This window comes from Quercus robur, chromosome 1 (assembly GCF_932294415.1).
Source record: "Quercus robur chromosome 1, dhQueRobu3.1, whole genome shotgun sequence".
NCBI classification, from domain to species: Eukaryota; Viridiplantae; Streptophyta; class Magnoliopsida; order Fagales; family Fagaceae; genus Quercus; species Quercus robur.
In genome coordinates this window covers 48,053,356-48,106,333 of record NC_065534.1, presented here as the reverse complement: position 1 = coordinate 48,106,333, position 52,978 = coordinate 48,053,356, and the positions used below count along the sequence as shown (strand labels likewise).

Below are 52,978 nucleotides of genomic sequence, written 5' to 3'. Positions count from 1 at the left end.
CATGGTATGACTCCACCGTGTAGGTTAACCCTATCGTCTACGAACTTTCTTATGCATCGCACGGGTTAGCAACTAGTCTATATATATAACCGAAACCTCTGAAACTCCCATAATTTTCCACGTCAGCACAATATTAAAAAAATAATAATAATAATAATAAAACTTTTCTAAAACCCGAACCCGATGCTCTACCTTCTCTTTCATGATGCTCTACCCTTTCTTTCACCAAAATTCTTTCATGATGCTCTACCTTTTCTTTCACCAAAATGCATGTCCTACCTTCCTCTACTAGCTCCTCCTCGATCAGACCCACGACAAACCAAGACACCATACCCACAAACCAATAGACATCATCTTCCTCAGAACAGAGAGAAAAAAAAAAAGAAGGAGATTGAGAGAGAATTGTCGGAGTGTCAGACTATCATCCACCGACAAGCTAGTCGCTCACCAACATCAGACTATCATCCACCCAAAAATCCAAAACTTAGATGTCGCCGGTGTCGTCGAGGAAGTTATGAGCAATCCAAAAACTCTAACGCAGCCTCTGAAGCAAGTTTTGGAATTTTCTTGAGATTTTTTTTTTAATTTATTTAATTGTTCATGGTTGGTAGTGTTGGAGAATTGGAATTATTTGGATGAGAGGAAAGGAGGATGGTATAACCCCAAAAAATCAAAATATCTTTTTGTGGGTATTGTTGCATATTGCTATATGACTGAAATATTTGTGTTTTTGTGGGAATTTTATTTTTGTTTTGAAGGTTGGGGATGGTTACTATAGCTGTTTAAGATTCCTAACAGGTGTTTGATAGAATACCTACAAGATATATTAGTAAATAGACAGTTTAATTATTTATATGAATTAATTGTCCTACTTATTTCTCAAATTTTGAATGGTGGTTGTGCTTTTAATTGTGGCAATTTAAATATCAATTTTTGCTTTATTCGACAAAATGATAAAAAGAGTCTCTATAATAGTTCATGTGAGGTGTTTAATGTTAGGTCTCAGTGGGATTCTGCATATGGGGAGCAATGATAAATTTGACAGAATTATAGCAATTTTGACTTTTAATTTGCTTGACATTTGAACTTCGAAAAATAATGGGCTCAACGTAGGAGAAGGAAAAGAGGTCAATCATGAGAGATGTTCTAGATCGAAGCTTTAGCTGCAATGCATCAAATATCTTGGTCTAGTGAGTCTCATGTCCCTACTTTATGCTCCCTAGCTAGGAAATAGAGTTTGTATTTTGATAAAAAGCAATCATGCATCATGGAACAAACACCATGCTTAATTTGAAGTTCAATCATCATGCATTGCAGGTAGAAAGGAAATGATGGACTGCATGTAATTTAAAGTCTTTGGTGTTATCTTTAATGTGAATTACTAAATTCAATTGTGGATTAGTGAAACTAAATAATATGATTCTTATTTTGTTAAGTGGACATTTTCATGTGGTGATCTTTGTTATTGTCAAGGAAGTTAATAAGTTATTTTCTTTTTCAAGGCATATAAGTTGCACTTTTGGGAGATCTAGTGTACCATGGAAAAGAAAGAACACTACCAGGGGCTTGAAAACAACTTTATGTTGCTCTTTGGGACCATGATTTAACTTTGCCTTGAGGTTAAAAATGAGATTACATCATACAAAGATACAATTGTATACAATAATGGAGATTTCCAACCATGAGAAGTAGAAGCATATAAGCATAAACAAATTATTTTTGTATTTATTTGTATGTAAGTTTTTGATGTTATATTATTGCAATTTTAATGTGGAAATTGTTACTATAAACCTTGATTTATTTGTTCAAATAGACAGATTTTATTTATTAGTGCTTAATAAAGAAAAAAATATATATAAAATATTAAAATAAATTTCCTGAACTTTCCCATGCATAGCACGAGTTAGCAACTAGTATTTAATACTATATATAATAGCAAAAGCCTTTAAGGAGGTGCTGCCACGTTAGGAAAAAAAGGCCCCTTAAATTGCTGACACATATAAGTAAATTCTTTAAAAAACCGTACGGTGTTTGAAAGACTCACTTTCAGACACCAACCCGCTTATTCAAAAAAAAGAAAAGAAAAAGAAAAATGCAAACCCTTATAAAAACACCAAGCCGCTTATCCACCCAAAAAAAAAAAAAATCACAAACCCTAAAACCCAAACCATATTTCCCGATCAAAATTCAGACTCAAACTTGCAATTCTTCGCTGCACCTCCATATACACACAGATCGGACTAGCGTGTTCCAACCCATCAAACAGATGAAAAAAAAAAAAAAAAAAAAAAAAAAAAACCTCTGCAATAGTGAAAACCTCTGTTTGTTCTTTGCAATAGTGAAAACTAAAAATCTTTGTTTGTCCTCTGTAACAACAATCGATTTAGAAGTTATCCCGTCTCTGCTCTTCAACAATAGACAATTCAAAAGGTAGGCAATTTTCCCCCTTTTTTGGTTTTTTATTCAATTACCGTTTCTAGGGTTTTCAAAAATATATGGGTTTAGTAGAAGGTAGGCATTTTTTTTCCCCATTCAATTAGCATTTCAAACAGATAGATAGATAACAAATATTTTGTTAAATACTGTTTTATCGCATTACTCAATTAAGGTTTAAGGTTTGCCTACCTTTTTCCCTAATTTCCCATTTATTTTTTACAATTTCTTAGGTCCTGTTTTGTTCGATTGTAGTATTAATTAAATTTAGTTTTTGTTTGGCAGATTTTGGTTTAGTTTGTATTTTTTTTTTAAATCTGAATGCTTGGAGAATACAATCGCCTTTGTTGTTTTCCTTTTTTGATATTTAATTTTATTATTATTTCTCTATTGATATATGTCTCTATTGATATTTATTTTCATTTTTTTATTTAATAGAAAGTAGGAATTGCTTTAATTTTTTTTAACCCTATTTCCAGTAGCCTTATAGAAGGTTGGAAATCTCCTCAAATTTTTGTTCACTATGCTTTCTAATCAATTTCACCTATTTGTGTTTGTGTTGGTTTATTTTTGAGACATTTTACTTTGTAATTGTGAGGGTTGTATAATTGCTAATTACACTTTCAAGCCAGTTTTGTATATTTAGTTTGTGGTCCCTAGCATAATGTGTTTCATGTACAGTAGCTGTTGATTTTTATAATTCACAAAATTTATCATATGTGCGTGCACCCACCATTTGGTGTTAGTTTTCGAGTTTTTATTGAAAATTTAGCTTTGCAACTCAACGAATTGCTCAAATGTATTTTTTAATTGAGATCCATGGAGGAGTGTACCAACTGTAGGTTTCACAATAGTAACCTTTTGTAATACAATTTCTAGAATTTCGAAACCTACCTAAATTTTAATGGTTGGTTATCTTTTAAACTTAATAATTAAATTATAATTTTTGGGTTTTTTGTTTTCTCTCTTACTTGTTCTGTTATTTGTAAGGGGGAGCGAGATTGTGGAATTTTGAATATTTGCTCAAGGTTATTTTTTGTTTTCCATGAAGAGTTTGTTAATGACCATATTTATGAGACAGATTCTTTAAGTGGCATGCATGGTTTATGTGAAGGGAGTATTAACCTGCAATTGCATTCTTCATATCTATTTGGTTCTTTAATCTGTTTCTTCAACTGTGTTTTTAAAATTATTATTATATTTAGGGATTCTAATCGTAGTATACTTTTGACAAAAAATTTTTGTTATAAATTTCATTTCTTAAAACCTTTTTGTATAATTGATACCTGCATTTGTAATTAGTGTTTTGCAAAAAACAGTCTTACACTTCTTTTGTAATAAAGGCATTCTCTTTGTTGGTGTAAAAGCGAAGCCTTTTTGGTTGATGTGCTAATCTAAAAGTATGCATTTATAGGCTTTCAATTACTATTATAAGTGTGACTAAAAATTCCTTTGATTTGGTTATGAACTAAGAAATATGAGTTAACAGGATGATCAAATGAATAAAATACATACATTTTCCCCTTTTGTTCTTGTAAAGTTGTAATTTACAACTATATATTTTGTTGGCTTTAATTCCGTGCCAAATTTGATTGTAATTTTATTCAATCTTTTGTACCCTGTATTTATTGTGAAATTTATTTGTAAGGGTTGTGTGATAGAGAGAGAAAGTGTGAAAACTCAAGCAATTGAAGATAGAAGAGTTTTTGCGGGTAGCTCGCGACTAAGCATCCTGCGAAATGATGCATGTGCCCTGCACATGACTGGAATGCAAAGAGTCAGGACATATAGAGACAGTTGTGTTTCGTGAGTAGCTCGCGGGTAAGGCCTTTCCGCGAGACACTCGTGAAACATTCTATTTTGCCAGATTGTGCTATCTGATGCATACTTTCTGTACCCACACTATATATACTCACATTACCCACAAATTTTGAGAAGTGCTTCTGAGAGAAAGCCCTAGCCACAAACCTTGAGAGTTAGAAATTGTTATACCCACAATTCTCTACACAATTGCTTGTGGATTTTTCTCAACTCCTACCTCTCCATTTTCATATCCTTGAGAGGTTGATAGCCCACACACTTACCATACCCTTTCAGAGTGTTCAGTGAGGTTTTGGTGCTGCTAGAAAGTATTGGAAGAAGCCAAGGATGGCAGATGCAACATGGAGCTTGTTGCGGGATCCAGAGAGCTAGACAAGACACGGTTTTGAGTAGCCTTGTTGGAGTAGGAGCTTGGAGAGCTTAGGTACATCGGGTAGATTAGGTTTAGAGGGTCTCTTGCTAACTCATGTATCCCAACTGATTGTCTAGTAGATTGATTACCACTTAGAGGGTGGCAGAGAGGTTTTACACCGAGGACTTTGGTTTCCTCTTCGATAACACATCGTTGTGTTGTCTTTGTGTTTGCATCCTTCTTCCCTACTCTTTTACCTTTCATTTTACTGCCGTGTTATTATGAATATGGTTTAGAGTAGCTTATTTGTTTATACGCTCGCATTTACTCTTTTTGCACTTAGTAAAAGTTAGAGTAAAATCTATCGAGCCGTAATTTTAATTGGGGGGTCTAAATAGCTCTTGTGTTTTCACACATTTTAGAGATTTCAATTGGTATCAAAGCAGGTGCACTAGCTGTGGTTTAAATTACCTTAGTGCGATCCTAGACCCCTTAGCTATGGATGAAGCTATGAAAAAGGCTATGTTGAATTATGGCTTAAATTTTTGTGATAATGACTCTATGAGTATGTTTGAAGGGTGTCCTAACAATGAACTTCTAGAGTTGTTAAAAACAAAGAAACATGCTAGGATGTTTGTTCACATGTTGAAATATTTTGAAAGTGAGAATCACATCTTATACAATAGTCTATGTGAGTCTAATTCTTTGATTAAGCAGTATAAAAGAAGAAATAGAATATTGTGTGATAAGGTTGAGAATTTGAAAAAGAAAATTCATTCTAACAAGAGCATGGAAAATGAAGACAAGTTTCTGTTTGAAGGTCAAGAGTGCTTGTCTCATGCTTGCTTGTTTGTGCACACTTCTTTGAAGGTTTTCAATTCATGTTTATGGTATCTTGGTAGCGATTGTTCTCGTTACATGACAGGGGATAAATCACTGTTTAAGTCTCTCAAAGAGAAAGTTGGTGACTATGTGACATTTGGCAATGGAAGTCATGCTCAAGTTCTTGGCAAAGGGACTATTGAGATACCGGGATTACCTCTGTTGAAAGATGTCTTATACATCAAAGGGATGAAGGCGAATCTCTTAAGCATCACTCAAATATGTGATGAGGACTTCCTTATTCAATTTTCAAAGAAGGGGTGCATAATCATTGATGAAGAAGGGATTCAAGTCTTGGAAGGAAATAGGACTACAGACAATTGCTACGGAGTAGTTCTTACGACACCCATTTCATGTAGAAGTGCTCGTGTTGACATGTTGGAACTTTGGCATCACAGATTTGGGCATGCAAATTTCAAACAAGTAGCTAAAGTATCTAAACTTGAAGCGATTGAGGGGCTTCCAAAGTTTGGAAAGGTGGAGAAGACTATTTGTGGTGCATGCCAAATGGGAAAGCAAACAAAGGCAAGTCATCACAAGGTGAATGTGATTGCTAACTCATGTTATTTAGAGCTTCTTCTCATTGATCTGATAGGGCCTACAGGAACTGAAAGTCTAGGAGGAAAGAGGTACATTATGGTCATTGTTGATGATTTCTCACGATACACTTGGGTTGAATTTCTTAGAGAAAAATCAGAAGCATGTGAGAAATTGAAAATTCTTTGTAAGAGACTACAAAATGAGAAAGGGGTTCCTATTGTCAAGATAAGGAGTGATCATGGCAAGGAGTTTGAGAATGCAAGATTTGAGTCGTTTTGTGAGAAGAATGGAATCAAAAAGGAATTTTCAACCCCCAAAACTCCTCAACAAAATGGGGTGGTTGAGATGAAAAATCGAGTGATTTAAGAAATGACAAGAGTTATGCTACTCAACAAGCAAATTCCTCAAAAGTTTTGCGGAAAAGCCGTGAACACCTCATGTCACATTGGTAATAGAATATTCTTCCGAGCGGGAACAAAGAAGACCGCTTATGAGATTTGGAATGGAAAGAAGCCTAGGGTGAAGGACTTCCGAGTGTTTGGAAGCAAATGTTACATTCTAAATGATCAGGAGAACCTTGGAAAATTTGATGCAAAAAGTGATGAAGGCATTTTTCTTGGATATTCTACTACTAGCCGGGCATATAGAGTTTTCAACAAGAGAACAAAAACAGTAATGGAATCCATCAATGTGGAAATTGATGATGCCATAACAAAGGTAGAGATGGTTGATGATGGAAAAGGACCAAGCACTAAAGAACCCACAGTTGAGGTCGAAGCCCTTGATTTAGAAGTTGAAAGACCTACACCGGAAAAGGAATCCACTCCCGTAAACTCAAGAATGGAAACAAGATCCATGTCTAAAACAGCAAGTCCTCTCACTCCTCTAGAAGTTCATCCTCTTATCTCCCAGAATGATGAAGTGTCCACATCAAAGAAGCCATCATCAAGAGTGATTAAAAACCATCCGGACAGTAACATCATTAGGTCTTTAGATGAAGGTCTTCGACTTAGAAAAGGAAATATTCTTCTAGCCAATCATGTAACATACCATTGCTACCTTGCTCAATTTGAGCCGAAAATAGTAGATGAAGCTCTTCAAGATGAAAATTAGGTTGAGTCAATGCATGAAGAGCTGAATCAATTTGTAAGAAATGATGTATGGGAACTTGCTCCTAGGCCTGAAAATGTTCATGTCATCGGCACCAAATGGATCTTCAAAAACAAGACTGATGAAGATGGAGAGATTATCCGGAATAAATCTCGGCTAGTGGCTCAAGGATACACTTAAGTAGAAGAAGTAGATTTTGATGAATCCTTCGCTCTTGTGGCAAGACTTGAGTTTATTCAAATTCTTATGTCAATTGCATGCACTATGAACTTCAAACTCTACCAAATGGATGTGAAATGTGCATTTCTAAAAGGATACCTGAATGAAGAAGTGTTTATTGAACAACCCAAAGGCTTTGAAAATCCTCACTTCCCAGACCATGTGCTGAGATTGAAGAAAGCCCTTTATGGCTTGAAACAAGCTCCTAGAGCTTGGTATGATCGGCTTACCCATTACCTTCTGCATAGAGGATTCAAAAGGGGGTATGCCGACCGGACTTTATTTGTCAAGAATGATGAAAATTATCTTCTCGTGGCTCAAGTATATGTTGATGACATAGTATTTGGAGCTACCATTGATGCTCGGGCTATAGAGTTCTCTGAGGAGATGAAGAAAGAATTTGAGATGAGTATGGTGAGGGAGCTTACATTTTTCTTGGGCCTTCAAGTTAATCAAAAGAAAGAAGGCATATTCATTTCACAAGAAAAATATGCTAGAGATATTGTCAAGAGTTCGTCTACAAAGCTGAATGTTGATTCTTACGGGGTAGAAGTGAGTCCAACCTTGTAAAAGAGTATCATTGGGAGTTTACTCTATCTTATAGCTAGTAGACCGGATATTTTATTTAGCGTGGGTGTTTGTGCTAGATATCAAGCTGCTCCAAAGGAATCCCACCTGACTGCAGTGAAGCGAATCATACGATATATCAATGGAACTCCAAATTATGGGTTGTGGTATTCAAAGGACTCAAATGCCTGCCTTGTCGGTTATTCAGATGCAGACCGGGCTGGAAGTGTGGATGATCGAAAGAGTACTTCAGCTGGCTGCTTCTACCTTGGTAACAATCTTGTCTCTTGGATGAGCAAGAAACAAAACTCCGTGTCTCCCTCTACAGCAAAAGCTGAGTACATAGCCGCTGGAAGTTGCTGCACACAACTCCTTTGGAAGAAGAAGCTACTCCATGACTACGAGATTCCTCAAGATACAATGTGTGTTTTCTGTGATAACACCAGTGCTATAAATCTCTCTAAGAACCCAGTTTAGCATTCAAAGTCAAAACACATAGAGATACGTTACCACTTCATCCGGGATTTGGTGGAAGGTAAAGTTGTATGTCTTGAATTCATACACACAGACAATCAAAAGACAGACATCTTCACCAAGCCTCTAAATGGTCCACGGTTTGAATCACTCCGTAAGACCATTGATGTTGGTACAATTCCTTGAATTTCATGTGTGATGTGTGCTCTACCTCTTTATCTTGCTTTAATTATCTTTTGTAGGCACACACTACCTTGTTGGCTATTTGTATAGTGTGTTCTGTTTGTTTGGTATTAGCTTCAAATGTTTTTACATTTTGTTGATCTTATTTTACTTGTTCTATTTTTTAGTGTGTTCAAAAATTCAAAAACCCATAAAAATTGAAAAATCTTTAAAAAGTTTGATCGCTTATGTTGTGTTTATCACATGTGAGTTTGGCCTAGTACCTTCATACTAATGGTATAGTGCATTTACAAGCTTAGCTTGTTATGTATGCACATTTATCTTTGTGGAAGAAATCTTAAAAACTATGTGTGATTGTTGTAAATAGATCTTCAAGCTTGTAATGAATGATTGGTCAATAGTCTTGATGGTCTTGATACTTGCATAGACTTGTGCCTATATATCTTCCCACCTTTATTTTTATGTTTTTGCAATAGAGCTCACCAAATGTAAATCTCAAAATGAAAAAGAGATTATGAACTGCAAAAGCCTGTCGCACATACTAGTATTTGACTAGGAAAAAGGGAAAGTGACTTTTGTATTGATATATATGGTGCTCAAAAAGCCAAAGGCTAACTCTCAATGTTGAAATATCAAAAATTTCATGCACCGATCTCAAAAGGAGACGTATTATCCAAAAAGGATCAAATTTTATGATTTATGTAGAAACCAAATGAAAAACTTCTAAGTTTTATAATCATTCTCTTGTGGGAGGTCATATATGCTCATTTCTATAATTGAAATAGTCCACTAGACTAAGTACAAGTTGTATATGACTTAATTGAATTGATCATTGAAGCTTCACTTTGGTTTAAGGACTTTTCCACATCCGATACTCACACACAACACACAAGACTTTGTTCAATTAATGCTTATCTCATTTGTGTGATTGTACATGTTCAAATGTGATGTGTATGCTTAATTACTTATCGATCAAACCCAAAAATATTTTTGAGTGTTTTATATGTTTTTGAAAGTGATTTTATACTTTTGTGCTTTTACTTTTTGTTCAAAATGCATTTTTGTGTTTTTCTTCAAAAATTGGTTCATAGGCTGTTTTGCGAGAATCTCACGACTTAAAGCTTCCCGTGAAATGTGCTTAAGGGAAATTAAAAAGTCACATTTTTATACAGAGAGTCTCACTACTACCTCGCGAGTATTTCACGACTAAACCCTTCTCGCGAAATGGTTTTAAGCAAAAACTGGAAAATTTTCGATTTCATATAGAGGCTATCACGACTGTCTCGCGACTATTTTGCGACTAAAAGCTTCTCGTGAAAGCTTTAGTGTGTCTCGCGACTAATCTCACGACTGCATAACTTGCGAAAAATACGTGTTTCCAGTTTTTATGTAGCGGATGTGACATTTTTTTCAAAATCATTTCATTTCCCTCGTACTGCCTCTTTTGAACCCCTCTTAACCCAAAATCATTTTTCTCTCTAACCCCATCATTTTCAAGCAAAAATCTCTGCAAAATCACTTTAAGGTATGTTTTCCTAAACATTGTTTTCACTTTTTTCTTAAATTTACAGATTTTAGCTTAGGGTTTTAAAAGTTGGGGATTTTCAAAAACTGGGTTGGTTCTTATTTTTGTGAAATTTTTTTCAAAATTTTGATTGGGCTGAGTCTCATTTGCTGTGTTTGTATTTGTGTTGGCCTTATGAGGCATTCTAATCATGTATTGAGGCAGATTTTATCTTGTTCATGCATTATTCATAGGTTTTGCTCACTGTTGCATGTTAGGTGTTTAACAGAATGTCCTAGAGACATCCTTGTGTTGTATTAGACTCAAATGAGTTCCAATGTTTGGGTTTACCCTTGATTGAACATGCTTAACATGTTTTGATCATTGGGTGTGTGTTTTACACACTGTGCCCATTTTGTGCCTCACAATGCCATGCCATGCATCACCTAAGCACACACTAGGCACCCTCTAGGCACACCCCATGCATCACCTGCTGCACACACATGCCTAGCACATGCACACACATGCACAGTTGCTATTTTCATTCATTCTGCTAATGTTTACACTGTTAAGTACTTTCAGCATGTTGTTTTACCTGTGTTTTTGTTCTGTTTTGAGTTTTTATACTTATGTTTGAACTAACTTGAATCTAATCAAGTTTTGTGTTTTGTTATGTGTTTGTGCACCTGTTTCTTTTCTTGGTTGTTTATGTACATTTGCAGATGTCTCCGTTTAAAAGCTCAACTGTGAAAGAAGGTAGCAGTAAAGGGAAAAAGCCGGTGATTGATGTTAATGACCCTTCACCGAGGTCAAAGAGGACTCGTTTTTCAACGGCAGTGTATGACCCTAACTTGTTCAGATCTTATGCTGCATTTCAAACCTATACGAACTACTTTCGAGATGCTCCATTGCTGGTTGAAAGGGCCATTGATCAGCCATCTCTCCTAGACACCAATATTCCCATATGGTTTGCCATCAAGGATTGGAACTTTCTTCTCTCAAATCTTGAGGATGCATACGAAAACTTGGTGAAAGAATTTTATGCCAATGCCATTGTTGAAGGAGAGGAAATCAAGTGCTGGGTGAAAGGAAAGCGGTTCTCAGTTACACCTGTCTACTTGGCCGATATTCTACACATCAATAGGCCAATATTACCTATCGCACCAGTATATGATGAACTGAATCCGGATAAGGAGGTTCTTCAGGAAGCTTTAGGAGCTAATTTGGAATTCTCCTCCAATGGGAAGTTAATAAATGTGGCCTCTCTTTTTCTCGAATTAAGGCTGCTCACAATGATCATGTTTAGCAACCTCTATCCTCTGTCTAGCACCAGTTACGTGAATCTCGGTAGAGCATTATTCTTGCATGATCTGATCACTGACATGGAGATTGATGTGTGTTCTCATATTTTCCACATTGTGGCAAAAATAGTTGAACGGACTGCTTCAAGGAATTGTATTCCTTTTTGTCACCTTGTCTCAAGGATTTTGAAGCTCAAAGGTGTACATCCCTCGGAAGATGAGTGCCAATATCCACGGCCAAGTCCAATTAATATTCGCACTCTCCATGCAAGCATGAGTCACATCTAGAAGAATACCAAGCAAGAAAGTTATGCTACTCAGGGAAGCTCAAGCTCTACCTCCCATGTTTATGATGAACAACTAGACAACATCATGGCTACTCTCCAAGAGATCACTACCAAAATATCCGGACTAGCTACCATCATGCACTCCCAACACATTCGTTTCGACACCAAGTTCACATCTCTCTAGACTCAAATGGACCAAATTCAAAGGAAGCTAGAGGAACATGAAGACTAGCTATTCCATGAGAAAAAGGGGGAGATGGTGTCGTTGATAGGGGGAGTGTAGTGATAGGGGGAGGAGAAGCTAGTAGCTGCTGTTTGGTTTATAGTTTTTATTGCTTTTGTTTAAAGCTTTAGTACATTGTTCTTAATTTCAGTCTTATATTCAGTAGTTGTGTTTATCTCAATGCTTTGTAGCATTTTTTTGTGCTTTTAAGATATTGCTAATATGTCTTAAGTACCTTACACTTGTACCCTAGTAGGATCTTGTATCCTAAATGCATATACTTCGTGTATTTTGCATTGGTTGTGTGTTGGACATGCAATTGATCATTGTGATTGGTCTTCATTGCATTGCATGTCCAGATGAGCATTTACTTGCTAAATGTTCATTGTATTCATTCTTTAATGACTGAACTTGTTTGATCAAGATATGCTTACATGATATATATTGTTTACAAACTTGATCGCACTTTACTTGCTCATGTACATACCTTGTATTCAACTTGTCATAAGCTTAATGAAAGTTTTGTTTGTGTGCGAGTGTTTCAAGTTACAGGTATATACGTGCAAGTGCTTCACAGCTTCTAGATTAGGTGTGAGTGAGTTTCGCCACTGCTCCCAAACTCACGTTTAAGTCTAGAGTCTGTTTTAGGGGTTTTGTCATGGAATAGCCAACGGGGGAGATTGCAAAGTTGTAATTTACAACTATATGTTTTGTTGGCTTTAATTCTGTGCCAAATTTGATTGTAATTTTATTCAATCTTTTGTACCCTGTATTTATTGTGGGATTTAATTATAAGGGTTGTATGATAGAGAGAGAGTGTGAAGACTCAAGCAATTGAAGATAAAAGAGTTTTTGTGGGTAGCTCACGACTAAGCATCCTGCGAATGATGCATGTGCCCTACACATGATTGGAATACGAAGAGTCAGGACAGATGGAGACAGTTGTGTTTCGCGAGTAACTTGCGGGTAAGGCCTTCCCGTAAGACACTCGCGAAACATTCTATTTTGCTAGACTGTGCTATCTGATACACACTTTTTGTACCCACACTATATATACCCACATTACCCACAAATGTTGAGGAGTACTTCTGAGAAAAAAACCTAGCTACAAACCTTGTGAGTAGAGATTGTTATATCCACAATCCTCTACACAATTGCTTGTGGATTTTCCTCAACTCCTACCTCTCCATTTTCATATCCTTGAGAGGTTGATAGCCCATACACTTACCACACATTTTCAAAGTGTTCAGTGAGGTTTTGGTGCTGCTGGGAAGCATTGGAAGAAGCCAAGGATGGCAGATGCAATATGTAGCTTGTTGCGGGATCCGGAGAGTTAGACAAGACATAATTCCGAGTAGCCTTGTTGGAGTAGGAGCTTGGAGGGCTAGGTACATTGGGTAGATTAGGCTTGGAGGGTCTTTTTGCTAACTTATGTATCCCAACTGATTTTCTAGTGGATTGATTACTGCTTGGAGGGCTGCGGAGAGGTTTTACGCCAAGGACTTCGGTTTCCTCTTCGATAACACATTGTTGTGTTGTCTTTGTGTTTACATCCTTCTTCCCTACTCTTTTACCTTTCATTTTATTGCTGTGTTATTATGAATATGGTTTAGAGTTGCTTATTTGTTTATACGCTTGCATTTACTCTTTTCGCACTTAATAAAAGTTAGAGTAAAATCTATTGAGTTGTAATTTTAATTGGGGGGTCTAAATAGCTCTTGTGTTTTCACACATTTTAGAGCTTTCAGTTCTGTTGCTGAAAAGTGAGAAGTATGATGTGTTGAGGTTTGAGTACAAAGTAGATTTACCGTTCCTGCATTATTTGTTTTATTTTTTATTTATTTATATAAATATAAATATGCAGTGTAGCCCCTCTCCAACTTATTTATATTTGTTTTCCTCTCACTTTCTATTTCAAAATTCTATAATCAAATATGTTTATTAAAATTTATTCATTGTTAAATGTTCTATGCTCTCATTCTTTTGTTCATTGTGGTTCATAGGAATGGTAGATGAGAATATCACATTTTTTAAGTAAGTTTTAGATTTGCTGTGATTCAAATTTATAATTTTTTTTTCCTGTGTACCAATTGCTAATTTGGAATTGTCAAGACTTGATTTATGCAAATTACTAAATTTTCCCTGTTGAGAGATTTCTTGAATATGAAAGTCCATAGACCCAAATTTAGAACAAGGTTGTCAATGATTGAATATAATATAGTATTCTCTTTTGCATTTTTAGTTGTTGATAGACCAGGTCAGGATCCATGGGCACAAATAGTATGTGTGTTCGGCTATCTGCATAAGCTCATTAGATTAGTGGATATGTAAATGATGCTGTATTGAGTCATTTTGGTGAATAAGTACAACTTTGGTTAAATTGAATGTTACCATTCTTTTTTTTCTTTTTCTTTTTTTTTTTCCTTTGATTTGGTTATGAACTAAGAAATATGAGTTAGTTTTGAGTGTTTTGGTTGGGTTGGTTTTGATTTAAGTTTTTTAGTTGGGTTAGTTGTATAGTGAAAAGGCATGTTTGTTTATTTCAATGTAATTTGTCAGGATCCTTCGTAAATACCATCAAAGTTTGGGTTGTGATGACTAAGAGTCTTTAGAATGTATAGTAATAATAATTTCTTGGTAAATGGAATTATGGAATTTTTTGAGAGAAAATTTGTAGAAAGCAAGCAAAAGTTGACGTTGAGCTCTAGCTCAAATGGCATCTCCATGCCTTCTAGGAATGGGGTGGAGGGTGATATGTAGACATGGGAAAGAACGATTCAACATAAAGTAGAGAGCAAAACTCAGGAAGGCATCTTACTGTAGATAGAATAACTCAATACATGATGAGTTTAAAATTTTCTAAATACAGCAGATTTCTTTAGTCACAAAACATAAAGAACTACATTGACGTATGGAAATATGTCTCATCTGTCAAATAAGTGAAAGTCAAAGTTCAAAGACTCAACTTATATGTGAAGGAAAATAATCAAGAGTCTCTAATAAGTATATATAGGATGATTAGGATCTTGACCAAATAAATTGACATTGAGAAAGGAAAGCACTTTCCCCAATTTTTTAGGAGGTCAAACTACATTTGCAATACTCTAATGTTGAGGTTGGTTTATGAGCTCTAGCAATGTCAGAGGCTCGAATTTTCTTAACTTGGAACTTCAAAAACCAAATATTAGCAACCACAATGTTGGAGGTTTAAGAAAGTAGCCCCTCACCCCCACCGTTTAAAAATTATTATAGTTCTGGTACAATTAAATGTTTGTAAAAATTTCTTAAATTTGATTGTAAAAGGGGAGAGTTTTTGTTTTGTTTATAATATGATTTGTAGTGTAGTTTTTTGGCCTTTTAGAATCTGAAAGTTGCTGACTACTTAAAATGAGGGGTTTGTTTTTGTGATCAAATGATTATTACACTTCTTTTTTTTCTTTTGCATCCTATTGATCTTATTCTGAACTAAAATTTGTGGGATGTGTATGGTTGTGGTGTAGTGGGTATTCTTTGCTTAGAGATCCCTAGTACAACAAAGGACTTACCAATGCTTTGGTCATTCAGTTGACTCCTTGCTGCCAATCTGTACTTGCTTACTATTCAAAGGGGGGCGAAGCGCTAAGAAAGAGAAAGTGTTATCACTATTCGAAATGATGCAGCAGCTAGCACACTAAGATCAGAAGGGAAAATAGCAACTACAAAATTCAATTTAGTTTTCAGTTTCTGTTTTCCATCCTACCTGATCTGCTGTTTTTGAAGAGTGATTGAAATTGTAGAACTTTGAAATCTGAAAGTGTAATGTTTTTTATACAAAGTTTATTATCCCTTAGATTTTAGTTAATATTCCACTCTATCTACATAATTATCAGTGTTAGCTAATTATGGTTAAAGAACTTTTTTAAAAACTGTGTGTCATTGATCATATGGAATTTTCAACTTACGCTCTGTTTGTTTCGACGTAAAATATTTGCAAAGGTAAAATATTTTACTGAAAATATTTTCATTTTACTGCATTTGGTTTGTATTCTTGAAAATGCAAAAAAATTGTATATTTTAAAAGAATTTTAACAATCTCACAAAACAATTTTAAGTAAGTCCAGGTCCACCCGAAGACAATCCTTGAGGGTGTCAGTGGTTTTTTTGAAGACGGTCCATGTAGTTGTTAGTTACTAGTTTTACATGTAATTTCTTCAATTAAATAAAGACTTCCTATCATTTTAGCTCAAAAACAAACAATCTCACAAAACCAAACCACCACCACCCAAATCACCACTAGATCGGCAAAACCCACCCACCACCACCCCGACACTCCACTGACCACTCAAATACACAAATTGGAGAATGAAAAACAAAAAAAGAAAGGCCAAAGCAGGCCAACCACCCACCATAACCCACAAACCCAGTCCTCACCACGGCCCACAAACCATTCCAGCCACCCAAAATCTCAACCACCCAAAAACGCAGCCACCCACTGCAATCGCCACCCACCATTGCCCATAAAACCAGCCAAAAGGCCCAAATCAATAAACCCATATAGTGGTAAAAAAAAAAAAAAAAAACTAGATCTGAGAACTGATGGGTGAGTTAATGAAGGTGGAGGTAGAGCCAGTGTGATGGTGGTAAGAGAATCGGTGGAGTAAGAGCTGGTTAATGGTCAGATTAAAAAAAGAATCGGTGGGTTTGAGTGGTTGAACCAAACTTGGTGGGTGAAGGTGTGGAGGCAAGTCAGGCGACGATGGTAGAGGTGGAGCTAGCGATGAGAGTTGCCGGAGATGGGTGGCGTCGACAAAGCTGAGAGTGGCTTGGTGACTCTGGTTTGTGGGAGGGAGAAGTTGAGAGTGGAGAGGGAGAACTTGAGAGTGAGAAGGGAGAGAGTGTGAGAAGGACTGAGGAGTGAGGTCTGATGGAGTATCGGGGTGAGAGCTTGAAAGAAAATGTAAAATGTTTTACCAAAATTTTAAGTGTAAAATATTTTACATAAATTTGTTCAGTTGATTTGGTTGACTGAAAATATTTTACTTTTGACTAAATATTTTACTGCAAAAAAAATACTGTAAAATAGGAAAATATTTTTCTGAAAATATTTTACATCAAAACAAACAGAGCGTTAGTGCTATTTTCATCATGTTTTTAACATGTGAAAGCAATCAGCTGAATACAGGTTCAAAAGATTAAAATAATAGTGGGTTGAATGGATGGTCCAAATTGATAACTAACGTATCTTACTCTGAGAACTGTGCGGGTTATACGCACATTTTGCAGGTTATATGCTAGTATATATAAAACTGAAGCCTTTGAAACTCTCACAATTTTTCACTTTAGCACAATATTTTAAAAATAAAATATAAATCATTATAATTTTTTTAAATAAAATTATTTTTGTTTAGTCCAAACTTAATAAGGAGTGAAACTCTATCTCTTTAACAAATCCAACATAAACTCAAACTCTCTCAACCCTTTGACTTTTGGTTGACCTCTCCATAATTTTATACATCAGCAATTTTTATTTATAATTTCTAAATCTAATTTATTTTTTTCAATTAAAAAAAGACGCGGTACTAAAACTACACGCTATTATACTACTACTAAAACATAAAAAACCCTAGAACTCTTCCCTTCCCTTAAGAACCTACGAAGGGATTCTTTGATTTCGTATACCCATCTGCAAATTTGTCCAACGTTTGTACTATATCCATAAAGAAGAAGACAATTGCTTAAACTAACTCTTGCATGATACTTGTGTGTACACTAATGTTATTAATGCCTTAATGGACTTTCACGTATGTTTGAAGAACTCACCAACCATTCTAGCCATTAAACCTCATATAATCTAATCTAGAGAATAAAAAATCGATTGTTTGATTGCTTTTCATGTTTTTCTTTTTTATTTTTCTTTTGATTTTACAGGTTTCCTAAGAACACAGCCTAGCAAGTAAGAGAATTAGTAGTTGTTTTACAACTACAAACTTTTTTTTTTTTAATAACATACAACTACAAGCCTTGATCTTGGAATGTGATTTTTTTTTTTCATATGAGCTTTTCTAATTCTTTGTAGTAATTGTTTTCATCTAATTGTTTTATGTAAGTATTGAATTTTAAATTTAAAAAAAAAAATCTTTTAAACTAAAATTTTTACTTATCAATTTATGTTAGAATATATTCATGAACTTTAAGATTTGTAAGATTTATTGTTAAAGTTGGTGAAAGTATTTGGTTATGATTTTTTTATTATGCATCTCTGTAGATTTTAATTTTGATTCAAATTATGAAATATGTTATTAATAACTCCTCTTTTCATTTTTTTGACGGTTCTTCATGTTTTTCTTTTTTTGTTTTCCTTTTGATTTTGCAGGTTTCCTAGGAACACAACCTAGCAAGTAAGAGAATTAGTAATTGTTTTTATCTAATTTTTCTTTTAGGTACAATGATGTTTTACAATATTCCTCGCTTATTGTCACATATAATATGGTATATAGAGAGTAGATAATTGAAGGTGTTCTACAACCATCAAAATTTAAACCTTCCAAAGGTGGTGTTTTACAATTATTAGAATCTAAATCTATAGCTACAAAGAACTTGGTATGTGTGTGTGTGTGTGTGTGTGTGTTTTCATATGAGTTTGTCTAATTCTATGTTTTCTAATTCTTTAGTTTGATTTCAAAAACATGTGCATGTTTATGATTCCTTTTTGTGGTAATAAGTTTCTATAGTTTAAAGGGTAGGTTTTTGTTTGCTTTTTATGTCAGAACATCCTCCTTCCTCTGTTGTAAGTATTGAATTTAAAACAAAAAAAAATCTTTTAAACTAAAATTTTTACTTATCAATTTTTATGTTAGAATATATTCATGAACTTTGAGATTTGTAAGATTTATTGTCGGATTTTGTGCAAGTATTTGGTCAAGAATATAATTGTGTGCTCTCTACTGTGTGGGCTAATGATAAGTTTGTTAGAGAAGCTTAAAATGTAATATGAACTTTCTCATTATTTTTATTTTATTTATTTTTATGAGAGTAGACCACAAACAGAGAAGTTCTATTCTATTCAAAATTTACTATCAACTCTCATCTTCTTTTCTTTCAATCTATAAACGTCTCACATGACTTTCATCTGCCAACTTCGTATTAGCTAAAATCATATTACATGTTTAATGTCCATTTCAGTGCACAGATTTGTATGTAATTTTTCTTATTGGTAGATTTATGGACACTAAGAACGTACTTTATTAGCTTGAACTCACATGTGTATAACAAAAACTACTCAAAGAAGAGATAAACCCATGCATTGCACGGGTTAGCAACTAGTATATAAATATATATATATATATATATATATTAAAATATAATATAATATATAATATAATGAAACTCATAAGTCATGTAAGATGAGGGGTACCATTCTGGGAGATATGGATTAATAATTTGACAATATTTCCTAATAAACTTGTAGAGCCAAAATTCATTCACGATAAAAATGATGCCTTCACAACAAAATGATTGCCAATTTCTTTATTTGGCATTGTTGGAAGAGGGTAATTTGAATCTTATATCTTATTGATACCATATTTTGTTTGACCCTAATTCAAGCGTCAAAACAAATGCCAAAATTTGAAAAATTTTGAAAAAAAGTACAAATCGCAAGTTTCAAAGCCAAAAAGGGTAACAAATAAATGCAACATGATTAGTGATGGATCAAAGGGTTGCAACATTCAAAACCCCTCTGATAGCAATTAAGACCAAAAACCCTAATTAGGTATGGTTAAAAAGTTGACTTTTTGATCCAATCGTCTGATTGAGTTGAACTTTGGACTGTCTCACAGGTCATATTTTTTTTCCTTTGAAATGATATTATAGGTTAAAATTGGAGTTAAAATGGATGAGATATCAATAAAAACCCAAAATGTTAATTAAAGTTTCACTTTTTTTTTTTTCAAGTCAAACATGTTGATTTTAGACTGACTTCACCAAAAAATTGTACCAATTAGGCAATAATTGGAGCGATCAGTCTAAACCAACTTAGAGTATGAGGTCTCGACCACCTCTGACAAATAGCGCTTGATGATATCTGTTATGGATTGGAAGGAATAAATTTTTTTTAAGGAAAAATGTTACAGAATTTCCTACACTGCATCACCTCCCTTCCGAAGGTGATATCTTGACGACCATAGCTCTGAATCTCACAAAGCTAGAACCTATGGAAACTAGACATCCATATCTTTTCAGGGATATAAATTTTGAAGAAAACGGAGCTCGGAAAGGCCTCAAAACAGCCGTGTGAAAATCAGACCAGAAACTGGGAAAAAGACAAAATCGCCAAACTTGGTGTACAAGTGGGAGGCTATGTGATGGAATTCTACAACACCATCACATAGCCTCCAATATTTTTGGCCTCCCTATAAATACTGCTCCATTTTTTTTTATAAAAAAATATATAGAGTTTTTAGAGGTGAAAAATAGAAAAATTATAGAGAAAAATACTAGAAAAATCATTAAAAAACCCTAGAAAATTTTGAAAATATTTCTCTCTCCCCTCTTTAGGAAATCCATCACAAAAGTTCATCCCCTCTCATCTTTATTGTAATCTTTGTGGACAACATGTAGGGATGGGATAGTTTCTTAATAACTACACCCATCGCAACCTCTCTATTTCTTCCTATGTAAACACCATTCATCTTATATATGAAATTCCATTTATTTGCTTGTTGTATCTTTACTTTATTGCTTTAAATTCCTAGAATTTTGTTTTTGTGTTTGTGTATATCTATCTTTCTTTTCCTTTGTGCTTATATTATTTGTTTTCGATTGTGATATTGTTGTTAAGTTCCTAGATTGGTATTGAACCATAACCTATACCTAATATGACAAGCACCCTTAGGAGGAAGAAATCTCATTTCTTCTAGGCATCTAGGAACCTTTTATATTCTTGTTCATATATATTTATCTTGTTATATTGTTACCCATTTATTTAATGATCTTCCCCTTCCCCCTTTACTTTATTATCCCATTTATTTAATGTTCTCCTCCCTTCCCCTTTACTTTATTGTCATCCCATTTATTTTAAGAGAAATGATGTGTCTACAACATTTTTACAATATTTTTACAACAAATCCTAAGTCGCAAGTTGTTACTGGTTGTTATTGTTGGGGCAAAAAAGTAATCTTAATGTTAGTTTCAAATTTAAACCAATAACAACTAACCACCTGTGATATGTTGTAAAAATGTTGTAGATGTAGCATCTCTCTTATTTTAATGTTCTGCTCCTTCTCTTTTTACGTTATTGTCATCCTATTTAATTTTTTCTTATCTCCACTCCCCTTTTATTAATTGCACCTTTTAATTCCTATTGTTTCATATATATATATATATATATATATATATATATATATATATTATATTACTATCTCATCACCTAATATAAAAAAGATTTTCTATTTATTCCTTTTAAATGGGCTTTAAACCCTAAATAAAGCACAATATGGGCATGTTGTCTTAATGATGGTTGATGGCTTAGAACTCCCATCTTTTTTTGAGAAAGAACCCATAAGGCTTGAAAGAGATTAAAGCTTATTTAAGAAGAATCCCTTAAAAAAACATTTTTAATCAATGTTTACTTTTATTGTGATTTAAATTCAAGCTCTTTACTTTTATTGTCATTTAAATTCAAGCATTTTACTTTTATTGTCATTTACATTCAAGTACTTTACATTTCCTTGTCATTTAATTTCTAACAAATTTATTTATTTACCTTTTTATTTTATTGCATTTATTTTCTCATCTTTAAATTCATAGCACTTATTTACTATTGTTGCTCTTTAGTATGATTTTCCAAAAGAAAATGATCTTTCAGAAAGCTTTGTCCCCTTTTCAAAAGTTGTTTTCACGTCTTTCTTAAAAATTCCCTTTTTAAAACCTTTTCCTTTCCTTTAAATGTTCTTTCTTTAAAAACAATATACATATTTTTTCCTTCCCCTTTCTTTTTTAAAATCCGAAAATGAGAACCCTTTTTCTAAAAAAAAAATTCTTCTTCTTCTTCTTCTTCTTCTTCTTCAAAAAAAAAAAAAGTTTTCTTTTACCACGTTGGAATTTTTTTTCAAAAAAATATGATAAAAAGAAATCTATTGAATGAGCAAAAGTTTCTACACGGAGCATTTATTTTCTTAAAAATCATGGGATTTTTGGAACCCAATCTTTCTCTTTTGAAAATAAAACCCATGAATATTTTCTTTAACTAAAAAAATTTCTTTTGTCCAAAACCAATTTTCCTACAAAAATGCTTTACAAATTCTCCTTCCATCACAAAAATCATGGGATTTTTGGTTCAAACCCATTTTTCCCAAAGAAACCCATGAGTCTTTTGAATCCCATTTTTCTTTTGTTTTCTTTAAAAGTGTTTTCTACAAAATAATTTCAAAATGGGGAAAACTTAGAACACCTTAATATTTTTGGGTTCCTCTAAACAATGGCTTCCTTCTTCTTCTTCTTCTTCAAAAAAAAAAAAAAAAAAAAAATCTCTTTTCAAAAACTTCTTTCTTAAAATAAAATGAAAATTTGTTTCCCATTGCAAACTTTAATTGTTCAAAAGAATTCTTTTCTTTAAAAATAAATGACAGAAGTAGTTTTCTAAAACTTTTCATTTTTGAAATGACAAACTTTTTCTTCATAAAAAAGAAAATGTTTTTTTTTTTCCCCAAAACTTCCCTTTTCCGAGAATAATAGAATTAATGTTTTTAAAGAAAAATTCTTTCCAAAATAATTAATGCATTGTTGTTTAAAACTTTTTCTTAGGATTGCATCTTTAAGCATTTGAGCATATGGTTCAATTCCATTTAACTCATAGGTACCAATCAAGCTTACATAGTCCCTCTCTTTTCTTTGGCACTAACATATTTTCATTGTCATCTTTTTTGCATGGTAAAAATGAGAAAAATTGTGGATGACAACATGGTGCTATCCTTTCAACCTTCTCTTTTTATTATTACATTGTAATCTATTTGTATATAGTAATTAGTATTCACATGCTAATCATGTAGTAAATAAGTTCTCAAATGCTATAGTATGTATTATTTCTAGCTATGTGGTAAATATCCCTCACATGCTATTTATGTATTTATCTCACATGCTTTGATTGTAAGTATTCATTGACGTGAATATTCACATGATATATTATAAGTAAATAAGTACCCACATGTGTGTGTGTGTGTGTGTATATATAGTTTGTGTAATACCTTTTTCCAAAAATCAAAATGCCAAGTATTTTAAGATGAGGTACTATCCTTTGGATAGGCAGTGTGGGGTGCCTGACACCTTTCCCACACGTAATTGAACTTCCAAGTCCAAGATCTTTAGTTCGAGACTTTTAATTTACCTTAATTAACAAACCCTTAAAATTGGTTTAGCTAATTAGGTAACTTAAAATGAGTTAGACAAATAAGTGACCAATCACACCTAAAACAAAACCAATGGTTGGTGGCAACTCTTAAAATAAAAATAAGAAAAAGGAACTTACACACACACTTCACTCTAAAAGTACATACACACTAAGAGTCATGTCGCTAAGGACTCAATGTGTGATAAGCCAAAAGAAATAGGGCAAAAGTCCTAACCTAGCTTTCTTTCTCTTTTTGGGGTGTCCACATATCTCTCCGTTAAAAATATTAGAAAGTATTAACTAGTTGAGTTACAAAACTCTTGAAGGCACATATATATACTTATATAGAGCGAGTGAGTCACTGTAAATCATTTTGCATACATATTCCATGGTTTATGGTACCAACTTATCAACGGTAAGTTGGTTATGTGTTTTAAATAATTAAGAAAAAAAATTATCTTTTGCATATAATAATAATAATAATAATTCATTCATTCACCATAAAAATTATGCATCATTGTATCTAATATGCCCATCAAAAGCTATGAAAATACATTATAATACATCACTTGAACTTAATTGAAAAATAGTGAGAAACATGAAATAAGTATATAAAAAGTTTTTATATACAAATGTATTATTATATAATTTGTCATATTTGCATAGACGGAGGTCACGGAGCTCCTTACCACAAAGTTTTTGTTTAGTATAACTGCCTAACCAGGGCAGCAATATCTGATTGAAGCTCCATGGTGGACATTTCATTGACCTCAGTTGCCATTGTTTGGCTACTTCCATGAGCCATCTCCAGCACCAAACATTCCTTTAGTTCTACCAATACTTGACTCATATCTGGCCTTTGGATTGCAATTGATGGTATGCATGACATGGCTATCTCCACAGCTTTCCAGACAGAATTGGTGTAGAATTCTCCATGTAACCTTGAATCAACTATGCTTCCAATATCCCCACTTTCAATCACAGGATAAACCCAATCAAGTATGTGAGTGTTTTTTTCAAGTTTTCTCATTATTGCTGGACGACCGGTGATTAGCTCAAATAGAACAATACCAAAACTATAAACATCACTTTTTTTATTTAATTTTCCAGAAGCTTGAGACCTGTATGTAAAACACAAGTGATTTTTGTTGTGGTTAAAGATAGAACAATCAAATACAGAAAATGGTTCCTATGCAAAGATGTTGATAAGCTGCGAAATCAAATAACTAGTTGAATTAAAATAGTGGTTAAAGGAGTACTTGGAGAATCTTAATGATGCTAAGGAGACTTGGTGGTGGAATGAGGAAGTTCAAATAATATATATATATATATATATATATAGAGAGAGAGAGAGAGAGAGAGAGAGAGGGGCCTACGTAGATGTAAAGACACCACTTATTTAAATTATGAAGAGGCAAAGAAGGGAGGAAAAAAGTAGCCCAAGATGCTATATTTAAGGCTTACAATGAATTATGTAGTAGTTGGTGACAAAGGATGGATAAAAGAGTATCTTTAAACTAGCAAAGACAAGTAGAAAGGAAAACAAGAGACTTGAATTGTTCTAAGTGTATTTAAGATAAAGATCAACGAGTGTTAATAAATGAAGAGGAGAACAAAAAGTTATTTCGAAACATTTTATTAATGGTAGCCATTAAAGAAATTGAATTGATTAAATCAGTTGAGGATAAAAATGTAGGTTTGTTTAAGAATTAGGTGGTCAGGGTAAATGATGCATTGAGGATCGGGTGGAAATAGGAAAGACAAGAGATATAGTTTTAGTAGATGAAATTAGATGTGTAATCAATACTAAGTTATAAATTTGGAGGGGTGATTTAGAGTCTAAAAACTTTAGATTAAGAAGGAATAAAACACAATACATGGAGTGTACATAAGTTTTGCAAAAGTAGAGACATTAATCATGAAGATGTTGTAAAATTTTATAATCAAAAGATACCAAAGAATGAATATTTTTGATATATTTGATCAATAATTCGTAAGGATTGAGAGTTTGAAGAATCTATGAATCATAAGATAAGAGTAAGGTAGATAAAGTGAAAAAGTATATAAGATGTATTTTGTGTTTGTAGAATACCTATTAAGTTAACTAAAAAATTAGAACTGTTATTGAACCAACTATTCTATGGTATTGAATGTCCGGCCTTAAAAAGTAACATGTTCATAAAATGAGTATAGTTGAAATGAAAATGTTTAAGGTAAATAAGTGAAAATCCAAGAAGAAATATAGTACAAAATAAAGAAATATTTTTAAAGATAGGTGTGACTCTTATTGATTAAAAGACAAGAGTGAGAGTTGTTTGAGTTGGTTTGTTCATGTGTATGGGAGAGCAATTAATGAACCAATAAGTAATGATTTGATTCAAGAGAGGGAATTAATAAAAAGAACTAGAAGAAGACTTTAAATAACATTGGTAGAGATATTAAAAAAATGACAGTTTGGATGCAAACTAGTTTGGAGGAATTCCTCCAATTGGGTAGGTGGTACCATAAGAAGGAGACAAGTGTTCTAGTCATGACTAGATTAAGTGAACTAACAACCCCTAAAATGTTAACAATGTTAAACTTTCCCCCTTCCCCTTATTATTTTATTATTTGTGTGTCTTGGTAACTAAAATAAAGAAAAGTGGGTGTTTTTTTTAAAAAAATGAGAGAAATAATAAAATTAATAATGAAATAATATTTTAATGAAATGAAATAGAGCATAGAATAGGGAATCTAATGTGGATGTTTTGAAAAGTGATTAACTAAAATGCGAAAAGTGGGATCTTATCCTAAAATAGAGAGAATTTTAGGAAAACTAATATGAATTCTTATCTTGAGCCTTACTTAATAGCTGAGGGTATTCATAGACCCTTAGAAAATTTTGATTGGTTACACCTTATTGTAAAATCACATAATATCATGAACTTTGCATCTTAAATTAAGAATTAAAAACTTAATATAGCTTTTAAGTGGAGTTTGTGGTATGCCTTTATGTTAGAACTCATTTCTCTCTCCTTTGTGTGTGTGTTTGTTTCTAAGAAAAAGAAAAAAAGAAAAAGAAATTAACATTCTTTTCAAACACACCTTTTGAAAAGTTTTGACTCTTCCCTTAAATTTGACAGAAAATCCTATTAGACAAAGGGTAAGGTGCTTATTACTAATAGCCAAGAGTTAGGTTCTCCACACACACACACACACACAAAAGGGAGGGGAAGTACTTTTCGCCCAAAAATAAAGATTGGCATTACTCAATTTTGAAGTTTAAGGAGAGATTACAACAACACCATAATTAAGTGGTGAAAGTATAGTTAACCCTATTTCTTTGCCAGTTTGTGCATCAAGGATAAAAGATATAAGTAGTGGAACATTTCAACATAATAAGGTTTATTGTGTTGCTAAATCTATTAGAAATTACATATACTCCACTTGAAGCTAAATATATTCTAATTTTTTTAATGAATAAAAAAATGGCTCGTAAGTGTGGTCTTTGCCCCCTCACCAATAAAACCCCCACATTGCATTATGGCGTGAGATCACCCGAATACTAATGGGTCTTGCCTAAATATATTCTAACTATGGCTAAAAAGTATATAAAATGCATAAAGTCATCACACTTACTCAGGATTGAGATACCCTAGTGTACCAGCTAGACCAGTGGACACATGAGAGTCATTTTCAGTTGCAAAAGCCCTAGACAACCCAAAATCAACTATCTTTGCTTGCATGTTTTCATTTAATAAGATGTTGGACATCTTCAAATCTCTATGGATTATAGGTGGCTTGCAACCATTATGTAGATACTCCAACCCTGCAACTTCACCAATAAGCAATAAGTATGCAAACAAAGAAATAGATGCTATAGAGAGATAATGATGTGATTAATCTATTTCTAACTGTGTGCTGCATCCATTGCAATTTGAAGTCTCTGATTCCAATTCAAGACATTTGTATTGGTCACTGCAGCCAAAATGTATTAACTTGTCTTCAGTTGCAGTTGTTATGGAAGATAATATGGTTTTGCAATCACACTAGAATAATAATAATTCTGAAATGATCAAATATTTAGTTGAGACTTAGTTTTCCTAGTGTATTCCTTGCAACCTTTCACTTTTAGTAATGTTAAGAAGATAACATTTTCTTATAATTTTATTTTTCCACAATTGTTAATATGGCTTGTTGTGATTGGACTAATATTAATTTTAACTGGGACAACTACTGATATCACTTTTAATATGCATCAATATTAGTAGTTTTTTTAAATAAAAAAAGAAAAGAAAAGAAAAAGAAACTTGTATTCAGACTTATTGTTGCTTTGATTTCATTCCCCGTTCTTCATCCCATCCCCCCCCCCCACCTTTTTGCCCTTTTTGTAACTAGTCTTACGTCTCAAATTAGTGTATCATGGAAAGATCTTCTAGTTCCTTGATGAATTTTCAATCTTTTCAAACTCCTTCCCCACAAAAAAGGGGGGAAATTGCACTTCTCCCTTAACAATGATAGTGTAGTTATAATGACTTATAAACTTTAAATCTGAATAATGTCCTCATTTAACAATTGGTAATAAGCATTTTGCCTCCTTCAATTGGGATTTTTTTTCTTCAAATTCAATGCAAAATTCCCCCATTGTTGGATTTTTTGTCAAATTTGAAATTTGTCAATCCCAATTTTTTTAGAAAATTTGACCTTTGTATTGAATTGGATGAAAATCCTAATTGCATGGAACAAAGTGCTTATAAATACTAATAGTTAAAGGTAGACATGTGAGCTAACAGTTTAAATTAAAGACATTCTAGACTGATTCTTTTTACTTCTCACATAGGGTGAGTCTTTCTTCTCACATAGGGTGAGTCTTACTTCCCTTTCTTTTGGAAAGGGTCTCTTGTAGTCAAGTGAGGGTCTCAACATGGATGGAGAATTCATTGAACAGTTACAACGGATCAATTTGATGGAGGAGGAGGAGGAAGTGTGTCAGGCGAGAATAACACGGAGAAAGGAAATTCTAGAAGAATGCTCACTAAGTCTTCTAGGCCGTTTCCTTACAACTCAACCGTACAACCAAAGAGTGGCAAAGAGCATGCTTAGAGCAGTGTGGAAGATGGGGTCGGATTTGAGGATTATGGATATCGGTGATGGATTATTTCAGTTCAAATTCACCCTTGAAAGTTAGTTAAAATGGGTGTTGAATAATGGTCCGTGGAGTTTTGATAATCACCCACTGGTACTCAGACGGTGGGAGAGAGGTATGACAGCTGCATCAGTGACATTTCACACACTCCCAATGTGGATTCAGATTTGGGGGTTACCTTTTGGTCTCCTAAAGGAGGAGACCGGAAGAGATATCGAGAATGGAATTGGAAGGTGGTGGAGATTGATGCAACGGCGTTTATGACAGACCAAGCCAGGTTCATCAGAATAAGAGTGGAGGTTCCTCTAGACAAGCCTATCCGCAGAAGGGGTGTTGTGTTAAGCCCGGAAGGAGACAAGCTATGAATTGGGTTCAAATACGAACGTTTGGTTGGTCTTTGTTTTAACTGTGGGATCTTTGGACATGAGGTGAAGGACTGCTCTACACCGAGGGTCTTGGGACAAGTTGAATCGCCATATGGAGAATGGCTAAAGGCAGGTCGTTGGCGGAAAGAAGATAATGGCACAAGGAAAGGGGCTGATACACGGCAACCACCAAAGACTGCTGGCTCGTCGGTGAACATCCGTAGCGGTTAACATCCGTTTCAGACAAGCGAATCTCCATTACCCCAAAATCATGGCGCATTAAATGCATTAAATGCGAATCAAGGTAACGGGATTAATGGAGATACAACGGGTCAAATTGAATCATCAAGCCGTGTGTTAATTGGGGAAAATATCTCGGAAGTAAAGAGCCCGTTTACTGAGGAAACAAGTAACGTAGCCGCAATTACTGAGGAAACAAGAAACGTACCTAAAGTAAAGAACCTAGTTTCATCCCATGAGCTGTTTAGCATCCCTGTTGATTACGTGCGTGATAATAACCCACACAATAACCCACCCATGCCAATTAAAAACTCACGTGAGAAGTCACGTGACCTGGGAAAAAAAAATTAGCACGTGAAGCACCAAAAGGAACTTGGAAGAAAATAGAGAAACAACCTAAAGCCACGATACCAAACCCTTCCCAACCCACCATCAGTAGCTTGAAGAAGAGAATAGTGAGGGAAGACGTAGAAATCTCAAAGAGCAGTGTATCAAGTTCAAAACGGATCAAGATTTTGGAGGTTACCCACAATGACCTGTGTTCAATGGCGGCGGCTGCGGATCAGCCCCGTCGAGTGCAATGATTCTCATAAGTTGGAATTGCCGAGGGCTTGGGAACCAACGTGTAGTCAACGTCCTCTCTCACTTGGTGAGGGAAAAAGCTCCCAAGGTTTTGTTTTCAATGGAAACAAAAAGAATTGTGGAAGAGATGCGATGGATACAAGAAGACTTACCCTACCGATGTATGCTAGCAGTACCTTGTACGTAATGTAGAGGTGGTTTGGCACTTCTGTGGAAGGAGGAGGTTAATTTACACATCCAAACCTACTCACCCCATCACATAGATGCTCTCATTCTCAATAATGAACAACACCCGTGGAGGTTGACGGGTTTCTAGGTTGGCCGGAGGATAGTAGGAAAAAGGAATCATGGCAGCTCCTACGACATCTCCACACTATATTTTCAGTCCCATGGCTATGTTGTGGTGATTTTAATGAGATCTTGACCTCCTCTAAGAAGCAAGGAAAATTACCGAAACAGCAACAACCAATGACACAGTTTCGGTCTACACTACTCCATTGCGGGGTTGGTGGATATGGGTTTTCAAGGAAATATATTCACATGTGTAAGGTTGAATTTATTCAACCATCTAATTGGCTTTATTCCGTGCCAAATTTGCTTGTAATTCAGCATTTAGTAACCCTGTATTTAGGTGGGATTGTTGTAAGGGTAGTGAGTGAGATAGTGTGAAGATTGCTCAAGAGTGTGCAAGAAAACAGAGTGTCGCGGCTGGGACTCGCGACTGGACTCGCGGCTTCAACCCGCCAGAAGATGCACACGTGCCAAGCATGCTGGAAGATGAACAGTCATGCTAGCTGGAGCACTACAGGACAAAACAGGAACAACTGGCCATACGGTTATCTCGCGACTGGAACTCGCGACTTAGTCAAGCCGCGAGCCACCCCTGTTTTGGAAAAACCTGACGTTTCGCATTCCACTCCTCTTCAGTATAAATACCCTTTTAACCCACGATTGAAAGAGAGCTTCCAGAGAGAATTTTGAGAGAGAAACCCTAAAGAAAAACCAGATTGTCTCACCCACAATCTCTACCTTAGAGTCTCATCAAAATCCCTCACTCTCTTCCTCTCCATTGTCAAATCCTTGAGAGGCCATTATACCAAACCTGGTTCTCACCATTATCATCTCTGTGAGACAGTCGTTTGGAGTTCTGGGAAGCAGTTAGGAAGGAGCCAATATTCATTGGTTGATGCTACGGTGTAGTAGCGGAATCCGGAAAGCTAGAAAAGAAAAAGGTTCGGCGCAACCTCGTTGGAGCAAGAAGCTTGGAGGGCTTAGGTGCATTGGGTAGATTAGGCTTGGAGGGTCTATTGCTGTCCTTGTATCCCAACTGTATTTTCTAGTGGATTGATTACCGCTTGGAGGGCGGCGAAGAGGTTTTTCGCCGAGGTCTTCGGTTTCCTCTTCGATAACATATCTGGTGTTATCGCTGTGTTTGCATCTTCCTTCCTCTCTATCTCTGCCTTTACATTATCTGCTGTGGTTTATTTTGTTGTGGCTTAGATAGTTGTTTAATCAATACCATGTTATAGCATATGTTAAGTTTCCGCACACTATTGTTTAACATATTGCGTGTGTTGATTAAATTGGTTTTTGGGGGTCTAAACGTTCAAAAGTGTTTTTGTACACGTTTTTGAACTTTCAATTGGTATCAGAGCGGGTACACATCTGTTTGGTTTTTACTACCATTGTGTGATCCTTGACTCCCTTTCTTTTGAGATGGATAGGTCTCAATCCCTTAATGCACCTCCATATTTTGATGGAAGTAATTATGCATTTTGGAAGGTTCGTATGAGAGCCTTTTTATGCTCTATTGATGAATCCGTGTGGGATGCTGTTGAGATTGGTTGGGCCAAACCTGAGGCAGCCAAATCCACATGGGATAAGGCAGCACTTGCTGCATCTAATGCTAACAGTAAAGCACTAAATGCTATTTTCTGTGGTGTGTCTCCAGATGAATTTCACAGGATTTCTCACATTACTATTGCCAAAGATGCATGGGAGATTCTGGAAACAACTTATGAAGGCACGAAGAAGGTGAAAGATACCAAGTTGCAAATGCTGACCACTCGGTTTGAGGAGCTCAAGATGAGTGAGGATGAGTCGTTCGACTCGTTCTATGGGAAGTTAAATGAAGTGGTTGTCAGCAAGTTTAACTTGGGGGAGAAGATGGAGGATTCTAAGATTGTAAGGAAGATCCTTCGATCATTGCCGGAAAGCTTCCGTGCCAAAGTAACAGCCATTGAAGAGAGCAAGGATCTTGACGACATCAAGGTTCAGGAGCTGGTTGGTTCTCTACAAACCTATGAAATGTCGCTGCCAAATCAACGGAAGGGTAAATCCATTGCTCTAAAGACTGTTAATGAGAAGGTGGAAGATCAAGGCTCTTCGGGAGAAGATATGGTGGACAAGGATGTAGCCTATCTTGTTAAAAATTTCAAGAAGTTTTTGAAATTCAAAAACAATGGAAAATTTGATGATAAGAGAAAATTCCAAAATTCTGGAAGGGAGAAGAGGGATTTCCAAAGGAAAGATGGAAAAGAATCCCAATCCACAAAAGGTGTTACTTGTTTTGAATGCAACGGGCATGGACACTTCAAGAGGGAATGTCCTAACTATTTGAAATCAAAAGGCAAGGTGTATGCCACGACCTTGAGTGATTCAGACTCGTCCGACTCAGAATCTGAAGAGAGCTGTGATGGAGAAGGGAACTACTCAGCTTTCATGACTATTGCTCATGTTGAGTCTTCGGATGAATTGAATTTGCTTGTTCAAGACCTTGGAGAACATAGTGAGGATGACTCACTAGGAATTGCTGAAGAATCTGAAGCTGAAGAAGAAGAAAGCACAGCAACTCTTCAAGAAAATTACAACTCACTTTTGGAGAAATCAGGTGAATACACAAGGGTAGCCAAGGCTGCTGTGAGAAAGATGAAGAAGGCTGAGGAGGACTACAAAAGTCTCCTAATCCGGTATAGGGAGGCCAAATGCGAGATTGAAACTCTTAATGGTGAGCTGTCCGAAGCCTACACTAAAGTGAGATTCCTTGAGAATGAGGTTGTTCAAGCAAATGCAAAAATAGAGAGGGTCACCACCAAGAAGCTTGATGATGTTATATCATCTCAAAAGAGCTTCTCAGACAAATCCGGACTGGGATATACCGGAGGAAGTAGCTCAACTGGAAATGTCACTAAAGAAGTGAAGTTTGTGAAGTCCAAAGATCCAGTTGTAGCTGACTCTACGAGTGTGAACCTCGAGGTGGAGAAAAAGAAGAATGTGGTGGACCAACGGATGCTGAATCATCGGAATCAGTCTATGGGCAGGTCTGAGTCTCGTGCCAAGTCACGTCCTCGACCACAAAGAGGTCCTAGAGGAATGTATGTGTGCCATTATTGCGGACTTCAAGGGCACACTCGACCGAATTGCCAAAAGCTGAGAGCAAAGAACAGTGCTACTCCTCAAAGGTCAGGAGGACCAAGAACTGATAGGAGAACTTGGGCAGGGGATCAACCTAGAGAGCAAAATGGAGATCCCGGAATGATGGACGTGATGAAGATGATTGGTGCATTTACCAACTGCTTGGAAAGCTTCTCACGAAGGTTTGAAAGCCCTAACTCCCGTACCCAATCCTTTAAGGAAATCACCCCAAACGCAAGTGCCGTGTGGGTGAAAAGGGGTACTCATGCATAAGCATTACAACATGTCCATGCATTAATACTTCCTATGCTTTGTGACTATGTTTGTTCGGTATGCTTGTTGCTTTTGATTTTGTTTGTTTGTTTGTGAATATTTCTTAATTGTGTTTTATCAATCTTTTTGTTTCTTGAGTCAAAAATCCAAAAATTACATAAAAATTTGAAAATCAAAAAGGCTTGTTTGACTTTGTTGAGTTTTGTCTTAAAACTCGTTTTGCCGTGTACCTTTGTGCTAATGGCTTTGTGCATTTTCGAACATTACTTGTTTTCATGCACTTATATCACTATGGGAAAAATCTTGAAATCTATGTGATTGTTGTAAATAGATCTTCAAACTTGTCATGAATGATTAGTGAATGGTTATGTTGATCTTGAAACATGCATAGACTTGTGTCTATATCTCTTCCCATTTTTTATTTTTTTGCTAAAAAGAGCTCACTAAATGTAAATCTCCAAATGAAAAGAGATATTGAGCTGCAAAAGCCTGTCGCACATTCTAGTATTTGACTAGGAAAAAGGGTAAGCGACCTTATATCAAAAGTGAAATTTCTTTTAAAAAGGCCAAAGGCCTGTTCTTCAAAGAATAATGTTGTCTATACCTCTCACAATGAGAGATGATTGCCTCAAAAGATCAAATGTTATGGCTGAAAGTGGAGTCAAATGAAAGGCTCCAAGTTATGTTATCAAGTTGTGTGGGAAGTCATATATTCATATTTCTATAATTGAGATTGGTCACATGATCTAGTGCTAATTGTGTATGCCTTGGTTGAATTGATCATTGAAGCTTCACATTAGACAAAGGACTATTTCATTGTTGATATCCACACACAACACACAAGTTTATGTTTGATAAATGCCGTATTCATTTGTGTGATTGTACTTGATAAAATGTGTTTTCACATGCTTAATCTTTGTTCATTCAAGCACAAAAAGATTTTTGAGTGTTTTAGGTGGTTTTGGAAAGTATTTTGTTGAAAAACCTGAAAATTTCAAAAATCCTGTTTTTGCCCTGTTTTGGCGGCTCAGTCGCGGGTGTGTCAAGTCGCGAGCCTCAGTCGCATCTTCGCTGGTCTGTTTTGGCGACTTGTTCGCGAGTGGAAGGTCTAGTCGCGAGATTCACTCAGAGATTTTCGCGGCTCCGCTCGCGACTCACTCGCGGGTAGACCCTCCAGTCGCGAAAAACACTTAGAAAAATTTTTCAAAATTTTCCTCTTGAGTGCTTTGGCGGCTTGAGCTGGCGACTGTGTGGCGACTTGAACCAGTCGCGAAAATCGCGTGTTTTGCAGAAACAGGAGCAGTTTTTAAACCTCTTTCAGTTTTCCCTCGAACTTTTGTAACTGTTCATCTTCTCTTAAAACTGCTGTTTTCTCCCAAAACTCGTCGTGAATCCATTTTTCAAACCCTTTTGGTGCTTCGTTTCTTCTCCAAATCATCAAGAAAAGGTATGGGTTTTGCTTTCTCAAATCTCAGTTTCTTTTTCCTGCATATTTCTGTTACTGTTTGGACTGGTATTGTGTTCGTTATTTTTTTCTCTATGTGTAATGGGTATGGAGTATCCTGTTTTGATATTGTTCTAACCTGTTTTCATGCTGAGCAGTCAATGTGTTTTTTCATTGTTCTGAATTTTTGCTGATTATTGAATCTGAGAATCTGTTCTGAAATGGGTTTGGTGTTCATGTGACTTACTCATTACTCTTACCTGAATATTGATGTGTGGATGTTTGGTTTCTTCATGATTGCAATATTTTCCCCATGCTCATGTCTCTGATGGAGTGTTTTATGTTATCTGTTCAAAATGATTCAAATGCTGTTTCCTATTGCATATCATGGTCATGTTAACCTGTCTCATTGACAGTTGTGATGTATTTCTTCTTCTTGGTGCACTTTTACCAAATTTGATGCACGGATTAGTTTGTGTTTCTGTGTTTTGTTGGAAGGTTTGGTTGGGTCTGTATTTTTTTTGGTCTGGGTTTCTACATTGAAATATTGGTTTTACTGAATCTTGTTGACAATCTTTTGTGGGGTATTGTTGCTTGGTTCTTTTCTGTTGGTCTGTTCTCTTGCAGATGTCTCGTCGATCTTCCAGGGGTAAAGACATTGTTTCTGACGAACCAGCAACCCCAGTTGCTAAAAGGACTCGTCTATCATCTCAAGCATCTCAAGATCCCAATGAGGATAGATTCAGAGTTCCCCTGAACTCACACGCCTACTCAAATGTATTTGACAAGTCAACAACTATAGTGGAGCGGGTAGTAGAGTTCAACACCTTAGGGACTACATTCATCCCTCGAATCTTTGAGAAACGAGACTGGGCAAACCTGTTCGGAAACTTTGATGATCCAATGGATGAGCTGGTCAAGGAATGCTTCTCCAATGCATCTGATCTTGGACCTATCCTCATTTTCTGGGTCAGAGGAACTGAGTTTAGTGTTACCCCAGACTCCATCGCAGATCTTCTTGGCATCACCAGACCTCAGAATGTGAATTTAACTCCCTATGATGAACGAAATCCAGAGGTTGGGGAAATTCTACAAATCCTAGGACACGATCATGAGGTGTCTAGTGCAGGAACTTCCATCAGCACCGCAAAGTTTGCACCTGAGTTGACCACACTGAAGTTGATCATGTTCACCAATCTCTACCCACTGTCCAACACTACATTCATCAATCTTGGGAGAGCTATATTTCTGTGTGATCTCATTACCGGAGCCCCCATTGATATATGTGCTCACATCTACTACAACTTGAGGAAGACCGCTTGTCGATCTACAGCTCGAGGAATCATTCCATTTTGCAGTCTCGTCATGAAACTCATCCTTAGTGCTGGCATTACTCCTCCTGCAGATGGTAAAATGTTGACTCGTCAACGTCCCATTTCTTTGTTCACTCTTCAAGCGAGCAGAAGTCACTCCTCCAAATCACCAAGACATGCTCACATCTCTCCGGGTCCTTCATTTGCCCCTGACTCAGAGACACCTGCACATACCACATCTGCATCTCGTGATGTTCCTGAAGCTTCACCGGCTGATATTCCGCAAGCACAAACTGCTTCTCCTACTGACAGAGTTGGCAGTGTTCTTGAGCATATTCAGAAACGGGTTGATGAGCTTGTGGCACTTCTCTACTCCACAAACAACCATGTCCAAATGCGACTCGAGACCATGGAGAATCAGCTAGATGAGATTCAACGAAAGTTGGATGAGAGTCTTTAGCTATTCGTGACAAAAAGGGGGAGAGCATTCAGTAAGGGGGAGAAAAGTTCAAAGGGAAGTGTGCATAGTGATAGGGGGAGTACACACACACACATAATTTTGTTTTTCGTCTTATCTTCAAAACTTATGGTTATTTTGGTTTTGATACACTGTGTTTTGGTGTATAACTGTTTCTAACTTTCTTCATATACTCTTGGATAAACTTTTATATATGTTTGATGATGTTATTCAGGTATTTGTTGATTTGTACCCATATGCTTTTGTAAGCTTTGAGGGTTTATGTTTTATGCATAGTTTGTGGGCCTTGTGGTATGTACCATGCTTAAGTGCAGCCTTTATGCTATGTTGAAATCAGTACTTTAAATCTAAATGTTATGCATTATGATTGTTGTACTGTCACTCTTGTGCCCTTGTAGGATTGTTCCTAGATGCATATGCCTTGTGTGCTATGCATTGGTTGAGTGTTGTACATACAAGTGTCTTGCCTTGGGCTTGTTAACTTGTATGTCCTTGTGTTCATTCCAAGTGTGAATGAACACTGTGATCACTACCTTGTGGTGTTCACTTGGTTGATCAAGCCATGGTTTGTTCATTAACTCCATCTTATGCTTGATCTTATATTGCCTGTTTCATATGCATTTATAATTTTCTGCTTACAATGATCATGGTGTATTGTTGTGTTTCAGGAGTTTATGTTCATATGATTCAAGTGCTTCACAGCTTCTAGAATTAGGTGTGAGTGAGTTTTGATCAACTGTTCCCAACTCACATGTTAAGTCTAGAGTCTGTTTTAGGGTTTTGTCACGGAATAGCCAAAGGGGGAGATTGTAAGGTTGAATTTATTCAACCATCTAATTGGCTTTATTCCGTGCCAAATTTGCTTGTAATTCAGCATTTAGTAACCCTGTATTTAGGTGGGATTGTTGTAAGGGTAGTGAGTGAGATAGTGTGAAGATTGCTCAAGAGTGTGCAAGAAAACAGAGTGTCGCGGCTGGGACTCGCGACTGGACTCGCGGCTTCAACCCGCCAGAAGATGCACACGTGCCAAGCATGCTGGAAGATGAACAGTCATGCTAGCTGGAGCACTACAGGACAAAACAGGAACAACTGGCCATACGGTTATCTCGCGACTGGAACTCGCGACTTAGTCAAGCCGCGAGCCACCCCTGTTTTGGAAAAACCTGACGTTTCGCATTCCACTCCTCTTCAGTATAAATACCCTTTTAACCCACGATTGAAAGAGAGCTTCCAGAGAGAATTTTGAGAGAGAAACCCTAAAGAAAAACCAGATTGTCTCACCCACAATCTCTACCTTAGAGTCTCATCAAAATCCCTCACTCTCTTCCTCTCCATTGTCAAATCCTTGAGAGGCCATTATACCAAACCTGGTTCTCACCATTATCATCTCTGTGAGACAGTCGTTTGGAGTTCTGGGAAGCAGTTAGGAAGGAGCCAATATTCATTGGTTGATGCTACGGTGTAGTAGCGGAATCCGGAAAGCTAGAAAAGAAAAAGGTTCGGCGCAACCTCGTTGGAGCAAGAAGCTTGGAGGGCTTAGGTGCATTGGGTAGATTAGGCTTGGAGGGTCTATTGCTGTCCTTGTATCCCAACTGTATTTTCTAGTGGATTGATTACCGCTTGGAGGGTGGCGGAGAGGTTTTTCGCCGAGGTCTTCGGTTTCCTCTTCGATAACATATCTGGTGTTATCTCTGTGTTTGCATCTTCCTTCCTCTCTATCTCTGCCTTTACATTATCTGCTGTGGTTTATTTTGTTGTGGCTTAGATAGTTGTTTAATCAATACCATGTTATAGCATATGTTAAGTTTCCGCACACTATTGTTTAACATATTGCGTGTGTTGATTAAATTGGTTTTTGGGGGTCTAAACGTTCAAAAGTGTTTTTGTACACGTTTTTGAACTTTCAACATGGAACAATGGTCGCCCTGGGGAAGAGTTTGTACAAGAGCGCTTGGATAGAGCATGTGCAACCTTGGAATGGAGAGCTATGTTCCCTCACGCTAAGGTAACTTGTCTCCAATCTATCTATTCGGATCATATTCCCATTCTCATAAATCTGTCCAGGCTGAATCAGATGTGCAGGAAGAGGAAAATTCCAAGGAGGTTTGAAGAAAAATGGGTGCGCCAACCTGGTTGTGAAGAGGTGATCTGTGCATCATGGGAATCTGAAATTGGAGGAGGCAGCCCTATGTATTGCTTGTTTGAGAAGATCAAAAAATGTAGGCAAGCATTAGTCACATGGAGTAGTACCACATTTGGGAACTTTAAAACAAAAATACAGGAAAAGCAAAAGGCTTTAGAAGAGCTATCTCTTAAAAATGATTCGGATAATCAGCCATTAATCAAAACCCTAAAAAATGACATCAACACACTCTTCCATCAGGATGAGATTTTCTGGCGCCAAAGATCAAGATCCATTTGGCTACCAGCAGGTGACAAAAACACAAAATTTTTCCATCAAAGAGCTAGCCAACGGAGTCGAAAAAACCACATTTCAGGGATCACATCTCATAGTGGGGAATGGTGCACTTCTGAAGACCAAATTGCAGAAACAGCCATCCATTATTTCCAGGACTTATTTACATCATCGAACCCAACTGATTTTGATGGGGTTTTGAACTCGATGGATCACTTGGTTACTCCAGAAATGAATGGTACTTTACTCCAACGGTATAACCCGGAGGAGGTCAAGCAAGCCTTGTTTCAGATGCACCCATCAAAAGCACCAGGACCCGATGGTATGTCCCCTTTTTTCTTTCAAAAGTTTTGGCATATAGTGGGTCAAGATGTAACAAAAGCAGTCCTTTCAGTTTTAAATTCTGGTCATATGTTGCACAAGATGAATTATACCCATATTGTATTGATCCCAAAAAATAATGATCTCAAACACATGTCTGATTATAGGCCAATAAGTTTGGGCAATGTAATTTCTAGAATTATTTCTAAGGTCTTAGCTAATCGCTTGAAACTTGTACTCCCTATGGTTATCTCTGATGCCCAAAGTGTGTTTGTTCCTAACCGCCTTATTACTGATAACACTACTGTAGCCTATGAGTTGTTACACAGGATGCAAAACCGAAGAAAAGGGAGGATGGGACAAATGGCAGTCAAGCTGGATATCAGCAAGGCTTATGATAGGGTGGAGTGGGGATTCTTGCGCTAGATAATGCTAAAATTGGGCTTTGATCCGAGATGGGTGCACTTGGCTATGGAGACAATCACCACGGCCTCTTATTTCGTTCTAATCAATGGGGAATCACGAGGTTTCATCACCCCATCAAGAGGTATAAAGCAAGGAGACCCACTCTCACCATACCTGTTTTTGCTTTGTGTTGAAGGCCTATCTACCATGCTAAGGAAAGCTGAAGGAAGCCACCAGTTAAGGGGCATAAAATCTTGCAAACAAGGGGTGTGCATCTCTCATCTTTTGTTTGCAGATGATAGCCTCCTATTTTGTCGAGCCACCATGGAGGAGTGCAAGAGGTTACTTGACCTTTTGGAGACCTATGAGGCTGCATCGGGGCAAGCGATTAATAGACAAAAAACTTCATTGTTTTTTACCACCAATACCAAGCCGGAGGTGAGAAGAGCAATTCAACAAATGTTGGGGGCAAGGATTATGTCCAACACCGAGAAATACCTGGGTCTACCTATGGTAAGTGGAAAATCAAAGGTCAATACCTTTAAAGAGCTCCAAGAAAAAATAACCAAGAGGGTGATGGGGTGGAAGGAGAAGTTTATATCCAAAGCTGGCCGTGAGATCCTAATTAAGACGGTGGCACAAGCCATACCAACATATTCCATGAGTTTGTTCAAAATCCCCAAAGCTATTTGTGACAACATCAATTCAGTTTTGGCAAAATATTGGTGGGGACAAACCAAGGATGAGAGGAAGATTCATTGGATTAATTGGCAAAAATTGTGCATACATAAAAAGAAGGGAGGAATGGGTTTTAGAGATGTATCGGCGTTCAATTTGGCAATGTTGGCCAAGCAAGCATGGAGGCTCATTCATAATAACCAATCACTCTTCTACAAGGTCTACAAGGCAAGGTACTTTCTTAACTGTAGCTTTATGATGGCAGAATTGGGGTCAAATCCATCTTTTGTTTGGAGATCTCTCTTGGTTGCAAGAGATGTGATAAGAGAGGGGTCTACATGGAAGATTGGAGATGGCCGAGCCATTGGGGTCTTATCACACAAATGGCTGCATAATGGACCGGTTTTCCTTCATGAACCTGATGAGCAGATGCGAGTGAGTGACTTGATCAACCATCATACAAGACAATGGGATAGGGGCAAGCTGGTGGCTACATTCACCCAGAGCACATGTGCACAAATTTTAGCTCTCCCACTTAACCACCTCAACTCACAAGATACTCTGACATGGACAAAGAACAAGACACAAAAATTCTCGGTTAAGTCAGCATACCAAGTTGCTCTCAAACTGAAATCTGCTGGTTGGGCAGAGCACTCTTCAGCCCGAGAACATGGCACCACTTGGGGAAGAATTTAGAAGCTGAATGTCCCCCCAAAAGTGCGGACCATCATATGGAGGGCATGCTGCAACTGCCTACCAACGCGGAGCAACCTATGTCAAAGGAGAGTCCGAATTGAGGCAATATGCGAATTCTGTCGACAGGTACCAGAAACAACGTCCCATGTGCTATGGTCTTGCCCTTTTGCAATGAATGTGTGGGCTTTGATAAGAGGCCGTGTTCAGAAATGCAGCAATGAGGTGGATGATTTCTTCCTGCTCTTCAAAAAAATGCAGACAGTGTTGGAACAAGAAGAGATGGACAGGTGGGCAGTCATGGCCTGGAGCATTTGGAACGCAAGGAACAAGTATTATTTTGATCATGTTCAGCTTCAGCCAAGGATCATCATGGAGAGAGCATATAGCGTGTTAACAGATTACCAATCTTGTATGGCAGCATAACAAATTGAGAGCTGATGTAGAATTACGCTACTGTATTTTTTCCCTCGGGGTCATGACAGAGGGTGTAGTCATTACACCACCCCCCCCCCCCCCCCCCCCCAAGTCAAGCTAGTGTAGCTTTGACCTTACTTGTATTATCGTGAGTTTGATTCAATAAATTTTCTACCTTTCGTTCCCAAAAAAAAAAAGTTAAAGGTAGACATTAAAATTGAAAATGCTTATAAGTTATAAATACTGATAGTTGAAGGTAAACATTAAAATTGTATTATTATTAAGGGAAAATGCAATAAACCCCCCCAAAAAATAGAAATAGGATTTGACATTTGGTGCATCACTAATTTGCATATAATTTGCCTACCACAGGGTCATTATAACTTAGGTTCTCCATCAAGGAAGAACCGAGTGAACATTGTCATCGAACGTAACACATGCACTTGACCACCAAAAACTACTTAAATACATTTTCATAGGTGGAACCGTGGAAGTCCCTTTTGATGTTGACTAGGCAATATGGAATGTGGACACTAGTTACAGGAATTGGTTAGATATGCTTTCTTGGTGGACACTACCAATTACAAATTGTAGTTCTGAAACAACCTTGCCATAGACTAATCTGCTTTTAGTTTAATAAGTTCACACATGTTGAGTCATAAATGAATCACCTTGAATACAGTAGTTTATTTATACCTGATAAATGTTGTTGTAGGTTGCCATTAGCCATGTACTCATAAATGAGTGCTTTGTTTTCATCCTCATCACAATACCCAACAAGAGAGAATAAAAAGTTGTGCCTGCATTTAAAAAGTTGTCATAAAAAAAAAAGTTGTGTTTTTCTTTTCCCATAAAATTTTTTTAAAACTATTTCACAAATCAATAAATTTTGTTAACTTTTCCATGCAGTTTCATTTTTCATGCTATCATATTTCTAATACAATTTTGAAATTTTCATTATTTTCAAATAATGAAAGAGAATACAGCACTCTTAATCATGATCTAACCTCTGCTCGAAATTCCTTATACCCTTGCTTTGATGATGGAGAAATCAACTTAACAGCAACTTGAGTTTCATCATTCAAGATGCCCAAATATACTTTTCCAAAACCTCCTTCTCCAATAAGGATCTTAAAGTTATTAGTTATTCTCACAACCTCAAAGTAGTTATATTGCGGATTCTTCAATTTGAAGTTGGATTTTTGTAGTCATATCTACAATAAACGAAATGATCACATGTAATATATGTAAAGTTGTGATTTTCAACTATGTTTTATGTTAGTTTTATTCCATGACAAAAAGTGTTGTAATTGCTCTAATTTTGTTCCTTGTATTTTGTGGGATTTTATTGTATTGGGTTTAGTATTAAGTTGGTGAAGACTCAAGCTTAAATGAAGAATCAGTGGATTTTGTGAGAAGCTCGCGAGAAGCTAAGCCGCGAAAGAGCATGTGAGGAGCACATAACTGGAAGCTGAAGAGTCGTGCCAGACTGTCGTTTTCGCGAGTGTCTTGCGGGTAAGGCCTTCCCGTGAGACAGTCGCGAAACATTCTGCCTGGAGGATTTTTATGTGTGAATTCCTTACCCTTCACCCATATTATATATACCCTCATTACCCACAAATGTAAGTGAGATCATTCAGAGAGAAAAACCCTAGATAGGTTTTCTACAACACACACACCCATCTTTTTGAAAGAGAGCTACTCATCCTTAGTGAGAATTAATTGTAGCCTCTTCTCCTTCCCTCTCCCATTATCATACCTTGAGAGGAGATTTGTACCCAAACACAATCCACACATTTTCAGAGTGTAATGAGTGTTTTTGGTGTTGCTGGGAAGCATTAGAAGATGCCAAGGTTGGCGGATGCAACATGGAGCTTGTTGCGGGATCCGGAGAGCTAGACAAGACACGGTTCCGAGAAGTCTTGTTGGAGTAGGAGCTTGGAGGGCTTAGGTACAGAGGGTAGATTAGGCTTGGAGGGTCTCTTAGTTACCCATGTATCCCAACTGATTGTCTAGTGGATTGATTACTGCTTGGAGGGTGGTGGAGAGGTTTTTCGGAGAGTTCTTCGGTTTCCTCTTCGATAACACGTCTCGGTGTTATCTGTGTTTGTATCTTTCTTCCCTACTCTTGTTCATTTTATTTTACTGCTGTGTTGTTTTAAATATGAATTAGAGTAGCTCTCTTACTTGTTTGCTTGCATTTACACTATTCCGCACTTAGTATTAAGTTAGTGTAAAATCAATCAAGCCGTAATTTGAATTGGGGGTCTAAACAAGCTCTTGTGTTTTCACATATTTCGAGCTTTCAATACACATAAAAAAGGAAAGAAATTTTTGTTCCCTTAATCTTGAATTACTTAAACCTATATAAATAAATATCAAAACCCGCAAATTTCTAGTGACTGCCTCCCACAAATATCATAGTCTAACCATCATAAGCAACACTGTCGCCATAGATTTCTACTACAAATTTAAATGGGGAATTATTGCTAGAACAACTATTGAGTGACCAAAATGAACTAAACCAAACCTCTTTGAAAAAAATCTAAGCATACTTTCTCTATACTCAACAAAGCTTCCACTACTAGAAAATATGTTTATACAACGAAAAAAAAATCATTGCAACAACATCAAAGTAATTGCAATAGTTGATACAAGATATTGCAATAAAATTTGAGACAATAGGTTTGTGCAACAAAAAAATACCATTGCAATAAACTCTAAATATTTTAATGACAACTTTCATACAATAATATATATGTTATGCAATAGATAATTATTTCATATTTGTTATAGTAATAGATAGTAAATTTTATATTAAGTTATTGCAATGATAATTTTGTTGTAATAAACTATCATTTTGATTTTTTTTTTAACAATAAAATACAAAAATAATTGATATCAAGTTATTACAATGATTTCTTCATTTTAAATTATTGCAACAAATTTTCCTAATGTAGTATGGTATCAAAGCTTCTATTGAAATTGAAAATTATAATTTATTATTACAACTATTTTTTTATACAATAATTTATACTATTGCAACTTTTAACTTCTATGAACTGTAAATTGTAAATTTGTAATAACAATTATAAAAAAGAAAGACGGAGATTCTATCCTTTTGCCCTTAATTTTTAAAAAATTTAGCAATATACCCCTATTTCGAAACTATATAGGGATATGCCCCTGTTTCGATACTCGATTACCTTAAAATCGAGTTTCAATGAAATACTCGATTTGTAGAAAATCGAGTTATGCCGAATAAAACTAAAAAAAAAAAAAAAAAAAGCATGGAACTCGATTTTAGGGAAGTCGAGTTCCAAAACGCCGCTATAGGGCTTGAAAACGTCACTATAGGGCTTGAAAACGCCACTATAGGGCCCTTGAACTTGGTATGGGGATTTATAAAAAATTTTTGCAGGAAAACGCCGCTATAGGGTTCTAAAATGTCACTATAGGGCTTAAAAACGTCACTATAGGGCCTAAAAAGCCACTATAGGGCACCTAGAACAGAACGATTACACTTATAAAAAAATTTTGCAGGTAAACACCGCTATAGGGTCTTAAAACGTCACTATAGGGCTTAAAAACGCCACTATAGGGCACCCTGAATATGGGCCAATCACACTTATAAAAAAATTTGCAGGAAAACGCCGCTATAGGGCTTTAAAACGCCACTATAGGGCTCCCTGAATTTAGGGCAATCACACTTATAAAATTTTTTTTTGCATGGAACTCGATTTCCTGAAACTCGAGTTCCATGAAATTATTTTTTTTTTTTTTTTTTATTTTTTTATTTTTTTATTTTTATTTTTTTTAAGTTTGATCGGGCATAACTCGATTTTCTACAAATCGAGTATTTAATTGAACTCGATTTTAGGATAATCGAGTATCGAAACAGGGGCACGCTCCTATATAGTTTGCAAACAGGGGCATATTGCTAATTTTTTTAAAAAATTAGGGGTAAAATGCCAGAATCCTCAAAGAAAGACATACCTTGTCTTTTCCATTTATAGATACTCAGGGCACAAAAAATGAACAGGAGAACTAAAACTATTGCAGATGTTGCAACAATTGCCACGACAATAAGCTCCTTTTTCTGTTTCTTCTCCTCCTTCGTACATGGAACCTAGAGACAAAGATCCGACATTTCCTCAAGACTTGCATATTCGAAACATGTCATGAAAATTCAGTTTTTAAGAGATAGATGAGATTAACTATATATATATATATATATATATATATATGTGAAATTCTATTTACAAAACAAATGAACATAGAACCTCTATATTGGTTTTGCATGTTTAGAAAGCAGTAGCTAAGGGGGGGGGGGGGGGACTTGAAATTAGAACAACTAAAAAGTAAAGAAAATGGAAATAAATAGCATGAAAAACTAACCTCAAGATCAATGATCCATCTCTAGACTTCTGTATAAGAGCCTCTAGAACTGAACCATCAAGCTTGTTTCCACTTAAATTACTGCCTGCAAATATAGTGTAAAATAAAATGTCATTTCCTACTTGCAAGTAGTTCAATAACTTACAGAGTCTTCAAATTTGGCAATTGTGCTAAAAATTGTGGTATGTTTCCAGTCAATTCATTGTACGATAGATCCCTAAAATTGACCAAAGAAAAAAATAAATGTAAACATTTAACAATAACTTTGGGTAAAGAGTAAAGATATCCATGGATTTGAAGTTAAACTATTTGCTTTTGACACTGATAAGTGATGACAACCTCACATTGAATACTATAGTGCTTGCATATAAAGCTTAAAACATTTCTCCACAACAACAATACTTTTAATTGCATGACCTACATATAAATTTAAAAGTTTGTCCTCCACAACATCAACCACATTTACTTTGGATTTTTAGAGAGAATCCACTAAGACTTTATTCATGTACATGTCAAGATATCACTTGAACCCAAAACGTAAGAATGCAAAACATATATCTGACTTTTTGTGTTTCACACTTTATATTCCACCAATCATGATATATTATATGATTGATTCTTTTTTTCTATTTTAAACATAAGCGGTTTATAAGAAAAGACAAATAAATACATAGCAAGTTGTAATTGGTAGAGTATAAGGAAAGTTAAACTTTTGCACACTCACATCAAACTCAAATGCTAAAATAATATACCATTCCATTTTTTTACTTACAAGTAAAGTAGTGCTATGAGGTTGGAGAGTGAAATTGGTATCTCCCCTATCAATTGGCTTGAGCTCAAGTTCCTGCTTGTAATTTATCAAAGAAGAAAGAGTTGATGTCATTGTTGCAAAATCAAACAAACACACACACACAAAAACAAATGAATAATGAATGTTTTTGAGTATTACAGCAGAACCTATTTCGTCTAAAAATTTTCCTTAAGAGCTTTTTCTCAGTTAAATTTCAAATCCAAGCATTGTAATTTATAAAAAAACCTAAATTGTTAATTAGTAATTACGCCATACAGGTTTGAGATCATTATGATTTTGCCTCCTAATGTTAATACTTTAATCCTCCCGTTAATGGCTATTGCTGAGGTGGCCACCTCAACTCAAAACGACTAGCATTAGGTTATATAACACGTCGTTTTGGTTACATTATTATAATAATCTCTCTTTTGTGTCTTTTAAGTTATTTATCAGTAAAAAAATAGTTTTTTTGTTTTTGTTTTTTTGAGTTTTTGAGTTTTTTTTCTTCTTCTCTAGTTGCCTTTATTCAGTCATTTTTTTTTTTTTTTGCAGATTCAAACACCATGATCAACACTGAAAGGCTCAACTGTAACCCCCTCTCATTCACAGTCACGGTACCCTATATAGCCACGACACCTCGGTTGGTTTTATCTCAAAATTAAAGCCACATGACAACCACCATGAAACACTACAAGACACACCACTGATCACTACCCCATCTCAACCCCATTTTTAATACCAAAGCAAACGTCCCAACATAAAACCGCTGCCCCAATCAAGAGTCTTCGATATCAATCTAAGATTTCCATTTTCTTTTTTCCAATATATTTTTCTGACTGCAACTAAACGAGGCCTTAAAAACAAAAACTCATGCCAAACAACAAACAAATACATGGGCCTTACAAAATTAGTAATCAAATTAAGATATGATCGGTAGGGTTGAAACAACTAGCGATCACAACCCTACCGATCACAAACGATCACTGAGGTTGAAAAAACTAGTGGTTGGAGATGGCCACTAGCTAGGGTGAAAAGATCAATGATCTGAGGTTTTAAAAATGGGAAGTGAGAGAGAAAGATAACCCAATACATGAATCATAGATCTTGAACGACAAGATCCTGACCCCAAATAAAGAAAGTGAGGCCGATTTCAAAGAATCGAGATAGGTTGCAATTGATTTGAAGATCAATTTCAGCTCTGGCCAGTGGCCTCCCCAATCAATTTTGAAAGTTAAAAAACGTGTACAAAAACACTTTTGAACGTTTAGACCCCCAAAAACCAACTTTAACCAACCCAAGCAATATGTCAAACAACTAGTGTGCGGAAACTTAACATATGCTATAATATGGAATTGATTAAACAACTATCTAAGCCACAACAAAATAAACCACAGCAGATAATGTAAAGGCAGAGATAGAGAGGAAGGAAGATGCAAACACAGGGATAACACCAGATATGTTATCGAAGAGGAAACCGAAGACTTCGGCGAAAAACCTCTCCGCCGCCCTCCAAGCGGTAATCAATCCACTAGAAAATACAGTTGGGATACAAGGACAGCAATAGACCCTCCAAGCCTAATCTACCCAATGCACCTAAGCCCTCCAAGCTTCTTGCTCCAACGAGGTTGTGCCGAACCTTTTTCTTTTCTAGCTTTCCGGATTCCGCTACTACACCGTAGCATCAACCAATGAAGATTGGCTCCTTCCTAACTGCTTCCCAGAACTCCAAACGTCTGTCTCACATAGATGATAATGGTGAGAACCAGGTTTGGTATAATGCCTCTCAAGGATTTGACAATGGAGAGGAAGAGAGTGAGGGATTTTGATGAGACTCTAAGGTAGAGATTGTGGGTGAAACAATCTGGTTTTTCTTTAGGGTTTCTCTCTCAAAATTCTCTCTGGAAGCTCTCTTTCAATCGTGGGTTAAAAGGGTATTTATACTGGAGTGAAGAGGAATGCGAAACGTCAGGTTTTTCCAAAACAGGGGTGGCTCGCGGCTTGACCTCGCGGCTTGACTAAGTCGCGAGTTCCAGTCGCGAGATAACCGTATGGCCAGTTGTCCTGTTTTGTCCTGTAGTGCTCCAGCTAGCATGACTGTTCATCTTCTAGCATGCTTGGCACGTGTGCATCTTCTGGCGGGTTGAAGCCGCGAGTCCACCCGCGAGTCCCAGCCGCGACACTCTGTTTTCTTGCACACTCTTGAGCAATCTTCACACTATCTCACTCACTACCCTTACAACAATCCCACCTAAATACAGGGTTACTAAATGCTGAATTACAAGCAAATTTGGCACGGAATAAAGCCAATTAAATGGTTGAATAAATTCAACCTTACAATCTCCCCGTTTGGCTATTCCGTGACAAAACCCTAAAACAGACTGTAGACTTAACATGTGAGTTGGGAACAGTTGAACAAAACTCACTCACACCTAACTCTAGAAGCTGTGAAGCACTTGAATCATATGAACATAAACTCCTGAAACACAACAATACACCATGATCATTGTAAGCAGAAAATTATAAATGCATATGAAACAGGCAATATGAGATCAAGCAAAGATGGAGTTAATAAACAAACCATGGCTTGATCAACCAAGTGAACACCACAAGATAGTGATCACAGTGCTCATTCACACTTGGAATGAACACAAGGACATACAAGTTAACAAGCACAAGGCAAGACACTTGTATGCTCAACACTCAACCAATGCATAGCACACAAGGCATATGCATCTAGGAACAATCCTACAAGGGCACAAGAGTGACAGTACAACAATCACAATGCAGAACATTTAGATTAAAGTACTGATTTCAACATAGCATAAAGGCTGCACTTAAGCATGGTACATACCATAAAGCCTACAAACTATGCATAAAACAATAACCCTAAAAGCTTACATAAGCATATGGGTACAAACCAACAAATACCTGAATAACAGTTTTACAAAACATAATATATCAACTTAAAGAGAAGAAAGAAACAAAAAAAAATAAAGACACTCCCCCTTAGATAAAGACGCTCCCCCTTAAGGTAATATCCTCCCCCTTGATTATGCCTATCACTCCCCCTTTTTGTCATGGAATAGGCCAAAGGGTCACTTGTCAGGCTGAGTTGTAAAGCTGTCAAGTGTAGCAGCCAAGACATCAATCTGGTCTTGCATGGCTCTCATCCTGTCAGAATGCTCAGTTTGGACTGCCCTGATCCCATCAAGTCTTTCCAGAATGATCTGGAAAGCATCTGGAGGTGTGTCTGCAGAGGTTGAAGCTCTGTGTCTTTTGCCACTTCTCCTAGGTGTTGAAGTTGATGCAAGTCCAGCTGCTTCTACTTCAGTCTCCATTGGAGCAGCCTCTCCTTCATCACCTTCATCTTCTTCTCCTGGAAGCCTGACACTTATCCTTTTGCAGGTGAGCTTGTTGATTGCAGAGGGTGTAGACATGGGACTGATGTCTTGAGGGATTGGAACACCTTTATTCCTAAAAATCCTCATAAGCAAACTTGGAAAGATCAATTTAGGCCTAGAGGTTGTTCTAGTCTCATCCACAATGGTGTCATAAATGTGGGAACTTATGTCTATGAAGTTCTTTTCTTTGAGATCCATCAGAAACACTGCTCTAGCACAGTTGATTGTGGTCAATTTCCTAATGGGATAGAGGTTAAACATCATGATTATGGTAAGGCACCTCATGTCCACTGGAAAGGCAGTGGTATTCAAACATTTCCCTTCTCTCTGCCCACCTATCCTTTGTTGAATTGTTTCAATAGACACACTCCTATCCTTGTAATTGATAAATTCTTCATCATCTAATCCTTCAAGCCCTAATGCATCATCTATGACATGAGCATCTAAGACAAACTCTTTACCCCTCACCCAGCAACTCAATTCATTATCCTTTATCACAGCATTTGAGTAAAATTCCCTAATTAAGGGTTCACACACAACAGGGAAACCACCCAAAAGCTTTTCCCATCCTCTTCCTTCAAAACAACTGGGAATAAAAGTTTGCCTTAAGTCCTCCAAATCCACAAATCTCTCTTGAATGATTCCTGCATTCAAGAAGTTATCCTTGTATCTCTCAAAGTGGTGAACAGACCTAAACAATCTAGAATCCATCTTTAATCTCTTGTCAGCCTTCTTGGCAGTAGATTTCTTCTTCTGTGGTGAGGGAGCCATCTGTGAACAATCAGAAAAGGCCACAACAACATATAGCAATATATGTGCAGAACCAGTCAGAACCATGTAGTAAACAGAGAGAGATATCAACCAAACAAATGAACTTCAAAAACTTAAACAGCAACCTATTTAGTTCAAACATATGGATAAACCAAGCCTAGGATAGGAAACACATGAACAACATGGTGAAACTATCCTGAAGGCAGATAAATGACATTGAGGCAGATAATGGAAAAATGATATGACACTCAAACAATGTATTGATCCAAACAGAAGCTACCCACAGATAGACACACTAGAACATGCAAATCTAGCACAGTAAAACTCACAACCTCAGAACGAACCAATAGAAATCACTCAACAGCTCAAAGATCAGATAGAAATAAAATAAACACTTAGCTAAGCACAAGATGAAGAGCAATAAGCATATGGCAATCATTTAACACAAACTATAGCAACAGAAATCACACGCTAAGCAAGAACAAGGAGCAGAGACCGAAACACAAACCCATTTCAAAAACACAATCAAATGCGAAAAAACAAGGGTAAAAGCACAAAATCATGAAGAAAAGAGGGTAAAACAGAAAACTCATACCTGTAACTTGACGATTTTGAGCTGCAAGAGTGCAACACAAGAGATTGGAAAAGGGAGCACGGAGTGTTTGGGAGGGAGAGTGTTTAGAGAGAAGATGAACAGTCACAAAAATTCGAGGGAAAAACTGAAAAAGTTTAAAAACTGCTCCTGTTTCTGCAAAACACGCGATTTTCGCGACTGGTTCAAGTCGCCATACAGTCGCCAGATCAAGCCGCCAAAGCACTCAAGAACAAAATTTTTCTAAGTGTTTTTCGCGACTGGAAGGTCTACCCGCGAGTGAGTCGCGAGCTGAGCCGCGAAAATCTCTGAGTGAACCTCGCGACTGGACCTTCCACTCGCGAACAAGTCGCCAAAAATGACCAGCGAAGATGCGACTGAGTCTCGCGACTTGACACACCCGCGACTGAGCCGCCAAAACAGGGCAAAACAGTATTTTTGAAATTTTCAGATTTTTCCAGCAAAACACTTTCCAAAAACACCTAAAACACTCAAAAATCTTTTTGTGCTTGAATTAACAAAGATAGAGCATGTGAAAACACATTTTATCAAGTACAATCACACAAATGAATATGGCATTTTTCGAACATAAACTTGTGTGTTGTGTGTGGATATCAACAATGAGATAGTCCTTTGTCTAATGTGAAGCTTCAATGATCAATTCAACCAAGGCATACACAATTAGCACTAGATCATGTGACCAATCTCAATTATAGAAATATGAATATATGACCTCCCACATAACTTGATAACATAACTTGGAGCTTTTCATTTGACTCCACTTTCTGCCATAACATTTGATCTTTTTAAGGCAATCATCTCTCATTGTGAGAGGGATAGACAACATTTTTCTTTGAAGAACAGGCCTTTGGCCTTTTTGAAAGAAATTTCACTTTTAATATAAGGTCGCTTACCCTTTTTCCTAGTCAAATACTAGAATGTGCGACAGGCTTTTGCAGCTCAATATCTCTTTTCATTTGGAGATTTACATTTGGTGAGCTCTTTTTAGCAAAAAAAATAAAAAGTGGGAAGAGATATAGACACAAGTCTATGCATGTTTCACGATCAACATAACCATTCACAAATCATTCATGACAAGTTTGAAGATCTATTTACAACAATCACATAGATTTCAAGATTTTTCCCATAGTGATATGAGTGCATGAAAACAAGCAATGCTCGAAAATGCACAAAGCCATTTGCACAAAGGTACAAGGCAAAACGAGTTTTAAGACAAAACTCAACAAAGTCAATCAAACTTTTTGATTTTCAAATTATTATGTAATTTTTGGATTTTTGACTCAAGAAACAAAAAGACTGATAAAACACAATTAAGAAATATTCACAAGAAGACAAGCAAACAACCAAAAACAAAAACAACAAGCATACCACACAAACATAGTCACAAAGCATAGGAAGTATTAGTGCATGGACATGTTGTAATGCTTATGCATGAGTACCCCTTTTCACCCACACGTCACTTGCGTTTGGGGTGATTTCCTTAAAGGATTGGGTACGGGAGTTAGGGCTTTCAAACCTTCGTGAGAAGCTTTCCAAGCAGTTGGTGAATGCACCAATCATCTTCATCACGTTCATCATTC

At 36.3% G+C, this 52,978-nt stretch overlaps 1 pseudogene; it reads right to left on the bottom strand.

Moving 5' to 3' along the window:
• Window positions 1-23,964: 23,964 nt before the first annotated feature.
• On the bottom strand, window positions 23,965-46,706 carry LOC126712648 (putative leucine-rich repeat receptor-like serine/threonine-protein kinase At2g19230; annotated as a pseudogene).
• Window positions 46,707-52,978: the final 6,272 nt, after the last annotated feature.